Source organism: Peromyscus eremicus, chromosome 11 (genome assembly GCF_949786415.1).
Source record: "Peromyscus eremicus chromosome 11, PerEre_H2_v1, whole genome shotgun sequence".
Lineage (NCBI taxonomy): Eukaryota > Metazoa > Chordata > Mammalia > Rodentia > Cricetidae > Peromyscus > Peromyscus eremicus.
The window spans coordinates 333,220-404,752 of record NC_081427.1 but is presented as its reverse complement, the minus strand read 5'-3'; the positions used below and the strand labels follow the sequence as shown (position 1 = coordinate 404,752).

At 47.2% G+C, this 71,533-nt stretch overlaps 1 protein-coding gene across 1 annotated transcript; it reads left to right on the top strand.

Moving 5' to 3' along the window:
- Window positions 1–30,426: 30,426 nt before the first annotated feature.
- Window positions 30,427–71,331, top strand: Slc9a3 (solute carrier family 9 member A3). Its single transcript, XM_059276648.1, has 16 exons — window positions 30,427–30,701; window positions 57,566–57,868; window positions 59,985–60,145; window positions 61,884–61,962; window positions 62,528–62,705; window positions 63,671–63,891; window positions 64,236–64,438; window positions 64,958–65,047; window positions 65,127–65,197; window positions 66,264–66,393; window positions 68,439–68,554; window positions 69,100–69,229; window positions 69,437–69,613; window positions 69,826–69,898; window positions 70,577–70,684; window positions 71,078–71,331. Exons 1-16 carry the CDS (start codon window positions 30,506–30,508, stop codon window positions 71,329–71,331), a joined length of 2,490 nt encoding a protein of 829 aa, XP_059132631.1. The 5' UTR covers window positions 30,427–30,505.
- The last annotated feature ends 202 nt before the right edge of the window (window positions 71,332–71,533 follow it).

The following is a 71,533-nucleotide window of genomic DNA, read 5'->3' as shown; positions in this document are numbered from 1 at the left end:
GGTACATCCTCAGCTATGAGCAGTCTCATTAGATCCTATGGGATGGGGGTGGGGGAGATAAGATCTAGGGCGAGCCTGCCGGCCAAACTTCCTGACCTTAGGGCTTGTTACTCCCTTAGCACAACTCAACTGAGCTGCTCAGACCACTACAGTGATAGGTGTCTGTGTTCTCAAGGATGGAGACATAGACCCTGTCTTGCTGGCATTGGAAGAGTAAGCATAGGTCTCTTTAGTGCTGTGCAAAGGGCCAGGGGACTTCAGAGGTAATCTGTAATGAGTCTGTGGACAGACATTTACTATACTCCACTGAACCTGCTCCAGCAATGTTGGGAGATGCACTCCTTCTACCAAGCCATGCTGATGACTGTAAAAATCTGCTAAGACAGTGAGGCTATAGTGACTTTCTCATTATGCATGTGGACACTGGACTTGGGTAGGAATTGCCCCAACTGGAGAAATCTCACCAAATCTTCCCATGAGATGGGACTCCCCCTAGACCCATATCCTCATGTACTCCTGATGTCACCTGGCCTTTGACCTGTGGATCTTCTGGTGGCATCTCACTTGAGTTTAGTTTGCACTTCCTACTACTGATGAACCGAGTGCTGTCTTATTAACAACTGGTGGTTTCTTTTCTGTGGCACCCCTTTGAGTCTTTGGACCACTTTCTTCCTCTTTTTTTGGGGAGCTCTTGATATGATCTAGATCTTGTCACTGAGGTATGGCCACATTATTCTCAAATCTGGGTGTCTTTCAGATTCCTAAGTTCATTTTTTCTGTTTTGTTTTGTTTTGTTTTGTTTTTTGATTAAACAGGAATTTTTACTTTAATGCAAACTTACCATTTTTTCTTTAAGGTTAATATAGTTGTGTTCAATTTAAGGAATCTTTCCAATGATTGCCTAATTTTTTCCCAGACAGATGCCCAATTGTTCTAGCACCTTTGTGTTGACTTTCCACCCCTTCTAGAGAGAGTCCATTACTATGCCCATCCCCATATGGTCTTATGTGGTTTGCCACGCTCTGAGTTTCTACATGAAACTCATCTTCCAGTTTCATGCTGAACTGAATTATTGATACCATCTAGCCGTGTATTATCTGTCTCCCAATGTCTTTCATCATAGGACACTCCCCCTCCCCCCAATCCCAATCAGTCCTGTGCACACTGATGTTGCTTCTGATGCAATGAGACTCAGCCTCCCCCACCTCCCAACATCACAAATCTCATTTCCTCTGAGTCCTGGTACACTGACTTTCCATCTGTATTGTCTGCAGTGAATCTGCAGTGGATCTGCACTGGCTCCCCAGAAACTTCATCTCTCCTTTGTGGTGGCAGGGCATCACAGCAGGAGCAGGATCCAAAGTCAGCAGAGTTCCTTTTCAGAAGTCATTTGCATTTTGGTCTGTAGAGATAGCTCAGTCAGTAAAGTGTTTACTGGACAAGCCTGAAGACCTGAATCTGATCCACAAAGCCTACATTCAAAAGCTAATGTGCTCTTACTGAAGAGGTGCTGTAGAGGTAGAAACAGGCAGGCCCCTGGGGCTCACTAGTCAGCCAGCCTACTCTAATCAGAAAACTATAGGCCCCCGCTGAGAGGTGAGAGACACTGTCCCAAAACAGTTGGATGGCCTCTGAGGAGCAACACTTAAGTTGACCCCTGGCCTCCTTCACATTCATATATGCACATATACCTGCACACACATAATAAACACTATGATCAAAGTAACTCAGAGAGAAAAGAGTTTATTTTATTTTACAGTCGTTGTCCATCACCCAGGGAAATCACAGCAAGGAACCTGGGGGCAGAAACTGAAGCAGAATCTACGGAGGAGTGCTGTGCACTGGCTTTCTTCTCATGGCTTGCTCAGTTTGCTTTCCTGAACCATCCAGGACCATCTTCCTAGGTAGCATCACCCAAGGCGGTGGGCTGGGCCCTCCCACATCAATCAAGGAAATGCCTGATAGACTTGCCTATCAGTCAATCTTATGGGGGTGTTTTCTCAGTCAAAAGTCCATCTTCCCAAATAACTCTAGCTTGGGTCAAATTGACAAAAAAGTGACCAGAACACATAATTTCTTTGAAAGTGATCTGTAAATACCTTGTGGCTTCTTTGGAGACAAATTTCAAAAACTATTTATAAATGGAATGCAGTTACAATCATAATCCCATTGGGGCGTATGAACACAAATTGGCCAGTTGGGCTGACATTTACACAGGAGGGTGAAGTTTGAGAAGAGCCACACAGCACTGGCTCAAGAGTAGCAGGAGATCATAGCATGTCCTCACAGAACTCTGCTTCCAATATATGGATCTTCGTTCAGTTTTCTGAGCTGTGCTCAGCTTCTCCTGGTCAGTAGCTTTTGTTTGAATTTTTCCTTGAGAAATATGTTAAAACGTGAGATTAATCTGCTGTGAAGCTTTTCCTTTGTGTCTTTGCGTGGTTCGGTGGTACTTTTCCACTAACCTACCTCCCCTGAAGCCCACATGGTTCTTACTAAGCTGTTGTTTTAACAAGTATGCATATGTTTGTTCCATTAATGATAAGCTAGTGGGCCATTTTAAAGTATGTGGAATGATGCCCTTGGAGGGCCTTGTTTCCTTCCAACTGTGTTAGGGACCCAGGACCTCCCCACACTCTGTGCCATTTTGAAGGAAGTTCAGGGCCACAGAGGATCACAGAGCTGGGTCTCCTGACTTATAAAATTACTAGCAGCAGCCTCAAGTGTGCTCAGGAGGCTCATGTGTGTATAAAGAACTGTGCTTGACACAGAACTGCCCAGTACAGGAGGTGACTGTGGTGAAGGATGTAGGCAGTACTCACTTCCCTATCATCCCAGAGCACAAGTGTGCTGTGGGATGTCTTGTACAGCCTATGCAGTAGCCTTCCCAGGGGAAGTGAGGGAAGGAAATGCATACCCACAAGAAATGTGTGTGTTCTAGGGATTCGATCCTTCCTATCTTTTAGCATTTGGCCTCCTAGGATCTGCCTCCTCAGGGAGAGAACTGTCCTCAAGCCATATATATGGAACCATACTAATTTTCTCTTCCTCATCACTCCATTTAAGCCAACTGAACACCAACATTTGGGGACAGCCTGGAATATCAGAGAGACTGCAGAAACCATCATTTTACTGGTGGTCTCAGGTCTGCTCCCCAAACACCCCAGCTAGGGAAGAAGAACTGCGTTTCAAGGATGGTGACTCCTCTGAGGGCTCTTGGTCACCTACCTTTACTTGAGGTCCTCAGAGGCCTTGAGAACACGAAGCAACTCCTCCTACCTACACAGTGCCCTTAAGCTATTTTGTTTTCATTGACATGTATTAAGTGTACACATTAGTGGCATTCTGTGTGATATTTCCACACATGTATACAATGTGTACTGATCAAATCCAGCCTCCCATCATTTCCCCTCCTTTGCTCCAATCTCTAATAAATACTCCTACATCCAGATTGACATTTTTAGCCTGTACACAAGCAAGAATAGGTACACTTGTATCTAGCTCCTCTCCCATTAACATGTCTTGCAGCTTCATGTATTTTGCTGAAAATGTCAATATTTTGTCTTTCTTTATGGCTTAATAATATTCTATTGTGTGTGCATATATATATCTCACATTTCATTTATCCATTTTTCTATTGATGGATACCTACTTAAGCTGATTCTATGTCTTGACTCTTGAGAATAGTACAACAAATGCAGGTATGCAGGTGTCTCTCTAGTATGATGATTTAATTTCCTTTGTATGTGTAGGCAGATGTGGAATCATATGATAGTTCTAGATTTTGTGTTTTGGGGGCCTCCATAATGTCCTCCAGTAGCTGTACTAGCTTACACTCCAAGCAGCCTTGTTTATGAGTACGTTCTCCACACCCTCTCCAGTATGGTTTGTATATGCCAATAACAAACTCACTGAGAAAGAAATCATAACATCAGTCAAATTTACTATAACCACAAAAATAAGTAAAATAAAACCAAGAATAAATTTAACCAAGGATGTGAAGGACCTCTACAATGGTAATTATAGAATTCCAATAAAAGAAAATAAAGAGGCAAAAGGGTAGAAAGGTCTCCTGTGTTAGTGGATTAGAAGTAATATTATTGCTAAAATGTACACACTACAAAGAAATCTGCATATTCAACATACTCCACCATCAAAGCACCAATGACATTCTTCATAAAACTAGAATAAATGATTTTAAAATGTATAAAGATACTTAAATTCAGAATAGCCAAAACAACAATCCTGAGTGAGAACAGCAGTGCTGGGGATGTCATAATACCTGATCTCAAACTACATAACAGAGAAAGAGTAACAAAAACAGTATGGAATAACATAAAAATAGACATGTAGATGAATGGAGCAGGACAGAGAATCCAGGAATAAACCCACCAAGCTATAGACAACTGAATCTCAACAAGGGCACCCAAAATATACATTGATAAAACAGGATCTTCAACAACTGATGCTGGGAAACTGGGTATCCATATGTATTTGAACACTATCTCTCATCTTGTCCAATAATAAATAAATAAATACATAAAGAAAGAATAAAATTCCTAAGTGTAAGATCTAAACTCAGGACAGAGGCTGTATCTGGAAGAGCACCTGCCTATCATATGCTAAGTCCTGTATTCTAGTCTTAACACTGAAAGAAGAGAAGGAGGAGGGATGGAGGAGGAGGAAGAGGAGAAGCAGAAGCAGAAGCAGCAGCAGCAGGAGGAGGAAGAGGAGGAGGAGGAGAAGAAGAAGAGGAAGAGAAACTAATTACTAGGGGAAAACATAGGGAAATGTTTCAAGATATTTATATAGGGCAGTGGAATTGAGTAAAAATTGAAGATGAGATTGCATCTACACTAAAGAGTCTCTGTACAATGAAAACAAATCATGAGAGAAAATCTTTGTCATGTATTCACCTGACTGATACTTGCACAGGGGTGGCATCTGTTCAGGCCTGGAGTCAGGGCAAGGCTGGGTCTATACAGGGCTGGGTTTGTGCATGGTAGAGTCTGGAAGTGCTGGGTCTGGGGTGGAGATTTGCCTCAATATACACAACAAAGCCTGCCATATTCTCTCCAAGGCTGTCCCTCACATCTTAAACTACCTGTGTGCTCACGTGGGCAACCAATGGCTCTCCTTCCAAGGGCCTCTACTATACCCCAGCCAGCAGGGGGCAGGCAGTCACCTCTTCAGGGCCACCAGCAGTGAGCTCAAGGGGACTCTGCTCTACTAATCATTTTTTATTTGCCTTGGAATCATATGTGCTCATTTTGTTCTCCTCCCCCTGTATTTAATTTTTATCAGAAATAATGATTAGAAGTCAGAAACCACAGCTGAAAAAAAAATCACCCTTGGGAAAGGTGAGGCAGGTTAGGGATGAGAATCTGTTGCCTCCTCCTCAGCCCCACCTCCCCATTATTGTGGGCCCCAGGAAACAGTAGAATATAAGGGGCCAGGCCTTCTTAGAACTTCTGTTTCTGTGGTCCCTGACCCCCAAAAACCCCTATGGATGTAGCTGTAGACACCACGGTAGCTTCCTGGGCTGTGCCTTCTCCTGCCTACAATGCTCTGCCTGGCTTCTCTGTCAGGGATCAGACAGGATGTGCTTCTAGGTGCCATGCTGAGGTGGAGGTTTACCTGGCCCTCTTCAGTCACTATTTGAGGCCTTGTACCAATTTTCAACATTACTCTAGTGTTGGATATTTTTCTAGCGCTGACAAGTTTCTAGGTTGGTGTCAGAAGTAGTGGAACAGCAGAATGGCTCATGGCTTAGTACTCAGGCACAGACACAACCTGTGACTCCTTTGTGGCTCCTGTTCCTCCAGGACTAACAAGAACTGGCCTGTCTAAGACTCCTGTGGTTCAAGTGTCAGCCCAGGGGCAGGTTAGCACACAGACTTGCTCACGGTTCCACTGCAGAGTGTGGCAGGGCCAAAAACTATGCTCACACTGGTGTGAAGTTCAATCTTGTGCTCTTTCCTACCCTACTAGACAGTCCTGAAAGATTCCAAGAGGTTGGGACCCTCATTTTCCGGTGGCCCAGAAACCCTGCAGAGAGAAGGCTGCCCCACCACAGATATTTCCCCAGTGGCCCAGACCCAGCCTAGTTCAGCACATGGCTGGCTTCCTTTGGCCTGCGGCTGTTTCTCACTACAGATCCTGAAGCTGTTTTCACCTTTACATTATGAGGGATTTTCTTGCTATTTTGAGCCTTTGTTCTTGATTTTTGGCTATTTATGTGTGTGTGTGTGTGTGTGTGTGTGTGTGTGTGTGTGTGTGTACCTGAATATGTGTGGAAGCCAGAAGTTATGTGGTTATATTGGGTATCTCCCTTTATGGCTCTCTATCTTAGTTTTTGAGACAGGGACTATCACTGAACCTGATTGGCTAGACTGGCTGGTCAGTGAGCTCCAGGCCTGTCTATACCTGGACTCCTGAGTGCTGGGATTACAGGCTCATGCCAGTACAACCAGTTCGCATGTGGGTGCTAGGATCTATGCTGATGTTCTTATGCCTGCCAAGGCAAGGGGTTTACTGGATGAGCCATTTCCCCAGCTCCTGGACTCTTTTCAGGCACAGTCTTGCTATGTAGCTCTGGCTGGCCTCAGACTCACTGTATAGACCAGACTGACCTCAAACTTGTGGAAATCCTCCTTTCTCTGACTCCCAGGTGCTGGAATTATAGGAATGTGCCATCATATTGGCCACACCATTTGTTTGAGACAGGAGCAATTGAAGCCACAAGCTAGATTTTATGCTTCCCTTCCCCTGTAGGTCCTACATGGACACATCTAGGAGCCATGCTCAGTTGAACTTGGCCTTTCCCACACATAATTACCTTATACTGGACTGGTAATACAGGGGCCACTGATGACGTTTCTGCCTGTACAAAGAGCCCCTGTCATTGGAGGTGAGCAGAGGTTTGGTGAGAGTTTAACGCCTAAGGGTCAGGTCCAGGATCCCTGGAATCAGAGCGTCTTTCAGCTTGGCTGGGCATCTGGGTAGAAGATCCTGCTTCTGTTCCCCAAGCAGCCAGTGGATGCAGGTTCTCCCAGAGGCTCTATCAGTTCCCTCCTTAAGGGAAGAGACAATTCCTTAATGGTCTCGTTCTCTAGGGGTAAGTCACCAGCTTCCCTAGCTGCTGCACGTTAAGATACGGTTCCTGAAGGCAGATTGCCCAGTTGCCATACCTGCCCCGTGCTGACTGGAATTGCTGTGCTGATTATTCAGGAGATAGCAATGTGTGGAGGCAGCATTGTCTCAGGCTGTGCATGCGGAAGCAGAGACTCATAGAAGTGCAAGGTCACCCAGTGAGGTGGCCACACGTCATCTCAGAGACCACTCCAGTATTTGTCTTCTGTAACCTCGAGGCACCCAGAAGAGGCTGGCTGCTGAGTTTCTTTTCTATTTTTAGTTATCTTGTTCTATGCTGGGGATGATTTTATAACTTGCTTGAAATTTCTCTGGGAAGTAGGTAGGGGTGTACACCCTAAATAAATATGGTGCCTTGTGATTTGGTGAAAGGTAATATCCGTTTATTTCCCCTGTTGTAAAAATGCTCTACAATCTGAGTGAAGCAAGAGTTGACAACCTGGGAGATGCCCCAGGAGGTGGAAGCAGTACTTGCTGATGTCCATAAAAAAGTCAAAATGGAAAGTAAGTTTTTAGGAAGAGTAGAGCAAGGCTGGATGCCCCTGTTGCCTAATTTCCAGTTCTTCTTTCAGTATATCTGGCCAGCCTCTTCAGCTTAGCCATATGAAGAATGAATAGGAATCCTAGGGGTAAGGGTGCTCAGAGGGCAGCACCTCCCAGCTGACATTTCACTAACTACCATCAGCAGCTTTGCTGAGGTTGTGCTATGGTTTTCCTACCAGAGCCCAGTCTCCTCTTTCCCTAGTGATTTTTCTCCTCCTGCACACATAGCTTAGGAGGAAAGATGTAAAGACTCGGACCTTGCACTAGAACAGGAATGAGCAGACATTTATTCTGGCAAGGGTCACTGGGAGCTGCATAGCACTGGACTGTGGAGGTCATTTTTTTCTAAATATAAGAACTGATATAAAGTTTCTCACTCACCCACTTTTTATTTAACAGCTTTACTGAGGGGCAATTGACATACAATCAACCCCATAAAGCATCAATTCGATGTTCTGACATGTGTCTCCACTGGAGAAAGTACCACCATAAACAAGATAAGAGATGTCTCCATCACCCATAGGTCCTTGTGTCCCTGAAGTTCCCTCTGTCTCCATACCTCATCTCAGCACAGCCAAACTGGCTCACTCTGTCACTGATACCTAGTTTTCATCTTCTAGAACTCTCACAGAAATGTGATTATACACTGTTACTTTTATTTATCTATTTTTTTTTTTGTCCTTCTGCCTTCACTCGGAAGAACTGTTCTGAGATCCAGCTCTGATCTGAAGCACAGCCGTAGTCCTGTTCCCAGGCCAGTTGTATTCCATTGTATACATTGTGTACACAACCTTTCATCCTATTGTGCTCTCTTGAATTCTTTCCAACTTTGACATGACTTTAGCCACGCTCACTTTCTTTGATTAGCACCAACACAATGTGGTTTTCCTCCCAGACTCTAATTTTATCTTAACTTGTGTTTTTTTTATTTGTTGGTTTTCCATTTTTTTTTGTAAGAAGCAGATAATTGGGCCTGAGATATCCCCACCTCCAATCTGACACTCCTTTTTTTTGTAGTGTTTAAACCGTTTATATTTAATGTGATTGTGAAAGGTAGAGTTTAAAGAAGTATTTTTTTTTGTTTTCTATTTGTTCCATCCACTCTTTGTCATCTTTTTGTTTTCTTTTTTCTATGATCCCATTCTATTTCCTTTAGAGTCTGGTTTTGTTTTTGTTGGATTATAATCTATGATGCACATCTATGATTAATCATAGTCTACCTTCACGTGACAACATTGAACTGAGGATCTTACAACTGTTTTCCATTTCTTCCCTCCTGGACTTTGGGTCATTTCTGTTACATGCTTTTCCTACACACAATATAATGCTATTTACTATATAGTGATAATTTGCTTCCCATATATTAGAGATCATGCTTCACAATGCCTGATGTCCATTGTCTTGAAAGCTTTTGCTTCATGTCTTATTTCTGAGTCTATTTGGTTCAGACCACTGGTACTGTAATCCTGGTCCTGGCTACTCCTTCTTACTTGGAAGAGGCCTCAGCTAAAATAGTTGTTAAAAAATAATCTTTTAAAATAACCTACTTTAAAAAAATTTTTCTTTGCTCCCATGTCATCTGTATTCAATATAAAAAGAAAAAGGAAGCTTTAGATAAAAAAGTAAAAGTTAATAAAAATAAATACAATGTATCCTAAATCTCAGCTTGCAGTATACAGTAAGGCCAGACTACATGTCTGCCCAGATACTTTTCTGCACACATCTATATATGATATTACTTTTCTATTTAATGACAATCAAAGTGAATATGGGTCTGAGTTTTTTCTCCTGACATCACATAGTTTTCCATATCCTTAAAATTCAGTTATAGCATTGCTTATTTATAACTTTTTATTTGCTGAGTTCACCACATAAGGGCCCATACTGACTTCAGGTACATGGTAAGTACGGGGCTGATGTGAAAATAGGAAAGAGATAAAACTCCAGAAATAGATGACCATTTATGTGGAGACTAGCCTGTCACAGAAGTGGCACCATAGATCTGTGGAAATTGGATTACTCTCCTTAAGGTGGTGTGGTTGTCAGCTGGCCATTCGGAAAATATTAGGCACTCCATTCCTTCTGCTGAGATACACCGTAGATGTGTGTAAAGCCATTGGATTGCCAGGGTGGCCTTTCCCTCCCCTTTATTTTAACAACTCATACCCTCTAGAGCATTCCTGAATCTGGGCACCCACCTTTTGGGATCTGTGGGAAGTCCTACTGCCTGGGCAGGTGCTGCATCAAGTTAACATGTTCCTGAACTATGGGGACATTGACCCAGAGCTTTTCCAGAGTGAGCACTCCATCTTTTCATCTTAGTCTCCACCATCATCAAAGCAGAGGTCTGTCTACTGCTGAACCTCAGCCTTACCACCTGACAGCCAAAAACTCTGGGCTGTGGCTGTCAGACTGACATCCAGTGTTGTGTACTAAGCCTGGGGCATGAATGGGCTCTAAGGTGTTAAGAAAGTGGGGCCTGCCTTAGTTACTTGGCATGCAAATGAGCCTCATGCCAGTGATTCTAATGTTTAGTCTGTGAAATACCCAGAGCTCTAATTCATGGCAGCTCTCTCCTTCCCTAGGTCCTATGGCTCTTTAAAGCCCCAACAGCAATGTCTCCTCTGCCTTCTGGACTGGTCTTGTTTCTCCTTGTGGGCTGAGGACCTCTAGCTGAACCCTTGGGAGCCTCTTGCCTTTCCACACAAACCGAGGTCTTAATCTGTTGTAGATGGAGGCAGATATAGGCAGGCGCTGTGCTCTAAGCATTGAGAGGGCCTGGGTCTGAGGAGCAAGGTTACACTGTGAAGGGACCTTTCCTGCCTTATTTCAGGAGCAGGAAGTTTGTGTGGCTGTCTGAGCAGCAGGAATAATCAGATGTCACAAAGTCCAAGCCTTGTAATTCTGTGAACTTTATTAGTAGGAGTGGCTGTCTCCTGACATGCTTACCCCATCCTAAACTCATTGAGGCACGAGCATACAGTGTCCCAACCCAGAGCAAGGCTGATGAGTGCATGAGGCTCTGAGCCTTGGCCTCCAGTAAGGAAAAGGGCAGAGGACAGGGAAGAGTGAACAGGAAGACCTTGAGGTCTGGCTGCCTGGGACTGGAGCTGCTGGTATGGGGGCGTCCCATTGGGACACTGTTACTATGCGGTCACTATGTGACCCAAGGTCCCACTGACACACCCATACTTCAGACTAAAACCCCCAGCAAAATCATAGGGTTTCTTTAATGTCAAACTTGGGGTCATACCAGGACAGGTGTGGCCTTGAGTGGACTTTCCTCCTGATAAGCCCCTGGCAGCTGCTCTGGCCTTGGCAGGGGCCAAGAAAGTGACTTTCCTATACCTCCTCTTTCCTGGTATCTTCCCAAAGCTGTCCAAGCTTTCCAGGAACTACAGAGGCTGGACAAGAGCATAGACTTACAGCTCTACTAGATGACAAGGGGCTTATGAACCAGTTCAGGCTATAGGCATAGACTCTGTAAGCTCCATAGATGACTGTACATGGATGGGATTGGGGAGGGCAGGGTGTTTGCAGCCTGAGGGCTTGGGCATAGCTGTAGTCCCTGATCTTTTCCCAAGAGGGAAAGAGACTCCTCAAATTCCTTTAATAGAAAGTTAGCCTTCTGCCTCAGTCCTGGCCTCAAGTAATCTGTGGTTATCTTGGTTTTGCTAGTAGGTAGTCCAAGGCACACACTAGCCTTAAGTCATCCACAGAGTGCAGGCCCTCTGACCACTTGGGCAGCTAGCCAGTGATGACCAGTGGTTATAAGACTATTGAGCTACTTTAAAACTATAAACTGTAAAACTACTTTCAGAGGCTATGACAGGGCGTGGATGATCAAGGGAAGGGGTAGAAAAGTCTAGGACTAGATAGTAGATTTGCTAGTCTGAAGAGATTACTGGAGCAGATTTTTGAGGCATGAGAATGAATACATGTCCCAACTCAGAGCACTTGCTAATCCTCCATCGTGAAGCAGAACCTTTCACCATAAGGCAACCCTGGGTGCCCACAAACGGCATCATGCATGAAAGAGACATCTGGGCAGCTATCCAGGAGCTTTGCACTGTCAGAGCTCCATGCTGATCAGGATCCCTCACCAACTAGGGCTGTCAATGAGCTGATCTGGCTCCTAATCACCAGGGACTAACTCTGACAGGGGTACCCAAACGACCACACTTCTAGAGAGGCAGAGTTGGGTTGGGGTTGGGGAGGTAGCTCAGATGATAAAGTGCTTGCTACACAAGCAGGGGGACCCGAGTTTTATTCCCAGCACCCAAGTAAAAAGCCAGGTGGTGGTGTGGGCTTCTAATCCTAGTGCTAAGGAGGCAGAGACGGGCAGATTTCCAAGGCTCTCTGGCCAGCTAGCCTAGTCTACTTGGGGAGACTCAGGCCCCAGTGAAGAGGTCATTTATTAAATAAAAAGATGGACAACTTGTGAGGATGATGTCTGTTTTCCATATACATATGCACACACGTAGGTATACTTGCACATATATAAACACGTATGAAATACAGCAGAAAAAGAGAAAGAGATAGAGGCATAGACAGGAAAGAAAGGGTATAGAAAGCTAGGTATACCTGGAATCCCAGCACATGGGAGGCTGAGGCTAAAAGATTGTGAGTTTGAGGCTAGCTTAGGGTATATAGCAAGATCATGTCTCAAAAAGTCAAACAAAATATAGGAAAGAAGGACAAGGCCTGCTTATTCATTTTTGGTTTGTTTGAGGGCTTGAGATTTTGAGGAAATACTGCAATAATCTCTTTATTCCACAGGCTAGTGGCAGAGGAAGAAATAGTGACAGAACCAGCATGCTCTAAGCAAAAACTCCTCTACTTGGCCTCAGGTTAGACTCCTTTGGTGTCTTTTGGGCCCTATCTAGCTTGTGTGACAGCTGAGACTTCCCTTATGGCCTAGCTAGATAGAACCCTGGGAGGGATCAGTCACCACAGTCTTGATCACATAGCAAGAAGCAAATGCCTTTCTTTGGATGGCAGTTCACTGCTTTGTGGTTCACCAAGAGCTACCCACAGCACCACCAAGAGCATGTCTGTGGGAAGGAGGCTGATCCCCAGGAGGACTTCTAAGCACTCAGCCCTGTTTGCTCTCCTCCCTAGGATCCAAGGGCCCAAAGCCCAGCTTGTGATTTCAGCCCAGCTAGGGCACACCACCCTCTGGCTCCACGGGTGCAGTTTAAAAGCATATAAACCTAAATGAGGCGAGGAAGTGGAAGTGAGAGGCCCCCACCCTCTCTAGGCCTCCATGTAGCATTGGCCTGTTTGGCACACCTGTTGGCTTCCTGGCCCTTCACCTTCTCCCAGTGTGAAAGAGACTGAAGGTGAGGTGGTGGAATAATTCCCAGTTTCCTGACTTTACTGATAGTAGTCCTGCTGGCTGGAAATACAGGTGAGACTGGACGTGGCTTTTGAGAATGGCCCAATTCCTGGAAGGGAAACATTTCTCTTTTACTGATTAGGATTCAGAAGACCTTGAGAGGCCTACAGAGGTTAGATCAGTAGCTATTGGTCTCCTCTGAGCCCTGGACAGGGCCATTGAGGGGAAATCATCACAATTCCAATCACAAGCTTCTGTCTCACACTCCTGCTCTATCCTGGGCTTTTACCCACCTGAGAGCGTGAGGGGAACATACTGGCCAGTAGGAGGGTCCTCCCTGCTCTGATTCCCTCAGAAGGGGCAGGTCAGGGTGAACATTTTATTTCTCAAAGGGCTGTAACAGGAAAATGACTTGGTCCACCTTTAAAAGGATAGCTCAGCCTCCTGCAGGGCTAGTGAGGGAGCAACAGGAGTAGACAGAGGAGTCATTAAAGCAGTTGCCCAGAGTTCCCTCAAGAACAGGCACACTGGCTTCTCAGATAGCTCTCAGCTCCAAGAATGCCCATTATGATGATAACCAGTCAGAGCCACTATCCCTGACGCTTTGTGATTAGGGACCTGAGGAGAACAGCGTCCATGCCTCCAGTATCACGGAAGCTATCGTGGGCCATGTTCCCTGATTCCTTCCCCTGGCAGCTTGGCTTCTCTCGCCTCTCTCAGAGAGCCTCTGTTCCACTCCAGGTTCATCTCCACATCCTGGTCACCTATGCTTGGGGTCCCTCACAGAGGTAGTATTGTATTTCTTACCTTTTCTCTTCTTGGCCCCAGGATCACCTGCACTGTGGATGGCTCCCACTTGACTCCCCATACTCCCCGTACCCCATTTCTCTCAAAAGACAATTTCATTGCATGCCGTGACCCACAGTTCCTGGAAGAATCCTTCAGCGGTGGTGGTGCCTTCTCTAGGCACCTTATCTTTCTAACAGTCACCACAGAACCACATTCTCTGTGTTCAGGATTCTTCCATAAGTGACCTTGGGAAATGAGTATTCCTGACCTCTGCATCCTCGCCAGGCTACTGCACACCTGACCATGGCCTGCCTACCTCTGCTTCAGGGGCTTGAGCTTGTTCCTCCATAATCTAATGACTATATTGTCACCTGTGAGTGCATTCTGTGTCTTTCCTCCTGAACACACCACACACACACATACCTCAGACACTCCCACATCTCGCTGGAAGGCTCACCTAGTACCCTAAGCTCAGCCCTTCTGGTTTCTCCTGCTCCTATTGAACCCAGCTCCATGGAATACCCTTGTTATAGTAGCATTGCTAGATTGCCCTTTGTATAACTCTAATCTTGGGTCCAAGGAGGTCAACTGAGGGACCTGCCACCAACCTTAGGCTGAGGACTGCCCAGACTTAAAGTCAGGCTTGTGATTGGAAAACAGATCCTCTCCAGGGTGGATGGCAGATCCCAAATCACCATATGAGAGTCTGGGTCATCTCCAATGTCAGTAGGATGGGGTAGAACCAAGGTGGCCCTGGGACACTCAGGTTGTTCTCATTGCCTTACCTGTAGCCAACAGCAATGCACACTTCAGTCAACCCAGGAGAGACTATGCCCAGTCTTGATGCTGCTAGAGCCCTGAACCTCTAGGGCCCACCCACAGGCCTGCGGTAGCCCAGAAGGGATGTTGGTGAAGGAGCATGGGTACAGAAGGATGGGAGGGACCCAGGGCTACACGGCAGTGAGGGCTCTGCTATCCAGAATGGACCAGGCTCTGGGCTTAGCCTCTCCTTAGATACCTGCTTCCCACAGAGTGAGGCTACCCAGGAGATGAAGTCTACCACTGGTCTTAAACTTGGTCCCAGACCCTCATTAGGGATAAGCAACAGACAATAGTCATGTGGGGAAGCAAGGGCAGTGTTGCCACAGATTTAGACCCTCTGGATTCTTATGAAGTGATAAGAAGCCTGGAACACAGTTCCACCCTCTGAGTTCTGAGAAATGCATGCTGCTCTCCAGTATGAAGTTGGGATTTTTGTCAAGAAAAAGCTATCTAGATGCAGCTCTGCCCTGATGAGTATATATGAGGTCTACAGACAGAGGTCCAGGCTTTCTGGTTTTCTGTCCCACCTCTTTCCTCCTTTTACATATCTGATCCCCTCAGTCCAGCATGCCTTGTGGACTGGAAGGATACCAGGAAGCTAAGATAGAAGAGCCTGGTCCTAGCCCTGTCATAGTACCCATATATGACTGATTCTACGGACAAATTTAACAACCACAAAGGTCAGCCCAGGTAGGTCTTACCCCTGAAAACACTGGGCTGTGTCTAGTCTGTCGGAGAGCTATGCCGCAAAGTGGGCACACACCCAGGTTTGCTGTGGTATGGCCTGGCAGCAGGCAGCAGGACCTGTGCCATTCAAGGTGCTCTCCTTTGAAAAGGCTGGGGACACACCCCTAGAGTCCCTCCCTAGGGATACTAGAAGAAGCTTCACTGGAAGAGAAAAGAAGCCCTAATGGAGAAGAGCCAGGGTACCTGATGATGGCTCAGTGACAGACAGGTGAGGATAACCCAACTACTTTTCAGCGTAATCTCATCCTGTATCATAGTCTGCCTCTGTAGTCTCACCTTGAGGCTTCTCTCCCTGGCGGGCCTGGCTGGAACTTTGGAATTCACTATGCCAAGAAAAAATTCCTTGTAAGCTGGGCCCATGGGTAGTTTCACCATCTGCATCACACGCTCTTGGAAACTGAAAGCTGTGTTTTGATGAACTGGAGGCCTGATCACAGAGGCAAAATTCTCAAAGGGTGGTTGGGGATTTAGCTCAGTAGTAGAGTGCTTGCCTAGCAAGCGCAAGCCCTGGGTTTAGTCCTCAGCTCCAGAGGGGGGAAAATTCTCAAAGGTAGTGCATCTCCTGGAGAATCCCTTCTTGGTGGTTCCCAACACTAGGCCATCAGGACATCAGTGGGTGATCCCCAGCACTAGGCTTCCTCCTTTGGAGTCACTTCTATTCTAGTGTTCCCAGACTTCCTCAAAGCCAGGCAGTGTATGTCCCTATACCGGTGATGTTCTTGTCCCTTGGTAGCCCCCTGACTTTGATGTCTAGCGTACCTACCCTAAGGATTCCTGGCCTTCATGGTCATACTTGGCAGCTGACTTCTCCTCAGTCAAGGTCACCCTGAGGCTTCCCAGTATGCACCTTGCTGACTCAAGCTGTCCAGGTCTGCAGTGCGTCTGGGCTCCTAGAAGTGCCCTTTGCATGGCCACAGCAATCTGCAGTGTTCTGCGGGGCCTATTCCACAGCTTGCTTCACTGAGTTCTCTTGGGGCATTCTGTGTTGATCTCCAAAGCTCACTCTTGTGAGCAGCTCACTGTTGTCCTGACCCACTTAACACAGACATGACTGTTGTCTTCATTATTGTGGATGAAATCTTATCATGTCTGGATGAATCTGGGAGCCCCAAAGAGAAACTGGAGTATTTGGAAGAGATGCTGGGAGGGTCCAAAGGTTAGAGGATACCTCTGGAAACTTAGACCCTTCATCAAGATACTATTTGGAGACCATGAAGACAGAAACGTCCTTGGTTCCATTGGAAGTGGAAGGCAGGGCAGGAGGTAGAGGGCAACAGAATCTTGCTCCAGTGGTGGGAGATGGCAGCATGGAAACCACATGCAACCCTGAACAAACTGCTTTGGGAGAGCTTGTCAGAGAGAATTGGAGGTGAACACTTGCACAGAGAGGGGAGGGGACCATTTGTAGCTGGTGTCATGGTAAATGAAATAAGTGAGGAACTTGGGCTGGGTTAAGGCTTTTCTTTCCACTTCAACCAGACCCTTTGCAGGGTTAGTGTAGAGACAGTGACTGGTAGTGGCATCTCCACTGCCCAGCATTGCTCAGAAGTGAAGAAGGGAAGGAATCTGAGGACAGCTTCATGGGAACTGAGGGAGGCCTCTGGTGGGGAACCTCAGTCAACCTGGGAGGCCAAGGATTATAGAGGCAGCTTTCCAGGCTGGCCAGTCCTCTGGCCCAGGAGGGTAAGAGAGGTGCTGGTCACCATTGAATGAAAGCTGTTGTTGTGGCTAGTGGCACACAGCACCCTGTATCATAAACATTAATTAGAACTAGTTAATATATAATTCCACACCCTTCAGTATCTCATCAGTGCCAGAGCTATTGTTTGATAAGGATTTAATGAGGAGAAGGAAAGCTGATAAGAGCCTTCTGTCATTGTGAGATGCCAAGGTCATGAAGGAAGGGAGCCAATGACCCCTGACAACACACCAGGGAAAGGTGTGGAGTTACCTAGGCCTTGCCCCTCTCCTGTCTGCACCCACCACACTGGGGGGCCCACTTTGGGATTCTTTGGACCTGGCTCTATTGGAAACTCTTCTGGGAGTTGTATTACTGACCTTATCTCATACCATTGTCCACCTAGTCTCAGGCCATGGTGAAGTACTCATTTATATAAGCAGCCACCTACCACAGGAGCCCAGACTGAGTCAGGATCTTCCTGCCTAGAGAAGCCTTTTTTTTTTCTCATCACAGCTATTCAGTTCCTGAGTCAGTAGCTCCCTTCTTGCAGGCAGGTTATGGCAGGAATATAGTCTGCCATAACCTGGGTCCCTCCCAGACGGTCCTGAGAGTATGGGAGATGATAGAGTGCTATGGTAGATATATGGACTATGGAGAGACCTGGCTGCCAATAGAGAAGTAGAGGCTCTGGGGGCAGGTGTTCTGTCCCTTCCCAGGGCACAGAAGAATTAATGCGGGGAAAGGGAGCTGATGGGAACTTTTTTCAACTCTGCCCTTCTGTCATGATCATTCCATCACTGAAGTCATTTTGTTCCTCGGGAAGGCAGGCAGAGCCCCTGGTAGCACCCTCTGAGCTTTCTATGAGCTGATATAGGAGGGAAAAATTGTTCAGGCAACAACAAATAAAAGGAGAACAGACTCATGAGCCTGGTACCACAGAGTCAGCTCCTACCTGAGGTCCTTAAGCTGAAGAGGTTGAAGCAAAATTCCTGTCTGCATCCTAGATCACACTTACACCAGCACACATATGCTTCAACTTATTCTGTTTCAGACAGCAAGTCCTGAGAAGGACAGTCTCCATGCAGATACAGTTGAGGATTGTGGCTCCATGCCCTGTCCTATCCCATCACATCTCTGAAAAGTTTTTGCACCCCAGTAGGCCAAATCAGACCGAATTAGAAAAAGCCCTGGTTTAATGGGTAAAGTGTTCTCGGGTGATTCTCCAACCCCATAGAGAGGAGATGGGGACGAGAGACCGGAAAACCACGAGTCTGTTTTCTGGGATGCAGTTTAAATACCCTATGGGTGTGGTCTTGAGCATCTCTAGGGGAGGATCCTTGTTTGGCAGGCTTTGAGGGGGCAGGTTCGGGGAAATAGATGGAGGAGGGGAGTTGAGGTGGACCTTCCACCAGAACATTCCAGACTCTTTGAGTATATGGATGCCAGGGTGCCAGGGGCTGGGGTGGAGCTTCCACCAGAACCATCTCCTGTGCTTAGTCTAGTGATCAAAGCTGCTTGGCGGAGCTGCTGCACAACAGGGATAACCCCCATCACTTGGTATTGGATGCTCTGATATCTGGCCCAGTTGACTGTAGCCATATTATGGGCTTCATGAGCCTAGATTTAGGAATCTCTGAAAACAAACCTAGAAGAAAATATTCGGTGCCCTGTAATCACCAGCCGATCAGAACCACAGCTGCCACAGCCTTGAAACATGGATTGTAGCTTGGAGAACTTGTGGCATTAACAGAGAAACAACTTTGCTCTTCAGCAAATATTTAGTCACTTGGCCAGCCAGAGCCTGAATGAAGTCAGAAGAAGCTGTGGCCTGTGTATAGCTGTCCTTCTGCCCATGCATGCCTGACAAGTCAAACCTGCACCCAGACAACAACATCACAAAGGTGTGTGTGGTAAACTGATGATCCTCCTGCTCTCCATGTATGTCCATATGCTGCTCAGAGACAATCAAGACTCCTGGACCCCTACCCCAACACCCAACATGTATCCCACATAATGTCTCGAGCATGCTGACTACTGGTTTGAGGAGCATGAACCACTGGTGGCAGGGGACTAGGTAGCTCTGAGTTGAGAATCTGTGCTGAAACTGGGGACAATGACCATGGTCTGTGTCTTAGTCATTGTTTTATTTCTGTGAAGAGACACCATGACCAAAGCAAGCAACTATTAGAAGAGAAAGCACTTAATTGGGGGCTTGCTTACAGTTTCAGAGGTTTAGTCCATTATTATTATAGTAGGAAGCATGGCAGCATGCATGCAGGTGCTGGAGAAGTAGCTGAGAGCTATATCCTGATCCATAGGCAGAGAGAGAGACTCTGGCCTTGGCATGGGCTTTTGAAACTGATACCACCAGTGACATACTTCCTCCAACAAATCCACACCTCCTAATCCTTCTAATCCTTTCAAATATTGTCACTCCCTGGTGACTAAGCATTCAAATATATGAGCCTATGAGAGCCATTCTTATTCAAACCACTACATTCCACTCCTGGCCCCCATAGGCCTGTGGCCATATCATAATGAAAAAAAGGCATTCAGTTCAACTTCAAAAGTCCCCATAGTCTATCACAGTCTCAACATTGTTTAAAAGTCCAAAGTTCATAGTCTCTTTTGAGATTCATGGCAATCTCTTAACTGTAACCCCCTGTAAAATCAAAATAAAAAAAACAAATCACATACTTCCAACATACAATCACACAGATTATGCATTCCAAAAGGGAGGAAAGGGAGCATAGTAAGGAAATACTGGGCCAAAGCAAAACCAAAAAACAGCAAAGCAAACTTCAAATTCTGCATCTCTATGTCTCATGTCAAAGTACTCTTCAGATCTCCAACTCCTTTCAGCTTTGTTGGCTGCAACATATTTTCTCTCTTAGGCTGGTTTTACACCCAGTCTGCAGCTTTCCTCAGCAGGTATCCCATGACTCTAGCATCTCCAACATTTTGGGATCTCTAACACAATCAAGGCTTCATCTTCACAGCTTCATGCAATAGCCTTTCTGGGCCTCCATGCAGAGATACCCCTGTCACACCCTGACCTCAACAGTTTTCCTTAGCCATGGAAGGAGAATCTGTAAACCCCCATCTTACATTTTTGACAAAGCCAAAACCATGTCGCTGAAGCTACCAAATTCTGCTGCTTGATGTGGGGCTGGAACTTTGCTCTTTTGCTCAATTGCATTTGCATCAGCTTTCTGTTGTTGATGGTTTCCTTCACTGATTAAGCTTTTCTTTAATTCCTTTTCACAAGTTGGAAGCTTAACTGGGTGGGGGTCTTGCCCTGAGGTCACCGTTTCCTTTATCCCATTTAGTATCAGGCTTTTCTTTATTTTTTTTTTTCCTTGAACACACGATTTGGCTCCAAGATCACCTTTCCTGGTGTTCCTTTTCTCCTCAAACTGTAGATTTTTGTATTTCTCTTTATCCAGCTTGTTTCTTTTCATTATAGATCTGCATAAGAGTGATTACTAACAACCACAGGACAGTGTCAATACTAGACTCTCTTGAAATCTTCTCTGCCAATGTCATTAATTCAAAACTCTTCAATCTATTCTTAGGAAGATTTTTATGAAGGGAAAAAGTAATCACATTCTTTACCAAAATATCACAAGAATGGTTTCTAGGACACTTACTATATTTTTTTCCTTCTGAAACCTCTGGAGCTGGGCCATTATAGTTTATATCACTCTTAGCACTACTGTTTTCCAAACTCCTACTAGAGTGGCCCATTAAACTCCAGCCTAAAGCATTTAACCACTTTTCTAGTCCAAAGTCCCAAAGTATTCCATATTCCTCCAAATGAAAGCACGGGCAGGCCTATCACAGCAATACCCCACTCCCTGGTACCAACTTCTATCTCAGTCACCATTCTAAGTATATGAAGAGACACCATGACCAAGGCAATTATTAGAAGAGGAAGCATTTAATTGGGGGCTTGCTTACAGTTTTAGAGGTTTAGTCCATGACCATCATGGCAGCGAGCATGGTAGCAGGCATAGTGCTGGAGCAGTAGTTGAGAGCTACGTATTGATCCACAGAGAGAGAGAGAGAGAGAGAGAGACTCTGGGCTTGGCATCATGAGCTTTTGAAACCTCAAAACCAACCCTCACTCCATGATACACTTCCTCCAACAAATCCACATCAACTAATCCTTCTAATCCTTTCAGATATTACCACTCCCTGGTGACGAAGAATCCAAATATACAAGCCTATGGGAGCCCTTCTTATTCAAATCACTGCAGTCTGTGACCAACCAATGACTAACAGAACATTGCTGTCAGAGCTATTGGAATAAATAAACCAATTCATTGTCCCAGTCATCAACTTCTTTAATACCTTGCCACCCTTGTCTACCAGATACCTGCAGCTCAGCAGGGTGAGTGTGTTATACTGACCAAGCTCCATATTAGCCTTGTGCCTGGAAGGTGGTTTGTTTAGGTTCATTACAAACAGCCTTCTGTGCCTGTAGAACACCCTTATAGGACTTATACTCAGGGTGCCATTTACCTACATTTGCCTTCACTGAGCCTGGATTCTTGACTTTTTCCTAGAGTAGGTAGCTACAAACTTGTCCTCGTATACGGCAAATGTGGTGTAGATTCCACAGGCCCTTGGTATGGGCAGAAAATCTGTCTCTTAGTGAAAATGTCCAAGGCATAAGCAGCAGAGGGTGGGCACCAGGGCTGGATGGGTGCAGAACACTGGTTCTGTGATCCAGTGGCCCTAGGCCAGCTACCAAAGCCTTCAGCTTCCTGGCTTTAAAATGGGATTAGGAATACAATGTGAATGCCAGTCCAGCCTGCCTTCATGTTTCCCAGGGGTATCAAATGAAATCCAGGTGAGGGTACATAAGGGGGTGCCAGCTAGAGGCTGTTGTTGTTTTTCTGTGTATATAATACCAGTCTCTAAATAGGGAAACTCATAGACAGAACAATGAGTGCATTCATGTGCAGACAAGCACAAAGGGCCATCCACGTGGCCTACTACAGGGGCCCACAGCAGCCAGTGCTGTGGGAGACAGGGAGCACTAGTGGGTGTTCAGTTCAAGGAGGGCACATTCCTTCCCAGTAGTCCCTTCTATCTTGTGCAGTCAGAGCACCCTGGCTGTGCCCATAAGGACAGATGCTGAAGAGAGACCCTAAGAGATATTCTTATCAGGGAGGTGCTGCTGAGCTAGAGTGGAAACCAGAATCCATGCAATGTGTGTTCAGTATGGCTAGGGTATGAGTGATGTGTCATCTTGCATCTAAAGCTGCCAAGAGGCCACTTCACTCAGGGAGGGGAACATACCCCACACCCATGTCCAAGGAAAACACCCTTGTTTTCACAAGCTGAAATAGTGGAAGCATGAGATTGATCTTTGAAAATATTATTCCTGAAATATAAACTCACAGCTGGTGTTCCTGGCAGCAAGACTTCAAAATCTGGTTACTGGTGCCCCCCTCTCCTCAGCTAAAGCTGCTGGGGGAGACATTTCTGAATGATGTCTTGCACAGCAGATCTTGAAAGAGGTCTCTTCCTCTTCCCTCCCAGTTCCCCTTGCCCAGGTGGGCTGCCCAGGTGGGGAGAGGCTCCCACACCCTCTCCAGGGCCACTAAATGGTGACTCAGATGGTGCTGGCAGCCTAATCCTCCCTTGGGATTACACTCCATAAACCCACAACTCCTGGTTCTAGGAAGAAGTCAGGGTTTATGCCCAGCATGACCATGTCTCCTTTATAACCCAATTGACCTAAGCCCAGCCAGGGCTGGTTCAGGACAACCTGTACCCACCTGGGGTGAGAGTATGGCTGAGTATCTCCTGCAAGGTCTCAGGTGGGTCTGGGTGGGGCCGCAGAGTTGCACTCATGATGGAATAGGTCCCCTCCTGGTGGAGAAAGAACAGTGGATTGGGGTGAAGCAGGGTCTCAGGAAGGGCCAGCTCCAGCTGAGCTGTGTACATCCCACAGGGTTCCCAGGCCCAGCTCACAGGGAAGGCTGGCTGGCAGCCCACTTGCTGTCCCCTGGAATGATTGTCTCAGTTGGCATTCCTCTCTTTTCCCTGCTTGAGTTGGGCTAGTATGTGGAGTCCCACGTCTGTAGTCCTTGAATGTGATGACAGATTTAAGGGAAGAGTCTGTGGGGTTGGAAGGAGCCAAGGGGCCCTTGTGTGCTGGGACACAGAGTCCTTCCCCAGAAACTATTCTGTGCCACCAGGGTCTGGCATGAGTGACATTCCAATCTGAAAGGCTAATGTGTGCAAATGAGTTGTATTCTGGCCTCTGCCTAGGAATTCCCCATCCTTCCACAACTGCAGATACTCCTCTCTGAAAAATTTCCACCGTCTGTTGAGCAACCTTGATGCTGCCCTGTTTCAGGGTCCAGCACTACCTTCTGTTTAGGTGATGCCTTTTCTCTTCCATGTGGACAGAGTTCTTGACAGTAGTGGCCAGGAACATAAGACCTGGGGTTTTCCCTGAGGCCCTTTGTCTGATGTCCTCTGTCTTTGGAGTGCAGATCTGGGTCAGAGACTGTTAGTAAAAGTCCCTAATCTCTTTTCCAGTATTCAAAGAGGCCCTCCAAGCCAGGTGTGTGGACAGATTTCTTCCTACTCTCATTGCTCTGGGCTTGGTGGGCAACCAATTGGCTCATTTACTCGTGGTTCCCATCAATCCAGATCGGCTATGTTAAAAGCAAAACAGAGGAGGTGAACGTGGCGTGACAGCGGCTGCAGCTTGTCATACCCACTGCAGTCAGCCCCTGCCTGAGCTTCTGATGGAAAAGTGGGGTCCACCCTGCTTCTGGGGGTGGCCACTTTTTACCTTCCAGAGGATAACTTTATTACCCCAACAAGTCTCACTGGAACCAAGGGAAGTTGTCTAACTGGGGGCTAATTTTGACTCCTGGTTCCCTGTGGATTTGCAACACACTGTGATGTGGAAGCCTGCTGACAGACTTTAGCCTCTGCTGTACTTAAGAATGCCACTGGTGACAAGTGCGTGACCATTTTTATAGCATGCTACTGGGATCTCTGGACTTGTTCCTATGAACAAAAGTGTCATTCATCAGGGAAATCCCCCAGCATTCTTAAGAAAGAATATCAGGAATAATTCTGCAAACAAAACTGTGTTTGCTTGTTATGAGTAGAGCTCATCCCAACATCCAGGGGTCCTTGCTGGGCCCAGAGGATGGGATCTCTTCATGTGCACAGTGCTCCAAAGGCAGTGCCACCCTAAATCTTTCAGCACACACCATATCAGACATAGACAAAGTCCAGCAGCTATCCTCTGTTGCGCCTATTGTCATCCAGCTTTTCAAGGCTTAAGACCATTGATCTCTAGACAAGGCAGGGGCCCTTGACAACTGGGACAGCTGCACTTTTCAGGCCCAAGGAGACTTGGCTATTTTCCAGCACCCTGGGTTGTTCCCGTCTCTGGAGCTTTCTCCTTGGCTGATAGGGGAGCTGCATGTCATTCCCGCTCCAGGAGGTCTGAAGTACAGGAGGTGGATTGGCACTGCCTGCTATGGGTCATGACTATGTTGTCAGGCATCTTCAAGGGGTACAATACAAATGCAGAGAAGGCCTCTTGGTTTACTTGTTGCTGCTCATGCAGGTGAAACACAGACACATGGAGCAACTAGAGCTGGTGGGATCTTGTCCCAGACAGGTGGGATCTGAGATCAGCCAGGTCCTACCAGATTAGCTCCTACCAGATACACTTGATTATGGGTGTTTGTGGGGGCCTTGAAGACCATGAGATGGTTCTGGTATGTCAGCCAAGCCCACAGGTAAAAGAGCTGTCTTGTCTTCAGTGTGATTCACGACATCCACCCCCCACCTACGGGAAAACATTAGAAAAAAAATCAAGATCATAGTTTCTGTAATAATGAGGCAGATGCACAAGCCCAGCATGCAAGACTGGCCTGAATCTGGTTGGACACACTCCAAAGATCCTGAGGGTCCTTGGAACCCAGAAGGGAGTCAGAGGAGAATGTCTGGATGATCACCCAAGTGTGTGACTTGGGGGACATCAATTACTACCAAGCTTTGTGTGCAGAGAGGAGAGCCAACCCGCACAGCTGAAGGTGGAATTTGGCTTTCTGCAAACATCACAGTGTGTCCATACCAACTAAGCCTAAGGTGAAGTCATCAGGCCATATAACCTATGACCACACTATAGTGTACTGGGTCCCCATATGGTGCAAGTTGTGCCTGCATGATGGTGATTTGCCTGTGAGTTCTTTGGAATTTGGTCTATTCCCTTCCTTATTCTCCAAGTGCAGCTTTCACAACAGGAGGTTCAACTGATCACGCGGATGCGTAGAGTGCTGGAGGTACCTACGATGTCCCCTGTTCTCATGCTTCCTCTGCTGCTCGGAGCCACTAGTTCGTCTTCCAGCTGTCAGGTTAGAGGAATTATTATTATTTTTTTCCAGTTTGCAAGCTGTCTTGCCTGCCTGCCCAGCTTGGCCACAGCTTGTTGAGTTTTTCATCAGCTGAATGCAGTTTGGTGACTTTGTGTCACAGTTCGGTCTACAGAATGTTTTAGGCCTTGTTCTTTCCCATAGTGGTTAGCCTGGGGACAGTCGGGCACCCTGCCACTTGAGGTCAGGTTGGGAAATACGGGTCCCAGGCCCATGTGATCTTTTTCTATAAGGCTGTCAGAGTCTTGGCTGCACTACAGGGCTTGTGCACGATCTGTGGAGCTCTCTCCCAATAGGGGACCATACAGGTGGGGACCCGGCCCAGAGGCCACGAAAGAGAGGAGTACATCATGATGGCCCTTGAACTGGGGCACTAAATGTAGGAATCAGATCTAGCAAGGAAGAGAGCTGAAAACCCCACGAAGATGATCAGGAACCAGGAGACTTCTCAGGAAACATGAAGCCTCATGGAGTGGGCGTAGGTGGGTGACAGGTGACAACTGGGAGATTATTAGGTGGGTGACAGGTGACAACTGGGGGATTATTGGTGACAGGAAGAACAGCGCAGGGCTAGGAGCTGTGCAAGTCCTGGTCCTGAGACCTGGCAGCCTACTGGCTCTAACCCTTACTTTGGAATGCAATGCAGTAGAGACAGAGCAGCCTCTAGCCTCAGCTCCCACCCACTGAGAGCCATCTGGGATTGGCAACACAACAAACACCCTGTTACCCTGTAGTGGCTCTATTGCTGGGTTAGCCTCTGATGTGCCTAGCCTGATCAGCTCCAAGGTTTCCAAGGATCCAGAGCCACAGCACACACCTCTGTGACAGCAACCTGACTATCCCAGGCCTATCTAACACAGGCTGGAGAAGAATACAGGTCAAGTGTTTGGAGCGACTCTCCTGCAAGTTCCAGATTGGGCAAAGGCCCGGGCTTGAGCAGGGAATGTCAAAGGCACCAATAGGCAGTCCCAAAAGCATGATGCTCATTTGTTTTTGAGAACTGCATTTTGCAATTGTATGTTAGCAACCAAAATAAATAAATAAATAAAGTAACAATAACTCTGCCTTGAGTGGTGATTTGGGTTTTGGTTCCTGGAAGAGCTCCTAGGTGGACGTAAGTGGACCTAAGGCAGGACTCTAAGTGCCTGCACCGGTGGGCACCTTCAATACACAGCGCAAGATGGGAGGCAAGGGCAGCTCTGTAAGGAACCCTTCTTCCTCCAAGCTTCTTCTACACCCAAGGGGGTAATCTGTAGGCAATGTATGTATAAGGTTCTCAAACCTCTTGAATTTATGCTGAAAATTAACGTTTTGTCTTTCATGTATTGTCAACAAACAAGTAGATTTGCAACCATTAGCCACTTTATACACAAGTTTTCACAAAGCATGCAAATGAACTTCATAATCAGAAGTTAATATGTCAAACGAGATGTTGTGTGCTTTCATTTCCTTAATTTTGAAGCTCAGGGGCTTGTGGGTTTATTAGTTTTCTTGGACTGCTTCTCAATATCTCTGAGCTCCAGTTTAATCATGGGCCCTCCAGGTGTGTACAAGGAAACGCCCAAGAGCTCCAGAAGGTCTAGGCCTCAAGACGGCTACACATGCCAGCCCGAGCTCAGGAGGAGGTAGTCAGCAGCTATCAAATCACCACAGGCATCACAGTTCATACGGTTTACCAAATGTGGGTGCCTGTGGGATGGCTTAGGCTTTCTAAGGCCACAGCCTTGCAGAATAAAAGCAGGCCATGAGAGCTACCTGCACCCTGGCCCCAGTCCACTGATGAGATGCAACATCACATACCTATCATGACAGTTTTTACCATGGCTATTGTCCATAACTCTTTCTCAGTCACCAGAGTGTGGGAACACTCATTGCTGGAGCCTTCTAGCAAGCCTGAAGCATATGTACATTTGTTCCCAAGTGCCCACAAGCCCTGCCACATAGCCAAGCTCTCACCTGAGCAATGGGTAGTGGGTTATGAGGGTGCCTTGCTCTTCTCTGTGACATTGCAGGGGCTCCTTGCTTTCTCTGCCTCCATTAGACACACTTTCCCTTCTTTTAGATGGCTTGTAGTGTAAGTGGTACCTCATACTAATGGTCAGGGATGGAACCAATGTTCATCTTGAGTTCCCATATGTGCATTGTAATGCTGTTCAGCTTCTGTTTGAATTGTGTGGGCTCTTGGCTGCAGGCTCTCAGGTTAGGCAGGAATAAATAAAATCCTTGGAGGGCCATTTGACATCATGGACACACTATTGTCATGGGATCTGACTTTCCTGTGTAATACAAGGAGAGCATTTGGAAAGTATGCTCCACCTTAGGCTTTATCCAGGAGCATCTGAACTGGGAATAAGACTGTTCTCATTCTTCTAGCTTTCCTAGGGGACAGGAGGCTGAGAATGTGACTAGAAACAGCAGGTTCAGTTTGACCATAGGAGCAGTTCCAGAAACTCACCATACAAGATACCCAAGTAAGCAAACCTGGTGGCCAATTACAGAGTTGTGATGCCCCATTCTATACCAGGCCCTGTGATTGGCTCAGTCCAACCACCCATCCTCTGCCCCAACACTCATCACCTACCACTTAACCCTACCATCGTTCCGTACAAGCCAACACCCATCAGCATAAAACAGGGAGACAAAAACTAAAGCTACTCAGCCCAGTACTTCCCTCCTAGAAGCCCTGATCTGTGTGCTTTAGATGCTAAAAGGTAGCCCTGCCTGTCCTGGGTCCAATCACCAATCACTGTCTAGTCAGTCTCCCATTCACCCACTCAGTATTTCATACATGCTTCTGTAGACCAGACACTATTCCAAGTCCTGGGGATCAGCCTTGCCACTGCTGCAGCCCCTCACTTATGAAGCAGACATGCTACAGAGAGGACAGACAGTCCATGGCTAGACAGTCCAGCAGCTGATGACTGAGCTAAGCTGAGGAGCAGAGCTGGCAAGAAGTCAGGAGCCCAGTATCAAAACACTAGATACTAGAGCAAGACCTCAGGGAGTCCAGGTAGTGAACATGAGGAGGGATGTCTGGAGCCTCAGAGAAGGGTGTTGCCTACTTGGGCAAGTAGGGGGCATCAGCAAGGGACTATGGTCTGAGGGTGGACTGAATCCAGGGAGAACTGGACCTGTCCTCTGGGTTGGGTACCCCAATATAAAGTCCTAGGATATGTCTAAAGGTCCTGAAGGGTGTCTAGCCAAGGGTTTCCAAGGATTGAGTGTGGTTGGAAAAGGAGCTGCCAGGGTCTATGGTTGAAGGGTAGGCTTGGGAGGGGAGAAGGGGTTTGGAAATTCAGCTCTCGCAGGGAGCTAAGATACACAAGTGAGCACCTAGATTGCAATCCTGACTAAGGAGGGATTCTAATGCTCATGGACAGAAAGGACAGAGGGGACAATGGGAGTGTGCTCTGTGGTCACAGGCCACAGGTAAGGACTGCTGTCATGGAGAGCAGACTCCCAGGCCACAATACACAGGACTTAGGTGCTGATAAGCACTGCATTGTGTTACAGAGTGTAAGTTGGCTGGCAACAAGGGCCGGAGGCACAGCATCTGTAGCCTGAGAACTCCACTCAGGTGAAGTTGGCCTTCTTGATTGTGACAGAAAGAATTTTAGAGAAAGTCTGTGTGAAGCAAAGCTGTAGTTTATTAAGAGATTGTAACAGATTTAGGCATAGGGGTTAACAGAAAAAGGAATTCAGGGAAGCAGACAGCATATGTATAAAGGACAATATAAGTGTATGGGTATGGGGTTCTCAGGAGTCACTCTTAGAGTGTCTTTACAGTAGCCATGTATATAATTTTGGTGGTGACTTCTGAAGTTATATTTTAAGGGTTGCTATGAATTTTTTTTCCTAAATGAGATTGTGGGTGGGCTCTAAGGTGCACTGAGTAGGGTTACAGGTGATTAGGATTGTGCAAGGGGGTTAAAACACGGCTTTTTGTTGTGTCTCTTCCAGCCAGGGTCTCGTGTATCCCAAACTAGCCTCAACTTTGTTACACAGCCAAGGCTTGCTTTGGACTCCTCGTTCACCTCCCAATGCTGATATCACAGCCATGCAGCACCACACTGACTATGACAATTTTTTCTTCTTTTTTTTTTCTATAAACAAAGTCTACAATCTTATTTGTGAGATTCCCAGAAAATTTCAGGCTTATATCTGGGAAAGGGATTAAAGTCATATATGCTTAGACATTAAACATGGTTCACTGCCATTTTACCATTTTTTTTAAAAAAATCCCTATAAAAGGAATATTGTCTCTGTTTATGCAAAGTTCACAGCAATTTTTAATTGTGATGGAATTCTTGACTTTCACTTCGCCAGAGGCTTGAGGATACTCTGGAATGAGAAGCCCCTTTCCTGTCCCATGTCCACTTCATTTTCTCTGTCTTTCTATACTGCTTCAAATTTACTTAGATGACAAATTGTGATACCCACAGACTCCAGGTTCTCAATGAAGAGGGGCCTTGCTGTGTGTATATAACAGGATGCAGCGAACAGCGAAACTAGCGAAACCATCCGGCTGCTGAGGGAGCCAATGTAGGAGAAGCAGGTCCCATTTATCAGGTAGAGTTGGCAGGGACCTGTCTGGCCTCATGCTGAGCTCTGCCGGGAGAAAAGCAGCTGTCAGTGGGCTGGGTGCCGCTCGACCTTGGGGGCGAGTGACCTCGAGGACATCGAAATCCACAGGTCCTGGTTGCTAGCTCAGGAGTCCACAGCACCCGGAGAGCCCACACTACCAGGCAGGGGCTCAACCAACTCGGTGGGTGTGAGCAGGCTGGCGCGAGTGCCTCTAAGGCTGAACTGATTGCGTTCACGTGTGCGCAGCGGGGGCGGGAAAGCCCCGCCCTGGCGCGGGAGGGGGCAGCGGGATTAAAGGCCACCCGGCCCGGCCCGGGCCGGGGGACCTGACTTGTTGCCAGCTCCCGGGTCGCGCAGAACGCTGCGGCAGAGAACGCAGCAGGAACTCACCACGGTATGCGTGTTGGCTCCCAGAGCTGAGCAGCCGCGATGTGGCACTGGGCTCTGGGACTAGGCTGGAAGCCGCTGCTGGTGCTGGCACTGACCAGCCTGCGAGGGGCGAGGGCTGCTGAGGAAGAACCGAGCGCAGATGGGACCTTCCAGGTGATTACCTTCAAATGGCACCACGTCCAGGATCCATACATCATCGCGCTTTGGATTCTCGTGGCAAGCTTGGCAAAAATCGGTAAGTGGCCCGGGGTTTTATGGATCATGGTATCTCATGACATGCCCTTAGAGTCTGTACTACCTGCCTTTGCCCTCGAATTTATCCCTTTCTGGGGAAGAGGCACATCCAGGGAGAGTTGGTGCTGGTGTTGGTTGGAGAAGCACACCAGCTAACTGGAGGAATCACACTCTGGTCCTACAGGGTAAGCGTTGACCCCACAGTCGCAGGCTCATGGCCCTGTTCTGCCCCAATCCTTCTCTAGATGCTGCCCTACTGGGTACTTTGGGGCTTGGTATTGCACTGAGAGAACTTACTTGTAAGTGGCACAGGCATGAAGTCTCAGTCCAGAGTAGTAAAAATAACTAAATAACTAGCTTTTGATTAAATCCAGGGAAACTCATGACCTCCTGTCTGAAGAGGAGGATGGTTCTCCTCTCTCAACTGGCTCAGTGAATCTGGGAAGTGGGATTGAAGGAGTTCCTGGCAAGGTGAGAGGAAGGTCAGACTTCTTAAAATTTTTAAGAAGATCAAATCTTCATTATCTTTCTGGAGGTGGTGAGGATGTGGTCCCTGTGGAATTCACTAGACCCCTGTGTGAGGAGAGCAAGAACAGATGTAGAGATCCCTAGCCTGCCAGTTTCCATTGGGGATCTGGAGTAGAAGAGGCCCTCCAGTGACCTGGGATGGAGTGTGCCTCTTTAGCAGGGCAAAGGGAGGGGTGAGCTATGGAGAGAACATTTAGAGAGCTCAGACTCAGAGCACCTAGTTAATGAAGGCGGCTTCTTCTTCTTCTTCTTCTTCTTCTTCTTCTTCTTCTTCTTCTTCTTCTTCTTCTTCTTCCTTCTTTCTCCTTTCTCCTTTCTCCTTTCTCCTTTCTCCTCCTCCTCCTCCTCCTCCTCCTCCTCCTCCTCCTCCTCCTCGTCCTCGTCCTCATCCTCTTTGCTGCCTCCTCCCCCCATCTGTTTAGCCTGTGGATCTGGCACTTGCTTCTCCTTGCATATGCTGTCTGATTGGGTTTTTCAGTAAGGTTGGTGCTGTCTGTTGCTGTGACTAGACAGTACTGACTTCTTCATACAGAGTGTTTAGAAAGGTCCAGGAGATTCCAAAGAGGCCCTTACATCCAGCTCACTTGCTTCTCCATGGGCTGCAGCATCCCAATGTTGAGTGGGTGTGTGCCTTCTGTGTTATCTAGGAACCATTCTCTGTACCTCTGGAGTACAGATTTAGAGCTTAGTGTCCTCAAGTCAGCAGCAGCCAGGTTTATCTGCCATGCTTCTATATTGGGTCAGCACACTGACTAACTAAGGGGTAGCCTGATCCCTAAGGGCTATAGCTCTGAGGGTCTCTAGGGGACTTGAACTTGCCCCCAGAAGGACTGGCCACTAGTGTTAGTCAAGAGGATCACCAGTGGACAGGCAGCTCTGCAGAAGGACATCTCTATCTTAAGTAGTCTAGTGGGCCCAGGTGTTCCCTGTCATTCAATTTTACCTCACACCTGAATTCTAGAACTTCTGGAGACAATCCCTTCCCCAGGTCCCCAAGGCCTCCTGGTGGCTGAGTGTGGCTCTTGCTGATCCTTCCAAGCACCCCCACCAGACCCTGCTTTGTCCTCCAACATCCTTCCCTGCTTAAAACCTGCAGGCGTTGGCCCTTGCTGGCCAACTCCCTGCACTGTACTGCAAGTCACCGGCTATTTCAGTCAAGATCCTGGCACTGGGGTCTTTTACCAAGGAGGTTCCTCAAATATAGCTGCATTCCAGGGAGCAGACATCTCACCTTTCAGACTCCACCAGTCCACAAGACCCTCTCCTCTAAGGACCAAAGTCTCTGTCCCCCAAGTTCCATCTCTTTCAATCTCAACCATAGGCAACTGCATCACATCTTCACCAGTACTAGCTCTTGGGGCAGATTTACCTCTAATCAGACCCCACCAGGCACCCATTGTCCACCCTGGAGGTCCACTACAGAAGCAAGAAGAGAGAGAAGCTGAGAGAAAACAATCTGCAGGTTCAGCTCTACCTTGCCTGGCTTTAAGAACCAACTTCTTGGTAAGCAGGGACTTCCCAAAACCTAGCTCTTGCCTTATAACTCTTCCCTCAGCTGTGAACTCTGGATTTATTCAGATCCCCTGCTGACTTTGACTTGTTCTTCAGAAGCCTCCCAAGATTCCCTCTCTGTATAACCAGCCTCAAGATGCCCCATTCACAGACCCCCTCACACACAGCTCTGTCCCCAACATCGGCCCATAGCTGATACATGTGTGAATCTGGGTAGTATAGCTAACTCCTCCACAGCTCCCAGACAAGGACATGGCTCTCACTGGTTAAATACTATGTACTTTTAAAAGTGTTCAGGACTGTCCACACTACTTCATCCTCAAGTTGTACAGGAACTACCTTCCAGGAGAGAATGGGAAGGCCTCTATACTGATGGGATTCATGTTTTCTTCTGATTGTCTGTAACTCCCAGCCCAACCTTGTGGTTAGGAGGTCATAATTCTTCCAGCTGGTGTTGGACCCAGCTGGAGAGTAAGACATGGACCCTAGAACACAGGTAGTGTGATTACTGCAGTAGGGGGACCTGAGGAAGGCCAAGGGCAGGGGATTGTCAAAGGCCAGGGTACCTGGTCTACAGCACAGGGGTGGGTAGACTGGGAAGGTCTGATTGTTTGTGGTGGAAGGCCAGAGTCCATCCTCAGTGGGTGAGGTGCTCCCCTTCTCTGTCCACACACTCCCATTTGGGAGTCCCTAACCTATGGCCACAATGTTGGGACTCAAGGCTGGGTAGGTGCTATGCTACAAGGGTCCATGTCAGGACACAGGCAGCACTCGGTGTCAGACTCTACCGAGGGTGGGCCTAGGCAGCTTCAGGAGCATATAGGAGGAAGCTGTCCTGCAGGAAGAGAGAAAAGAGAGAAGTGGAACAGTTAGGGACTAAAAGGAGGGTAGGGAAAGCAGGGGCAGTAGTCTGAAGGGATGCCAGGGGAGTTGGTGGAGAGATTGAAAGTAGAGTAGAAGGAAAGACTAGTGGGAACTTGTGGAAAGGCTGAGGAGAGACTGAAAAGAAACTGGGAAGAGGCCAAGACAGTGCTGGGGAAGACAACCAACTTACCTGCAGGCTTCAGAGGACTTTGGTCCCTGCCGAGCTGTGTACTGGGTGGGCCTCAGTCATGGCTGGCCTCTCAGACCACTGCTTTGGTTGACAGTAATGTAAGACCAGAGAGGCTGTGGGGGAGAGCAATCAGAGATTCTTCTGGGCTTCAGGGAGGTGAGGAGTTTGCCCAGACTCACGGAGAGGAGAGGCTACAGCAGGGATGTCATCACACAGCTCTCGGGTCCTTGCTGCTGTGCGCTGTGCTGGGAGCAGTGCTGCCTCTAAAACTGGGAAAAGTATAGGAGGAGATCATTGTATGGCTACAAAAATGACATCCCCTAGGTCCTCCAGAGGTGCTCGGTGAAGGGGATCAAGTAATAGCGACCAACCCAGCTGAGTCCCATCAGTAAGGAATCTGGAGCCTCTCAGACTAGAACAGAATGGTGTGAGGGCTATGTCAGTGAGGCAGAGGCAGTGGGGGGAGACAGCCTGGGGGCAGGCCATAGAGCAGAACTCATGTGGCTGAGGGGATTCTCTAGAATCTGCTGGAGTCACTGACGGTATAAAGTCTTATTTTGGGAACTGTCCCTGGATAGTTGCTTGAGCTGTAATACCATGCAGCATTTGAAGCTGAAGGTTCCTAAGGAAAGAGAGAAAAGGTTAGGACGTGCTGTAGCACTGCAGGGGTGTGCCCTGACTAGTCCTGCCTATGTGTATGAGTGACTATGCCACACTGCTCCTCCTGCTGCCACCTAGAGAGAACCATTAGGCCTTCTAGGACCCTTGTCCTGGAAAACCTCACTGTGGGGAACAAGCACCCTTCTAGCCCTCAACAAACTGCTCACTCTAACAAGCCAGGCTGCTACAATGCACCTCTGGGCCCAGATAACCTAACCATTCAGGTGGCTTCATGTCACGTCATGGCTGTGGGATTCTTCTCTATCCCTATAGTCTGTCATCTGTTGGGACTTCCCTTTAGGTTTCTTTGGGAACAAGGGTCTTAGCTTGGGGTACTTTATAGTTGGGGTTCCCATGGATATGCATGTCCTGAGTCTTCCATGGGGTCCTCAATGTGTTTGGGATGAGTCTGCCACGGTTAGGATCAGCTCAGCTGTCCTTTCTCCACCCAGCCCCAGGATTTGGAGCTTCCATTAGAGAAAGGCTTTTTATCTTCTATGTTGTAGGATATAGAGGTCCCTGGGATTATTGTGCCATGGCTGGTAGGGTTCAGGGCACCATGTTTTAGGGTGCCACATCTCAGTGCTGAGGCTGAACAACACCCCTCAACTCCTCTCAAAGTTGAGGTAGGTGTGGCTTCTCTGATCAGTGTGGGCAGCTGGGAGTTCCTATCCATTCTCCTGGTTACCTCCCTATCATAAGGAGCTAAGAAGGCCCAGCTGCCTGCCTGAGCTGCACCTTACCCTGCTGTCCCTCATGCCCCCAACCTCTTTCCCTCTCCTCTCATCTCCCTTCTCCTTCTGCTCTTCTCTAGGCTTTACTCTTCTCAGGCCTCTAGCCAGGGATATGGATGGGCAAGTACTGGTGAGTTGAGAACATTACACAGCTCTTCCGAGCCTGGAAGTAGAATGCCATCATTGAGGGACAGGAGGGAATAAGGGGAAGGCTGCCAGTGAGTGTCTCATGACTCTGAGCTAGGTGCCAGCTGAATTTCTGTTAAGTCTTTCTTTAGCTCCAGGTGGAGTCCAGACTACCTCCCTCATTCCTAGCCTTATCCTTCCATGCCCGGCTTCCTACTACCCCACCTCTTCCCAGCTTAGAAATCTCTAGGCTGCTCCAGCTCTTGAGGAAGGTATTCCTCAAGAAGGTATTCCCTAACTCCAAGCTCTTTTGACTCAAGCAAGTGTGCAATTTTCTTCTTATTGAGTCTCTGGTGGCTAATCTGTCTGTACCTAGCAAGGCTTCTGTAGGTCTGGGAGTGAATACATGCAAGATTGAGCATAAACAACTGGTTGAGTACATGGATATGTTTATGCATAGATGAGTAAATGACATGCTGATGAACCCGGCTTCCTACCTTAAGCTCCCAGCACCCCTTTGGTTCTGAGTTCAAGGAAGAGATTCCTAAGTCCTTAGTGAAATTCTTCCCCAAACTTCCACCCAATTTCCTGTGCATGGCATCCTTGATGACATGTTTTCAGGCATGGCAGTCAAGGGGCCATAAGCTTAGAGTAGTATGAGTGTCACATCTGAGTGTCAATCTAGCATCTGGACAGGTGAGGTCTGTCAGGTGTGTGTACAATGGCTTTTGCTTCTAGATGGTTATTCCTCTTGTCCATGTCTGTCACTGAGTGTCATTTCTCTAAGAAGGATCTCCTATCTGAAGAAGAGCCCTCAGACTGGGGGCTACAGGGGACAGAGTTCAGACTGAGGGGCTAGAGAGCTGCTAGAAATTCAGAGGGAGTAGCTCATCTTGAACACAGTAAGAAAAGCTTCAGAGTAAAGGGATTGGACACGAGCTCAAGCCCTAGAGACCCAAGAAGTAGGGGCAGATGGGGTAAACTCTGAGAATATCAGGACCAGGATCATTGGGGCTGCATTGTTGATTGGAGGAGGTGTGGTCAGGGACAGATGGAGGTGGCTCATTGTTGGGTAAAGGGTGTGGACTTTGCCTGGGGCCCCCTGAAGAACACTCAGCCCTTGGGAAGGAGGCGTTTAGGAGCACCTGCCAGGCTCACTTCCCTAGCCATATATCCTGAAGGCTTGTGTGGAGCCAGCAATGCAGCTCTGGGAGCTATCTCTAGATGAGAGCAAAACCAGCATCATTTCCAGTCAGATTTTCAGGCTCTCCCTGAAGAGGGAAGTCTCCAATGAGGTGGAGTGGCCTGGTCCTCTCTCCCCTCCTGGGCAAGTTGGGAAACCTGCAGGATTTACCACCTGCTGAGTTGATGTGCCAAAGTCCAGTTAGTTTTGTATTCTCTTCTGGGAAAGAGTTTCTTGCAAGGCAAAATGGGAACATTAAAAAGCCTGTTTTTAGGGACTTTTTGAAGAAAAGGAGGAGTGGAAAATCACTAGTTGCTGAAGTCTTTGTTCTTAGATTTGGCCCAGGCTTATTCAGGGGACCCATAGCAGCTCTCCTGCTGTTCTAGGGCTGATTTGTGTCCTTCAACCTGAACCCATAGAAGTTAGTATCAGCTTAGGCCTTTCTCCTAGCCCTCTCTGGGACTCCTGAGCCTCCAAATTTGGGGTAGCTGCCCAAGAGACAGTGAGGCAGGGAAGTGAACACAAGTGAGGACCCTGGAGCTTGGGGAGCCCCAACTGCCAGGTGGAAGCAATGTGGCTTATCTTAGTCACACAAGAAAGACTGGGAGAACTGGGGAGGGAGGATAAAAGCTAGCCAGTGAGATGTGGATCCAGGAGTCCATAGACCTCTTAGGAAGTGTGCCTGTGTGTGCATACAGCACAGACCCATTACTGATTATGCTGAGCATGTGAGTGCACACACAGCCACCTGTGTGTATATAAGTGTGGGTGATTTTGTATGTGCATATTCATACTGCTCACATTCTTGCCCCCACACCTAGACTGTTGAAGGAGTGTACAAGCATACTTTATCCAGGTAGTGCCATCTCTGGGCCCCATTTCATCACCTCATCTAAGAGACCAGTGGTTCCCCATCCAGTCAGTCCATGGAGGTGACTCCAACCTCTAGAATTAGAAATCCTGAGAGGAATATGAGACTTGGAGTAAAGTTCCAGGACTTCAGGGAGGGACAAATGAAGATAGATGGTATATTCTCCAAGGAGACACTGTGCATTCAGGGCTCCTGGAAACACAGATGTCAATGAAGTGCCTCCCACACCTGAACTTGGACACTGCTGGTTCCTACCTGTATATGTCACAGCATCTGAAAAGCACTCACGGCAGTCTGGTTAAACTATCTGTACGGGGACAAGCTCTTCTCTCCCCAATGCTTTAGGCTCTTCACAGGACATGCGCCAGCATCTGCATCTCTCTATGGAGAAGTGGTAAGAAATGGGCTCAGCAGATGAGGTACTTACAAGGTACCTGGTATCTGAGAGGGTTACAGAACATAATGGCAGTTAATAAACAAAAATGCCAAGAAAGACACACAGTAGATAGAAATGCCATTCCCAAGCTGGACACCATATGTATGTATGCTAAGGAATGTTTGTGGAGGTCAGAGAACAACTTGTAGGAGTCAGTCCTTTCCTTCCCCTATGTGGGTCCTGGAGATTGAACGCAAGCCATTAGGCTTGACAGCAAGCACCTTCACCTGCTCACTAGCCCAGGTTTTAAAAGGACTGATCACCTGAGTTCCATTCCTGGGACCCAGATGGTAGAAGGGCAAGAACTGACTCTTGGAAGTTATCTTCAGACCTCTACATGCATGTCCTAGTACACACACACACACACAGTCTGTCTGTCTGTCTGTCTGTCTGTCTGTCTCTCTCTCTCTCTCTCTCTCTCTCTTTCTCTCTCTCTCTCTCTCTCTCTCACACACACACACACACACACACACACACACACACACACACGCACACTGAACAAATAGATGTAGTAAAAAGTATTTTTACTTTTAGGAGTTGGTTTTTTCCTTCCATTATATGAGTCTCCAGAATAGAACTCAGGTTCTCAGGCTTTATTTGCTGAGCCATTTTGCCAACCCAACTTTCAGTTTTTTTTTTTTTGTTGTTTCGTTTTGGGTTTTTTTTTTTTTTTTTTTTTTTGCTTTTTGTTTTTTGAGACAGGGTTTCTCTGTGCAGTTTTGGTGCCTGTCCTGGATCTCGCTCTGTAGACCAGGCTGGCCTTGAACTCACAGAGATCCGCCTGGCTCTGTCTTCCGAGTGCTGGGATTAAAGGTATGGGCCACTGCCACCTGGCTCCAACTTTCAGTTTTTAATTCTGTTTTGTGAGATTTAAAGGTGAATGTGGGTATTCACAAAGAACAGACAAGCTTTGAGGCAGTCTATTCCTCCCACACAATGTGCCATTGCTGGATGCTGGGGTCATTCACTGTCTTGAGTGCTCACTGTGAGGACAGACTAGCCCCAGGTGTTCTACCAGAGGAAGGGTCTGAGAACAAATAGGCCTTTTGCCAGCAGGGCAGCCTATGAGAACCACAAAGCTGTGTTTGGGTGTTTATAACCCAAACCCACAGCATGGAATCTTGATCCCAACTATGGGAAGGTTAATTTTTTTTTTTTTTAGTGTGTGTATTTATATGGTTCTGTGTGTTCAGTAGCTGAGTGCATGTGCACATGCCACAGTGCATGTGTGGAGATGTAAGCACAACTTTCAAGAGTCAGTTCCCTTCTATTGTGTGTTCTAGGGATGAAATTCAAGTCATCAGGCTTAGGTGTGGAAGTGCTTTTACCCATGGAGCCATTTCATAGACTCCAATTGTAAGGTATTTAAGAATTCACAATCTTACTTTGGAGCATTCAGTCCTTAATGGGATGCCTTTATCATACCCTTCCCTTCAAGGTTCAAGGATTTATGCAGAAGAGGATGCAGAGGTGGTGGGTGACTCCAAGGAAAGAATGTTTTCCAGACACAACAGGGCTGATGCACATATGAACTTACTGAGATTGTGACAGAATGCACAGACCTGCACAAGTTCAAGCCAGATAAAATCTCAGCATGGAGAATGGGAAGTGAGCACAAAGTCCCAACCTAACCAAGAAGCTATTTGCAATTGATAGCTGATGGGAGAGGGAAAATCAGTTGTCTTCAGTGGAGTCATCCTGGTTAGATCCACTCCAGGGCAGGCCTCATGTCAGGAATAATTGGCTAATGAAATTGAACACCATATTGTTGTTGTTGTTTGGTTGCTTTTTTTTAAGAGAAAGAATATGAAGTTGGGTGGTAGAGAGGATCTTAGGGGAGTTGGGGGCGGATAAAAATATGATCAAAGTATATTGTATGAAAAATTTTTAAAAATGAATTCACACTCTCCTGGGAACAAGGATGGCCACAAGCTGGTACCATCACCATCATCATAGGGAAGGTAAAGGGATCATCTACTTAGGAAACCTGGTCTGGGGTCATCGTCTCACCCACTAGAATTACTAGGGTGGCCCTTGTGCCCAGCTCTCTTAGAACACACACACATGGACATTGTGGAAATGCATTTGTGGCTGCTGTAGAAGTGGCATCTGGTAAAATGCTATGGATGGGAAGGTATGAGTCATGGAATGAGATGGCTTGCAATGGAGAAAAATATGTGTATTCTGGAGGGTACACTGCAGTCACAGTGACAACCATGGCATCAGTGGTGTCTGGGGGTGGGGTGAGAGACTCCATGGTCAGGCCTTACTGGGCTAGCTGTGGGATCAGACAGCATGCCTGCCCTGTGTATATGGCAGCTGACCTTGGGCCTCACTGTTCACCTAATCTCTCTGTCCCTGCCATGCTCTGTATCCTCAGAGAGGCTGCTGTGTTCCCAGTGGAGCCTAGGCCCTGTTACAGAGTGGAGGCAGTGAAGGACATCTAGTTGTAGGTGGCCCATGTGATTTCCATATCCAGACATGCTGCTGTGTTAAGGCCATCTTCAACCCCAGAAAGGGTTTCCTTTTTCTGAAAGTGAGAGGGACTAGGGGATGGTACAAATATAGAAGGTAACCGTGGATTTGTATTTATTAGGGCCATCAGCAGCTGGTTTCTTAGGCCACTGCTTCCCTCTGCCCATACCATGTAACTCATTCCCTGTACCTATATGCCCATACACACCAGGGCACCCAATATACATATGCCTTCTTTTGGCCTCAGAAGTCTGAGGAGAACCATATTGCATGATCGCCAACTCACCTGTTGCCTTGGAATCTAGCCTCACAGCCTCTGCATCCTGGTGGGCTGTACTCTATGTAGTTTTTGCTCTTCCCATTTGATTGCAGGGGAAACCTCCTGGGCACCAACACTTGTCCTCCTGTTACTTTTCAGTGAAAAGTAGGATTTTCATTTGCTCTAATCTTATCAAAGTCTGAAACTATTAGTATGGTGGGATCACAATAAATGGCTGGGATGACATAAAATTACAGCCTTTGTTTACACAAAGTAATGTGGAAGATCTTTTTCCTTTTTTTTATAGAATTTTTAAAAAATTCTTTGACAATCTCACACATGTCTACAGTGTATCTTGATTGTATTCAACCCAAACCTTCCCTCCCATTTTCCTTAACCCCTCTAATGCTTCCCTTCCCACCTTTATTTCCTTTCCTTATTTAATTTTTTTTAAAACTCACCCAGTCCAGATAGTGCTGCCTGCAATCACATGGATATAGATCCATCCACCAGAACCCAGCCAATCTACCAGTGCCCATACCTTTGAAGAAACATGACTCCAGCCCCAACAACCAGCCATCAGTTGCCAGGTGGTCCTCAGTTAGTAGGTAGAGCACCCATAGCCAGGAAGCAGAGAGAGATGGATGCTGGTGCTCAGCCTACTTTCTCCAGCCCTTGGAATAGTGCTGCCCACATTTGGGGCGGGTCTTTCCACCTTGGTTAAACCTCTCTAGAAAGACCCTCATAGACACACCCAGAGATATGCCTCCTAGGAGATTCTAAATTCCATTAAGTTGACAATCAAGATTAACTATCACACCACATGTTAGAGAAGACATGTCCTATTTGTCCTTCTGTGTCTTGATTATTTTATTTAATATGAGGATCGCCATCTATTTTCCTCCAAATGATTTAATTTTTTTAATGGTTGAATGAAACTTCATTTGTTTTTATACCACATTTTTGTGACTGACAAATTTACATCCCCACTAGCAGTGTTAGCTTCTCTTTCTACAACGTCCTCTGAAGTGTCTGTTGCTTGTTTTCTTGACTACCATTCTGAAAAGAGAAAGATGAAACTCAGTGTAGTTTTAATTGTGTTTATGGCATAGTTAAGGATGTTGAACATTTTTTAATGTGTTAATATTTATTGGCCACTTGTACTTCTTTTAAGAAGTTCTTTTGCTGTTTATATTTTATATATTCTAGATATTATTTTTTTTTCAGGTGAATAGCCACAGATTTTCTCCCAAGTTTTTAATTAATTTAATTGGGAGTTTTGTGTTTTACTTTCATGTCTCTAGTCCATTTTGAGTTAGTTTTGTTGGTTTTTTTAAAAGACAGGCTGTAGGATCTGTGTTTAGATTCACATTTTCACATCTACATGTCCAATTATTTCAGTCCTATTTGTTGGAAAACCATCTGTTTCTGTTGAATCTCACTAAGTGGTATTTGCAGGTGTCTCTCTGCTCTCATCTTAGGTAGTGATCTGTCTGCTCTCCCAGCACTGGGCAGTTCCAAAAGCCCACCTGCATCGGGTCTGGCCACTGTGGCATCAGTTTTACTTGTCTTCCTTCAGCACTGAGCATTTGTTCCCAGGGTTCTGCCTCTCCAGACGAACTGCAGACCAGGATGTCTGACTCCACAAAGTAACCTGCTGCAATGAAGTGGTGAAGAACCAGCATTTTGACAAAATTCAGACTTCTAATCCACAAACATGGAACACCCTAATTTATTGTTATCTGATTTATTCCATCAAAGTTTATGGCTTTTTAAATGTGTATCTTCTCATTTCAGAGGAGAGTGATTTATGCTTCAGTTTGTGCTAAGGTATATAGCAGAGTGTTTTAAATTTCAAATAGTTCTTTTGCTGGTGTGTAGAAAAGTAGTGGACTTTGTGTATGAGTGTTGCTTTCTGTTACCTTGCTAAAGTCACTCATTAGTTCCAGAAATCCTTTGTTGATTTTTTTGGACTTTCTACATAGGCAAACATATCATCTGTGACACTCTTGATATCAGCAAACAAGGCCTATAGGGACTTGGGTGTAGCCTGTGGCTTTGCTGTGTGTTAGGTAATTAAGTGTATTGTGGCCAAAATATCACATGTGAATAAGTAAATGTATGATCTTCCCTCCTGGGAAGGAATTTTAATGTGAGCCCATGAGATAAGAAGATGGTGCTTACAGAGATGGGGGAAGAGAATCTGGCCAAGAAATACAGAAGATCTGGGTTAAAGGGTGATGGGGGCACAGATACACAACACAGATACAGGACAGTGGGAGCCATAGGGAATCCTGGAGTACTATAGTTACCAGAGGAAGTGGCATGCTCTACGATGAAACCTCTTGATATACCCTACCACCATTGGGCCTTTCTGTACTCTTCTCTACACATTTGTTTCTCTTGCCTTGTGTTTTTCTGTTTCCCATCAAGCTGCTGATCCTTTAACCCATGGCTTCCTGCTTCGGTCTTCATTGTACTGCATGTACCCTCAGGGTAGGAGAGGGCCCAGAGTCTCTGAGTAAACACTACATCCTGCAAACTCTCATCAGCTAACAGAGTGCTCCTAGTACAGCAGCTGTATCATCTTTTGGCTATCAGCACAGAGACTCAATCAATTCCAGAATTTGTTTGGAAAGAGGCAGCCTCTGCACTGCTTCCTTGTCCCTGCTTCCCAAGATGACTAAGTAAGCTTAGGACAGAGTGTCATGTTCAACTGTCCTCCTGTCCAGGTTGATCTTGGAATGCTCTCTGGCTGCCCAACCCATACTATGGTCTTGGGTCTTCTGTCTTCCATTACATTCTAGGGGTGTAGTTACTCTAACTGCAAAATTCTCCACAGTAATTGCTTCTCCATTGTCCATGTAGTCTTCTGTTTTGCCTGAAGTTATTGGGCCTCTTTTTGTTATTGATGTAATTATATTTGTGTGTGTACACCTATGTGTGCAAGTGCATGTGCTCATGCCATAGCATGTGTGTGATGGCCAGAGGACAACTTTCAGGAATTAGTTCTCTCCTTCTACCATGTGAGTCCCAAGTATCAAAGTCAGGTCACTTAGTCGCAAGTGCCTTTACCTGCTGATCCATCTGACCAGCACTGTTGGCATCATTTTCTATGTGCTGGTCAGGGAATTTTTGCTCAAGCCATATGCTGCTGTGCTCTGCTTGAGCTCTGAGGCTCTCATTTTCTTCTTGAGAGATTCAGAGTCTCCTTGCCCAGCCTTGCCTGGTCCCCTGGCACTGTCCCAGTTGACTTGGGCCATCTTTGCATCTTACACTTTTGTACTGAGGTCCCTCTTTTTAATGTATTTTCTTCTGCAGCATTCTCTGAGCCTTCTGGTCAGGGCCACAGGTCCAGGGCTAGGAAGCAACCTGGTGGTTATTGAGATGTTATAGCTTGGCCACTCTGGGGACAAAGAGGTGCAGTCTGTAAGTGCTTTTCTGTGTGGAGTTGGAGATACTGCTTGGCTTCTTTCATGGTTGATTTCTGACCTTGGAAGCCTTCCTCAGCATTGTTTGTACAGGGATTCCTCTCCATGATGTAGTATCCGTTCTATTTATAATAGTATCTTGGGGGCAGGTCTACTTGCTTTATGGAGTCATGTATTTTCTGCCATTTAGTCTAGAAGCATGGCTCTTCAACATATGTATTCTCTTTCTTCTATTTTTCTGATAGAATTTCTTAATTTCATCTTTCAGGTCTTCTGCTGATTTTTAAAATTACTGCTCTTGTGTTGTTTAGTTTTAAGAGGTCTCTTTCCCCTCCCCATTTCTCTTTCTCTTCTTTTTCTTTCTTTGATGATCCCTCTGCCTGCCTCCCCATAAGATTACAGGCATGCACCACCACACCCACCCCAAGAGGTCTTGAGTCCCTGCATGTACCTCCTTTCAGTGTCACACTCTCCCTCAGCATGCTAGTGCCCATCATTCCCCTACTCTAGCCCTTTATGTTTGAGCATCTCTTGCCATTTCCCAAGAGTCTTAGAGTCCGTCCTTGGGAAGGGCCATGTGCTGGAGGTACAAAACCTCACTGGAACCTGGAACAGGGGTATGTCAGTGTTGTATCTGTGTGGAGAGCTCCCTACTTCTTTTAGGCCCATGCAAAAACCTTGGGAATAAAGACAATAAATGAGCCCTCTGGCCTTTCATTTTCTTTGGGTTCAAAAATAAAGTAATGCACTGGCTCTTTGGGGATCCAGTTTTCATCTTCACAACATCCACAAAAGATGAGATTGTCATCTTACACCAGGAAACTAAGTCCAAAGATAAAACTACCTATTAGGTAGTGGACAGGCAAGTCCTGGGAACAGAGAGCCCTTAGGTGTGCAGGGACCATGCCCTTCTGGCTCCACAGATAGGGGCTGTTTGTACCTTGCAGGGTCACCTTGCCCCAGGGAGGTAGGTGTTGGTGGGGGCCCTCAGGAGGCCCCTATGGGCTCTGAACCATTTGTCTCAGAGGAGCAACTAGCTGAAGGGTGGGCTGCTGGCGTGAAGTCTGACACTAACCCATCAACATTTTCACATACCAATGCCCAGTGTCTCAAACTCTGCCCTCAGGGAGGGCCTGTGCTTCTGGGACACTCTATGGCTTTTTTTTTTTTTAATCTTCAGAGTTCCAACTTATCATCTGCCTGTGCCATATGAACAGCAAAGCTCAGTAGTCCTGATGAGTTCCTGCTTTGTATCCAGGAAGTGAATGGTGACAAAGTCCTGACTTTGGAGACAAGTTATAAGCTCCCAGGTGGTAGTGACCATGACCATGTGAATGGGCACAGGCCCAATGAACAGCAGCCTTGGGACATTGCCACACAGTTTATCTGCACAAAAGAAGTTTTCAGAGAAAATGCTTTGCTGGAATTTTTCACATGAAGGTATGAAGGTCAGCAAGGTTCATACCTTCTCCCCCGCAGGGAGTATGCTTGTAAACTCTTTGTAGCTCTTAGAACATCCACCTGTGTCTCCTGTCCTTTAAGAATCTTTGCTTTAGTGAATTTTATGTCGATTTGACCTTGGGGTTACTCTTCTGTCAGGCCCATGTTCCTCTCACAGTGGCTTTCTGTGATATGACAGACTCTGTTCTTGAAAAGGAGGTGGCCCTGGCTTGCCTGGCCTCTGGCACTTTTCATGATTTAGGGAAGTCCTGGGTGGTGCCAGGCCACCTGTGTTGGCTTAGTTGTGAACTCTGCTCCTCCCGTCCTCATGTATGTTAGCTGCAGCCATCATAGCTGGGCTCAGTTACCCTGTCTCAATGCCACTGTGCACAGTTACCCTCCTGTACCGACTGAGTCTTGGTGTGCCTTGCCCACTGCTTACCCCTAATCTCCAGCCTGACAGTGGGTTCCCTTCCAAACTTGAAGGCCCTGGACTCAACCTCACACTGTCACCTGTGTAAAAGAACCTAAGACTACATTCTCTATCCAAGATCCCTACCAGGTACCCGGTGAGTCAGTTCTGCCCTTAGGGAGCTGATGGCCAGATAACTCATAATTTGTGAGGTTCTGGTAGGCACAGACAGGACAGGTTTGGAGGTCTATGTGAAAAGAAGACTAGGGACCTAAGGGCTCTTCTCTGGGCTTAAGGGACATGGGAAAAAAGTCACTCTGGCCATGTCTCATTGCTGTCTAGGAGCTGGTTGTATCTTTCACTTGCCTTTCAGTCTTTACATTTAAAACATGCAACCTGGTCAGCACTAAAGATTGAAGTTCAGGTCCTTGAGGTCCCCAAGGGATCTGCTTCAGAAAGCCAGGGCTTGTCCACAGTTCCCACCCGAGAGGCTTCCTTCAGTGCCATCTCATCCCATCATGATAAATAACAAGGATCTCCTGGAGGACTATGGGCTCAGGGAGGACCAGATATGATAGGAATGAGGGCAGAGCCTACAGTTATGGAGGCTACACAGAACCTCTAATTGCAGGGACCTCCTTGATGGGTGCCTAGCACATTGAAGCAACATAGGAAGGCACAGCCCCACTTCTCTACCATAGATACCTTAGTGAGCCAAAGCCCAGTCCATCCTACATTCCATGTGTCCAGCTCCTTAGGTCCTCTCAGGTAACCATTTGCTCAAGTGTTGGAGGAGAAACCAAGATAGTGGAGGTACTTCCTGAGTGCTGCCTCTGCCCTCAGATGACACTTGTGTGCCTGTCAGTATCCCAGCCACCCCCAACTTCTCCTGAAATGCCCACTGTTTATAGGAAGTATAAAAAATATATCTGCAACATCATAGAGATGTGGGTGCCCCTTGTGGGGAGGGTGCCCATGTCTGAGGTCCAGCCACTACAGGATGTGCTGGCAATGACCTTCCTACAAGTAGTATGAGGGACTTTGTCCCGCTCATCTGCAGCTTCCACACAGCACTATGTGGTTGTTGATAAACCAAAGGAAAAACAGAATTGCTGAGTGTTTTTGATCAGTTAGAATACCATTCATGGCATCTGCTTCAAAAGCATGATGTTCTAAAAGTGTAGTGCAGTGGAAAGTGAAATGAGGAGGGGTCCTGAGGACATCTGATACATCAAACAGAGTCAGGCTCCAGGCCTCTGTAAAACTACCCCAAAGACAGATGATCTCTGAGACAAAAGAGGCCACAGTGTTGGTAGACTTACAACAGACCTATGTTCTTTTCCTGTCCTTTGATGGGATAAAAACAAAAAGAAACAGTTATTTGTATTTACTATTTTCTCAGTTTTGGTTTTTAACTATTTGAATTTAATGGTCCTATAGAGTGTAACTTTTAAAAATTTACACTGTTTGAAGTTGGCAGAATTTCTCAACTCCATAAGCATGTCTCCTACCAAGCTGGGCCATTTTCTACTATTTTTTTTCAAAATTCTCTCATTGCTTGCTTTTCCCCTCATTCTAGAGCCCTGCTACACACATGCATTAGACCTTTTGATACTGCCCTGCAGACCATGGCATCTTCCCAATTAACAAAAGTATGTTTTCTCCTTCTATCTCAGGTTGTGTCATTTCGACTGGCCTACCTTCAAATTGCAAACTCTAGCTCCATTTCTATGCTGTGAAGTCAGTCTACACCTTTATTTCAGATATTGCATTCTTCAACTCCAGAATTTCCATTTGAATTTTTTGATAGCATATTCTAGGGGTCAAGAAACCATGATCCATGGACCAGTCACCTATTTATTTAAATAAAATTTTATTAGAACAAATCTTCACAGCCTTGCCCTTTTGTTTGCATATAATACAGCAGTGTTCTGCAGAGCTAATCATTTGTGTATCCCATGAATCTTGTGACATTACTATTTCTCTTTCAAAGAAAAATTGCTAATCTATATCCTACTCCAATTCTCAGATTGGTTATTTTTTCAAATAATTACATCTTCTTTGAATATTTTTACTGTTTTTAAAGCTGTTTTAAAGTCCTTATTTGATAGTCCCAGTGTCTGCATCACTGTGAGGTCCTCATCAGTTGTTTTATGGCTGGTCCTATTTTTCTACTTCTTCATATGTCTAATAATTTTTAATTGTGTCCAAGACACTGTGACTTATACCCTGCAGAGACTGTGTGCTACTATGTCCCTCTGGAGATAACTGCTTTTTAAGGTGATGGTCTGTTGTTCGAATCTTAGATGGTCTTACAATAAAAAACCCAGAGCCAGATATCAGGGTGAAAGCTGAAAGATCAGAGAAGCAGAACAGCCAGCCACTAGTTCTTACCTCTACGAAGTCCTCAGCCTAAAGAGAGTGAGTTCCTGTTTCCTCATGCCTTCTATACCTTTCTCTGCCCTGCCATATTACTTCCTGGGATCCAAGGCATGTGTGCTTCCTAAGCAAAGGCATGAGATCTCAAGTGCTGAGATTAAAAGTGTGTGCCACCACTGCCTGACCTCTATGTCTAATCTAGTGGCTGGCTCTGTTCTCCGATCCCCAGGCAAGTTTATTAGGGTACACAGTATGTCACCACAATGGTCTTGCCAGGCAACTGACCTTTGTGTGGACTGAAACTCCGAGTACTTTCTGTTCCTATTCTGACTGATATTTATTCTGCTTTTTAGCTCTAGTTGACAGCACGGGACCCACCATACTCCTGTGTCATTCACAGGAGATTACAGGAACTGACTGGTGGTTAGGATTTCTCAGAGACTATGAGGTTCCTGTATCGGGCTCTTTCCTTACTGAGCTTTGCTGCTCTCTTTTTATTTGCTGCTTGGATCTTTGTCTCCTAGTTTTCTAGCCAGTGGCCAGAAGGTTTCTGGTAGGCTCATCTGGTTGCTCAGCTGTGGCTGGGACCTGTGCTTAGGAAGATGCAGGATGGCGTGGAAGCCTCCAGGCTGTTCCTTCCTTAGGTTTGACTGTCCCTCCAGTTTTGGCCTGTTGTTTGTATGTTTCTCTCAAAGTTTGTAACTGTTATTTGTGGGTGAATTGGAACAACAGAAGCTGCTCCAGCACTCAATCATTAGACATGATTATTAAAACCCTTCTCTCAAGTTTTAAGTTACAGCCAATTGTGAGATCATAAAGTAAGCTGTGAGGCTGAGGATTTTGTAGAGGTAAGCTAGTGGCTGGCTGTTCTGCTTCTCTGATCTTTCAGCTTTCACCCCAATATCTGGCTCTGGCTTTGTTTTTTTTTTTTGTTTTGTTTTTTTGTTTTTTTTTTAATTAAAAGACCTTTTAAGATTTGTGTTACACTAAGCCTGGAAACTCACCATCTGTTGTAAGTGGTGGATTATAGGAGTAGCATGACCTCAAAGCAGGCTGAGGGTATGGTGGCTCTGGGGAGACACTTTGGAGAGGATGGGCAGGGCTGATACCTGGCTGGCTTCTGACTATACCGCAGGCCCAAGCTGTCCCCACTCTGTATACTTAATAAGCAGTTACCTGTCGCTGTTAAGGCACACATTTGTGGTCAGTACCATTAGAAACAAATGCCACATTGTAGATGCTTGCCATGTTGGTAGGCAGTACCCTGGGGCAACAGGATAAGCACAGGATGAGGCACTAGCCATGGGTCTCTTATGAGTACTTTCACCTGACTCTGAACTCCAGGCTCTGATGAACTACTTTACCTTATATTCTGTTTGAGTCAACACCCTACTCCAATCTTGTATAGTAACCCTCAGAAGCCACCAAAGGCAAGCAGTCCCCAAGTTTTCAGCTTGGAGCAGAATTTTGAGTTAGTTCAGGTCACAGTGGCTCTTTAAGGAACTGTACTTCAGCCTATCTGAGCAATTTTCCACAAAAATATTAGTTTTAGTAGATGTAAAATAGAGCTGTATGGTAATGGGGATATAAAATAAGTCAAAATATTAACTTACATAGTTGGTAGCCAATAAGGAGACCCCACAAACACATGAAGGGCTCTGGAGCCATCTCTCAGTACAGATCTGTGGGGCTGCAGAAGAACCTTGCTTCTGTTGCTTGCCATGGCTTAGAGCAGAAGGAGATACTGCTTTCCTGGAAAGCCACCGACATTTTACCAGTTTAGAAATGAGCAGTGTTTCTCTAGATTTTGTAAATGAACAGTGCTGAAAATACCTTGCCATTTGTAAGCAGCATGGCTAGACTTTAGAATGTTGTTCTCCAAACTTATCAGGCCTGAAGAAGGCCTGGCTCATAGAGGGGCTCCCTGCCTACAACAGGAGAAACCAGGTCCACCCTGACCAGGGTGAATTGCCTAGTGGGATGCAGGCAGGAGGAGGAATTGGCTAGACTCCAGGTGAACTATAAATATCTTTACCTCCTGCCCTGGAGCTGTACCTGACATACTTACTGAAATTCTTGCAAGGTGCCCAGTGGGCTCAGCCGAGAACAGAAGTAATATTGAGGTCAGAAAAACAGGGTCTTCTGTGTGCAGGCGAGGCAGCTGGTCTGACTTGCTGGCTTTACAGTAGACTCTGGCCCTTTTCCGTGGTTCACTTGAGGATCTTGTGTCTAGTGTGTGAATGTGCTTATGCCATTTATGTGCTTGTCTCTATGTACCCACATGAGCACAGGAAACTGCACATGCATGTGTAAGCTCATGTCTGACCCTGACCTGCTCTGCTGCACAAGGAGGGGGCCCGTGTCAGGCGCTTCCCCTTCTTTCCTCTGGGCAGGTTTTCACTGCTCGGTCCAGTTGCTCTGTTAGGCAGAGTTTAATTCTCTAAGGCTTGTACCTGTTAAAGTAAAACCAAGGGATTTACTGTGCTGCTGCATTTGCAAGGACTCAGCTAAATCTGCCTATCACCTTGAAAGATCCTTGGCAGTGGGGCTGACTCTGGGCCTGACCAAGGCCTGTCCCCAGCTGCATTGCTAAAGTGTGAGGGGGTCAGGGTCAGCTGGTGTCTCCCTGAGAAGTGTCTGCTCTTCCTGGTGCCTAGTCCCAAAGTATCTGTTTATGAATGCTTAGACCTTTCACTTCAGTCAGAGAGTGTAATTATAACTAAAGCATTTGCTGTCTGTTGTCACCATCAGATGGCTGTACCATTTTGTGCTTAATTAACTGTGACTCTGAGCCTCAGCAATAAGTTACTCATGGGCTTGGATGTCCTTCTATTATACCTGCCCAGTGGAATATCCTCAGCTGACACCGGGGATCAGGACCCAACTCTACCCTCTCTGGTTTTCTTGTTCCTAGAATATTTTATTTGTTCTCTAAGGAGACCCTCTCCCTGTTGCCTGTTGTTACTGGCTCTTGTTTCTATGAAGCTTGCTTTAGTTCTGGCTTTGGCAGTTACATAACTGAGCCCAACCCCAGTAGAATACATTCTGATAGATTCTGGACCATTGTCAATCCCTGGGACAGCAAATGCAGCAGGGTGTTTGCTCTTTCTGTCTCAGGGTCTCAGATATCCTCTGCTGCTGTTCTGGTCAGCTTTCTATCACTATAACAAAAGCCTGAGATGAACTATTTATCAGGATAAATAACTTATTTAGGTTCGTGGCTCTGGAGGTTCCAGGCCCTGCTTGGCCTATTGCTCTTGAACCATGGCAACAAATCTTGACAGAAACATGTTATGCAATCAAGCAAAACCTCTAACCTCATGGCTAGGGGCATAAAGAAACAAAGGAGAGGGGCTAGAGAAATGGCTTAGGGGTTAACAGTACTTACTGCTCTTGTAGAGGACTCAAATTCCATTCCCAGTACCCATATCAGGTAGCTTGAAAACTCTTGTAACTTCAGTTCTAGGGCATTTGGTGCCCTCTGGCCTCTGTGTGGCACACATAAAAACACATGCAGTTACACATATACACATAAATGAAAATAAAACAAATCTTTAAAAAGAAAGGAAAAAATAAAGGAGAGTAAGCTGTCATAAACTCCCTCAAGGCTAGACTTCCCATGATCTAGGCTTCTACCTTCTACAAGCTCTATAACAGCACCATCCTGGGAGCCAAGCTTTTATCTCATAGCCTTTGGGTATGTTTAGGATGTAAAGCCCAGCACAGCTCTTATAGCCTATAGGCCACACTTTCCCTAACGGCTAGTGGACTTGAGAATTTCAGTGTAGAAGGCCACACTACATGGCTAATCCTCATGTCAGCCACCCAGCTCCTGTCCTGTGCAGTAGATGGGCTGTGTGTGTGTGTGTGTGTGTGTGTGTGTGTGTGTGCGTGCGCGCGCGCGCGCGCGCGCGTGCGTGTGTCTGGCTCTCCCCTGTGGGGAAGAAATTCTCCTTCTATTCTGTACAGCATCTCCATGCCCCCAATACTAGGCTTTCAGGCAACATAAGAACCAGTCATACACAGACAAAGACCATCATTGTGAAGAGCCACTGAAACCTCCTCCTTAGGCTCCACCAGGTCCTCCTCCTGCCTTGCTTCCTCAAAAGCCACAATGCAGGAGCAGCAGCACCTACTTCTCAGATTGTACTGGTGCACCAGATGGTAGACACATCTGTGATATGGGCAGAGGGTACAGGAGGGAAGAAAGGCCTGGTATATAGTGTACATTTCACCAGCAACCTGCAACCTACATTGTCATCCCTAAGGCAACAGACCACAGCAGAAATGCACCCAGCACCTTGGAAGAAGCTGGTCCAGACCCACTATAACTCATACTTGAGTCATACAGGCCCTTCCTGTATGTGAATGACATCAGACCCGTGTGGCCAACTACAGATCTTCACCCTTACAGCACCAGGAAGCAGGTACTACTTACTGTAGGATTGCTCTGTAGTAGCTGGCTTACTAATTTCTAAAATGCTCATTATGTCTGTAATTGTTGAGCTACTAGCAAATTGCTACTTAAAGCCAATTGAACCTCTGGCTTAAGTAGCTAATTACAATGCAGATTGCTGGTTAGGAGGTAGTCATAGGGACACACAAGAGCCAGCACAGACTAGGCTGCTCTAGGCTGTGACAAGTGGGCCCTATGGGCCCCAATCCAGGTATTCTACCACTGAGTGAGGATGATCCCAGCCTAGAGCAGATGATTAATTGCCAGCCCAGGGCCACTGAGGCCCAGAGCAAGATCTCTGAGATTTTGCCCTATGGTCATGGCAAAACTGGCTACAGAAGAATGAGGAGTAGAGGAGGCATCCAGCCCAGAAGAACACACAGGCCCCAGAAAAGGTGGCTGAGGTCAGTAGAAAAGCTGTTCAAGTCCGGCAGGAACACAATGCACAGAGATTGCTCAGGGGCAACTAGTGACACCATGAACCAGGAAAGTTTCCAGACCCAGGGAAGATGAACAACACCCCAGATTCACCAGATCCAGGGTCAGAGTATAGATTCCAGAACCTAGAGTCCATTGCTAGACAAAGATAACCTGGGTATGATTTCAAAGCCTTGAGAATGGTGCGTGAGCCCACCAAAGTCAGGACTGAGAAATGAATGAGAACAGCAGGAAGCAGCGAGAGATGGCTCAGCTCACAGAACTGCACGGTGAATAGTGTGAGACTTTTCAGTGAAAATGAGATGATGAGAGGGACGTAGGGAAGGAAGCCTGGGACCGTCCAGGTGTGGATGCCTGCTGCTCCGTTTCAAACCATTGCAGGAACTGCCAGTACCTCCACTCCACCAGTTCATGGAGAACTACCAAAGGTCATGGAGCCAGCCACCTGCTCTGGAGTTCAGGAAGCTCCCTGGAAATAGAAGAAACAAAAACCACAGGCTGAAAGTGGGGGCATTCATGTTAAGATCTGTCCTCAGGTCATTCTTAAGGATGAAACGAGTCTTTTACAGAAAACTTGTGGCATTGAAAATAAAATGAGCAGAACAGACTGACCTGATCCCTTCCTGAAGCACCAGGAGCAATGTCCACTTGAGGTTCCAGGAACAGATTACCCAGAATACATCAAGGCAAACCCTGATAGGACCAGGACATATCAGGCCTACACGAGCATGCTTGAAAGGATGGTTGTGGACAGTCAAGGAAGGGATCAGGATTTTACAGCTCAGTTTATGAAAAGAATTAGCACCCAAATGAAGAAGCTATCAAATTCTGTAAATAACAGCTCACAGACAATAACAGGAAGTATCTTAAACATGAAAAGATAGCCAGCACCCACAAATAGTAAAAGAAAGCAGGGTTCAGTCCCCAATGAGATATTGGACTATGAGGTAGGCAGGGGGCAGCAGCACTCTTGAAGGAGACACTTTGGACCTAAGAACATATATATAGTCCATCACTCTTCTGGCTTCTTTCATGTGTGGAAATGTATATTAAAAGTTGGTCCTTCTATCACAGAGATGGCAAAGGACAGAGGTACATCCTATCTACACCATACACAGATGGATGTTCAGAGAAATGAAGAGGTTATCATTTTCCTGGGATTTTTCAGGGCCTACTTCCAAAGAAGAGCAGGTGATCTGAAGCCAGCCTGTCTTCCATTTACCTATACTCCAGTTGTTGAGATCTTACAGTGACCAGCAACCACACAGAAGGGATTAGCTGATAATGTCTAAAGGGCAGACTTGCCTTGTTGTTCTAGAGATAAGAATGGCTCTGGTACCTTCCCTAGTCTCAGCTGTCAAAGGGAACTCCACAGAGGTGAGATAATTGTGGTCTATAATATGGAGAGAGGGTGTAGGAAAAGACCAAAGTCCTGAGCAGAAGGCAACCTCACAGCTTGGGTGTGGTCAGAGCTCAGAGGTTTTCTGGTCCCTGTTCATGGCCCTTCATCAAAGAGTCTCACACTTTAGTGACTCAAAGGGCACAGGCCACCAGCTTTCTCAGTAGGGCATGGCAGAAACATGACCCCCCAACTGGAGCCAGTTCAGGGTGTGAAGAAAGGCAGGACATGCATATGGACTCTGTGGCTTCTACACAGCTTCTGGTACACATGGGTCTTGTGGGATTGGAGGACAGAGATAAGGTAAGGCATGGCTTCCACCCTTGAAAAAGAAGTTGAACCACAACCAGAACACATGGGAAGCTATGGTCATGGAGCAGCTGCTGCCAATCTTTGAGGAAACAGGGGCTCCAGACATTTCTGAACACAGCCTTTGGACCCAGGTCTCAACTTTTGTAGTTAGTAGTAAGACGACTCAGAGAGGTGGAATGCCAAGGCATAGGTTCTTAGAATTCCTCTGGCTTCACAGTCTTACCCCATGGTCCACAGGAACTCCTCAGCACAACTCCTTTGGGTCTAAGAATGCAGAGCCCTAGGATGGTTCAGGACCTGCTGGGTCTGGGAGTCCCAAGCTTGTTGTCAAATCTTGCTGGAATTCTTGGGATGCCCTTGCCCATAGCCATAGATAGGGTCCAGAGTGAGGAGGCAAGCTTTCTGTGTGCAGATAGTGATGCCACACATATTTGTCCCCAGCTCCCTGTGGGCAGCACATATTTAAGATCTTCTCATCCATATCATGGCCTCTCCTTGGAGTAGAGACAGCACCAGACCTTCCAGATATTTTCCTGCTTGTGGCCCTGGTACCTCAAAAGACTGTATAACCCTGGGCAGGGCCCCAAGAAATCAAGAAATTTCCCTGGGCAACCCCCCTTCAGCAGCTTCCCTCATTCTGAGCTGGTACCTTCTCTTATAGACTTGTCTCAGGCATCCAGCATGGTCTGGACATTACATCATGTTTGTGGGCTTGCCCAGCCTTTAGTTACAGGACAGGCCAATAGTTAGCTCCACCTTGTATTAGTGAAACTCTCAGAGGGGAGAAGAGAAACTTGATTCAAATTGGTAAGATGTGCACCTGGGGTGGGGGAAGCATCTGTGGAGCACAGGCAGACAGTCCTTCAAACCCCCAAAGCACAACCCACCTGTCTGTGCCAGCTAAAACCTGACCCTCCCTGGAACTCAGAGTCTGGACTGGTGACTACAGGTGGTAACCAATGATGTGACACAGTCTCTGTTATGTTGGTGATTTCTGGTGATAGGCTAGAAGGTTGATATTGAGGTGCCAACCTGATCTCACACTTGCTTCTCTCCAGGCTTGGAAAGGGCTTAGGCATCATTTTATGTAGTTCAGGACTGTCATGGTTAAGGACAGTAGCAACCTCCACCCCATGGGTGGAGGGGCCCACCTAATCCCTGCAATCTCTGCAATCATCTGTGGAGAAACCAGCCAGGGAGCCCTGTCCAGGCTATCCAGTTTAGAAGGGTGGGTCCAAAAACATCCTGCAGGCCCCACCATCATCAGACCAATCAGAAAATGCTTTTTCTGAGATCAGACTCTGGTTGATTACCATACTACCTGGCCTGAGAGGGATTTTGGATGTTTGCAGGTAGGGGTGGGGAGTGGGGGGCTGGGGGAGCACACACACTTTTTTTTTTTTTTTTTAGATTTCAGAGATATCATCAACATAACAGCTTTGGTGAATAAATTTGATTGTACAAAACATTTCTTAAGCCAAAGGAGGCAGCCTTGTCTGTCAGCATTCCAACTGTGTTAAAATCAGGCTTAGCTTAGGAATTATAATCACCTTTCCTTTGAGTACAATCAGACACAAGATTCACGGAAATTGCTGTGCTTCTTTACAGGGCGGAGCTGAGCACCTGTCAAACTCTAGCAGGGTTGATGATGGCTGAGGAGACTGAGGGATCTGAAGGGCCTGAGGTGGGTGGCCACAGGTTTCCTGCAAGCTTGAATATCAGGAAGTCAACCAGGTTCTGCCTGGGGTTCTGGAGACCCTTGCTGTAGGAGCTGCTACTCCTAAATGGCTGTGACCCCAAAGGAGTAATGGGGGACATGAGGAGCATGGGTCTCCTAAAGGTGACTGCAAAGGAACAAATTTAACCTCAGGAACAGCCAGGTCAAATTGGAGGGGGTTCCTACCTGGGGGGCAAGGGATGTCCATCTGTCCAACTTAGGTCACTTCCTCTCAGTTGCTATGTAGCCTCCACCTGTGGAGTCTGTCATGGGGTGGGAGGTTCTGTCATCCAGTGCACAAACTTTGTCACCCTTGTGTGAACATGGAAATTCCAAAAGGTAGAGACCTGGCTTGGTATGGCTGAGCTCTATCCAGCTCTTGGCCTTGGCTCTGTCTATGTGTGCCAGAAGGACCTTCTCATCATCAACATTGCTCTCATCCACCATCAGCTGTGGGTGGCTGGGGAGACAGAAAACTTTACATTATCCAGGTACCAAGGAAGAGGTCCATCTATTGCAGCGGTTCTCAGCCTTCCTGATGCTGCAACCCTTTAATACAGTCCTCATGCTATGGTTGGTGACCCCCAACCATACAATTATAGTTCTTGCTACTTCATGTAGCATGAATCTTAAAGGTACTTATTAATAAAATCAAACCTGGAGCCGGTATTGGGGTGAATGCTGGAAGATCAGAGACGCAGAACAAGCCACAGCTGTAATTTTACTACTTTATGAATTTAATGTAAATATCTGTGTTTTCTAATGGTTTGGGGGGTTGTGACCCACAGATTGAGAACCACTGATAGCAGCTCTTACAGGAAGGGTCTTCAAAACCCTGGGTGGAAACTAGTTGGCTTCTTGATAATCAAGCTTGCAAGAAACCAGTGACCACACTGATCTCATGGATACCTTGCTGGGGTGTGTGTATGTGTGTCTTCCCCGACCCCTCCCATTCCTCTGGGGGACTTTATCTCCAGATCTTCTCTTTGCCATTGTGGTCCCTTATAAGCCCTGATCTTCCTGACCCTCTTTCCTTCCCACAGTCTTTCACCTGTCCCACAAGGTCACCAGTATCGTCCCTGAGAGCGCTCTGCTCATCGTTCTGGGCCTGGTGCTAGGCGGCATCGTCTGGGCAGCTGACCACATTGCCTCCTTCACACTCACACCCACGCTCTTCTTCTTCTACCTGCTGCCCCCTATTGTGTTGGATGCTGGATACTTCATGCCCAATCGACTCTTCTTTGGTAACCTGGGCACCATTCTGCTATATGCTGTCATTGGCACTATATGGAATGCAGCCACCACAGGATTGTCCCTCTATGGTGTCTTCCTCAGTGGCCTAATGGGTAAGTCTATATATTGCCCTCTGGGTGAGTTCAAGTTACTCTGCTGAGCCAAGGTAAGGGTGCAGATCACAGATGTAGAAGGGTTGGGTCTAAGGATGATGGGCATTGTCTCTGGGAACTACTTATGTAAATAGCCTGGTATTTGTAAGAAGGTTCAGTTTATAATTAGCTTCCTTGGGACATCTGCAAGCTAAAGTTTTTGTGTCATGTTCAGAACAGATTTGTGACCACACAGCCTAGTAGAGTGGGTAGGTATGCATAGGCAGCTGCTCTTACTCCTGTCATAGTTGGCAGAGTGGTGTAAACCAGCAGAGATGAAAATGGACTGTTCCTAGACTCATGAGTGAATTACAGAGTAGAGCACCCCAAAGTCTTGAGTGGTTTTGTGCTGTTTCTGCTCAAATTTGCTAGTGATTACTCCACTTAGCCTTGGTTACCTCCTGGGAACCCCCCATCCTCTGTGCTGAATCTTTGTTCAGCAGGAAGGCAGTAGGTGATGCCTGAACAGAAGTGAGTAGGTGTTCACAGGAGGACTCAGAGTCGGGACTTTCCCTTTGGCACATTCACTGAGTGAATGAGGCCCTTGAAATCCTAGAGACCAATGAGAAACAGGGATCAGTAAACCCAGGAACTATCAATTTCTTGGGATCTTATCATTTTAGATAAGTCTAAAATAAGACTCCCTTGAGTCTCTGCTGTCCAGCATCACCAGATACCCCAAGGGTAAGGACCTGTCTGGCTTCTAAAACTAGGCATCCTGCTGTGGGGTGGGTACTGCTGGTCACGTTGGTGATGCCATAAGGTAATGGGACACATCTAAGATGGCTGGATGCCTCTGGTCCTGGAGGATATCTTGGGATACAGAATGGGGACTTCTGGAATCTAATACCCATAACCCTTCCAGGGTCATGCTGGCCCTCTCTTGACAGTCCTGTAACCCACAAGATCCCGGCATGTGATGTTCCTGGAGCTGTTTTTGGGGTACATGGAGAAGCCTCTAGCAGACTGACTTATGGTATAAGCACAGGCCTTTAAATAGGTGACTGAACCTTGGCAAATGTGCTTACACTAGAAATTACATGGTCACCAAAATCTAGAGCATTTTAATCTCCAGGGACATCCAGGCCCATCTTCCTACTATCCCATAGCCATGAAGAATTGTTATACCACAGTGTCTTTTCATAACCAGTATTGTTGTACATCACTGCCTACAGACACTCCCATGATAGACACAGGATGTTGACCTGTGTTCCACCTTTGGGACCTAGCTAGTCAAGGCTGACCAGAAAGATCATACTTAGCCCATGAGCTCCCTTTCCTCTGTGACTTTGGCTGATGGTATAATACCCAGGTTTGCCTAGGCAGTGGCCAGTCTCTGTAGTCAGCAGCTCAAGGAGGGGCTCACTCACCATTACTGGGAGAGTCAGCTTGGACCAGCTATCTTGTAGGTCATTAGTTCCAGGCATAAGGTAAATGTGGGTGCACTGTCCAGGCAGGGAGGCCAGTCCTGATTCAGTGGATTGTATATCTGTGGGATCCAGCTTATGTTTGGAATGTACTCTGGTTCAGTCAAGATTCTAGAACAAGAGGCCAGGCCTGCAAAGGTATTTCAAGGCTGACCCAGAAGCTAGTTTGCTCTGGAAAGCTGGGCAGGGCATATATAGTGTGGCAGTCAAGTGTGTGGTCCATTTCTAAATAGAAACTCCAGAAGGCTCTGGTCCTAGCTGAAGGCAGCAGAGTTTAGTAATCATAGACATATGGGGCTCAAGTCACTACAGAGATCACTCTGTCCTGTGCCCTCTACACTTTTCTGGGGCATACTAGATACCTGGGGCACTTACTTCCCAAGGTTTATTCCTTGGCCCCAAGGGATGGCAAGTTCTGCCCAAGCTCAAAAAAGTACTACATGGGGAACTGTGTAGCTTTACACATTCTGAGGTGTCTGCCTATGAGCTCCAGTCTCTGAGATTCTCTCTGTCACTGGGTGTTCCTGGGAAGAGTTGTGCCAAGCCTTTATTCCTGATGCCTCTGATCTCCTAGGGACCTGGTAGATGTGGGATTTGGATAGAGGGAGCCAGGTGGCTAGCCCTTGTCCCATGGTCCACATCTCTTGCAGGTGAGCTGAAGATTGGACTACTGGATTTCCTGCTTTTTGGTAGTCTCATTGCTGCTGTGGACCCAGTGGCTGTGTTGGCTGTGTTTGAGGAAGTCCATGTCAATGAAGTTCTTTTCATCATTGTTTTTGGAGAGTCACTGCTGAATGATGCAGTGACTGTGGTGAGTGATAGCAGGGTCCCTGGGGTAGCTTCAGAACATTTCACTTGCTTGGAGGTTCTAGAATACCCTGACAAGTGGGCATTATCAATATGCCTCAGAAAGATAAGCTAGTAAGAGGGTCACTAGCTATACATGGTCTCTCATGTTTGCAACCTAGGATGTCCGACCCTTGCATGGTGTGTCCTTCATCTGTCCCTTCTCATTGGTGTAGCAGCACCGGGGTATGAATTGGGGGGCAGGCTTTGACCTTCTTCTGGTTCCCTAACTCAGCTCTATCCAATTTCTCTTTTACAGTCTTAGGCCCACCCATTTCATGCCTTTGGAGGTAATGCTGGCCTGTTGAAATCCCCATATCCACCTCCCCCAGAGTGGAGATCTATAACGTTGGACCCACACTTGCTACTACACACTATTTCCTAAGAAACAGATGAATAAACAAACAACAAAATCTTGCAGGAATTCCATTAATCTGTTGGGCCCATCATAACAAAATACCAGAGAAGCCTGGGGCTTAAACAGTGAGAATTTATTGTCTCCATGCTGAAGGCTGGAGGCTGAGAACCAAGCATGGCAGCTGGCTCTGGAAGCCTCTTTCCTTGGCCTACAGATGCTATCTTCTCTGTGTCTTCACATGGTCATCCTCCCTCTCTCTCTCTCTCTCTCTCTCTCTCTCTCTCTCTCTCTCTCTCTCTCTCTCTGTGTGTGTGTGTGTGTGTCCTGCATTCTTCTTATACACCAAGATCTACTCTATTGATCTCATTTAACCTTAGCCTTAGCTTCCTCTTTGAAGACTTCCTATCAAACAGCTGCATTCTGAGGCCTCGTGGTCAGGACTCAAGGAGGAAACACATTCAGCTCCTCCAGTGAGTCAAGATTCCCCTGATGGCATCTGGGGCTTCTCAGACCCATGCAGTGGAGTAAGCATAAGGTCTCCACAAAGATGAGGTTGTGTTTATGCTGGCAACGAGAAGCATGTTCATGAAACATGACCACTGCTGCTGCTTCAGTGCAGCCCTACCTGTCCCCAGATGGACTACAGGTCTGTGGGAGGGGATGAGGGATTATCTGGTAAGAATGGGCCCAAGCACTTAGCTGACACCTGAGGAAGTGTGTTTGGTTTCTTCTGCCCTCTGAAATTGCCTGTAGTTCCTAAGAAATTCCCCATGTCTTATGCTCCCTTGGAGTGTAGGAGAACTTCAGGGTACATTGTATCAGACTTCTGTGTGTACAGGAGGCTCTGATGGCCTATTTGAGACCTAGTCTGAAACTCAGAAAATAGCTCTCAGCATTCCTGAGCCACAGTGGCCTCAATGCCTCCTGTGGACCAAGGGTTACTCCTGCCCTCATGGTTCATGCCTTGCCTACCTTCATCCTTATAAACAAGCACAGCTCCACAGAGGGCTTGCTGAGACTCAGTGTCCATCACGGCTGTGCTTAAACAGTCTGCACAGCTGCCTCAATGTTCCTTGAACACATCTGCAAGAGCATAGAACAAGAGTCAGAGATTAGGCCTGTTTCCTTGGATCTGGGACACTCACCTGTCTGCACATCCCATTTGCTGGATCCTCTGATCCTTTCTTGTTGAACATTGTCACTTTGTGCTGGCTTTACAAGTGTTTTTAGCTATTTCAGGTGTCAACTCTGGGGCCCAAATCCAGAAAAGAGGGGGCATTGGACAGGGAGGGATCAGTGTGGATGCAGGGCTGACCAGATGTGTTCCTGTCTTCTGTACCCTTAGGTCTTGTACAATGTTTTTGAGTCTTTTGTGACGCTGGGTGGTGACAAGGTGACTGGCGTGGATTGTGTGAAAGGCATAGGTACGTATTGGGAGGGTTCCTGCCTGGCCTGTCTCAATCTAGTGGTCAAAGAGTACAGAGGCTTGTTTCCTCTCCAGAATAGAATCCCTAAGGCTTCTGCTATCCTGGGGTTTCCAGCCTATGTTCTGGTTACTTACCAGGCTGGGTTCCTTTCCCAGAACACCACATAGACACTACTGGATGAAGGTCCTGGGGGATCCTGTGTGTTCTCCTGAGAAGGGATATGGACAGTCAACCCTGGTCTCCCTAGGCAAGGACAGATGGACAGTGTATAAGGACACAGGGTTCAGACCTTGTTACTGACCCAAGCCTGCAGAGATGTCAAGGCAATGCCCCCTACCATGGGATCCTGTCTCCTGTGTATCATACCTCTGTCCTCTGCCTCCTGCACTAAACTTGGAGACCAGACACTCTCTCCATAGAGAGCAAAGTTGCCTCATTTCCTAAACTTTCAGCATTGCTGTGAGCAGTTACCAGGAGCCCTCCATGAGGAATGACCAGCCAACCTGGTAAGCTTCACTCAGGTCACCAGCCACAAAGGACCATTCATTCCTTTCTCTCACAGTGTCCTTCTTCGTGGTGAGCCTAGGGGGGACTCTGGTGGGTGTTATCTTCGCCTTCCTGCTGTCCTTGGTGACTCGCTTCACCAAGCATGTGCGTATCATCGAGCCTGGCTTCGTCTTTGTCATTTCCTACCTGTCCTATCTGACCTCCGAGATGCTGTCCTTGTCAGCCATCCTGGCGTAAGTCTCCCTCAAGAAATAACCTTCTGCTGTTGGCTGGGCTGGGTATGTGGCTTTCTAGCTGGTGGTGTGCCAGAGACCCCCTGCACTCAAACCCTGGCAGAAGGTGCCACTGTGAGCAAAGGCTATATTGGGTTCCTTGCCATCATCCTGGTGAAGGGGTGGTGGGAGTGAGCCTGGTCCCTGCCTACTGTCTCCTCTTTGAAACAAGATCATTGTGTAGCTTCCACTTCCATGGTTTTCATAGTTGGGTAAAAGTCATTGGCAGGGGCAAAGAAGTCAATTTAATTTTTTTTTTGTTCTTTTGAGACAGGGTTTCTTTGTACAGCTTTGGCTGTCCTGGAACTAGCTCTGTAGTTTAAGGCTGGCCTTAAACTCACAGAGATCTGCCTCTGCCTCCTGAGTGCTAGGATTAAAGGCATGTGCCACCACCACCCGGCTCTAATTTTTTTAAAATAAGAATTTGATAAGTCCTCAGAATTGTCCTTGGCTAGACAGGTGCCTACTGAGAGAATGGGGTAGGTGTGTGCTGTGGCTTGTGATTCAAGAATGATCTGTCCAGAAACCCCATCAGAGCCTCTGCTGGCATGCAGCCTCACACTCAGGCAGAAGCCTCCTGACCTCAAAGTTGGCCCCAAGCTTCTCCAAAGGCTAATATAACCTGGTTACCAATCAGCTACCAACAGGCCCACAAGGCTTGAAGGCTGTTTCTTCATTGAAACTCTGCATCTAGTCTTAGAGCATGAGAGCAGCTGGGTAGACCCAGCTCAGGGCATTGATCTCAGGAAGAACAGGGTTCACACAACACAGGACTGTCCATTATAGATTACATCTTCTGGGATACAAAGGCCTATAATGCCATCCAAGGAAGTAGGGATGGCAGGATCTGGGCCTGGAAACATCTTGTCTGAGGCATCAGCCTGCCTGACTAGCAGCAGGAAAACCTCACACTGCCTCTCCTCCAGCATCACCTTCTGTGGCATCTGCTGTCAGAAGTACGTGAAGGCCAACATCTCAGAGCAGTCGGCCACCACTGTGCGCTACACCATGAAGATGCTGGCCAGTGGAGCAGAGACCATTATCTTCATGTTCCTGGGCATCTCAGCTGTGGACCCCCTCATTTGGACATGGAACACGGCTTTTGTGTTGCTGACGCTGGTCTTCATTTCTGTATACCGAGCCATTGGTGAGGGTTAGGAGCACTCATGGAAGTGTCTAGGCCCCCTTAGTTCAGATAACAGATTCGAGGGCCCCAGGGCAGCTCAGTAACAAGTCCAACCACTGTAAAGGCCAAGATTTCTTAGGGTGCAGCATGGGGACCAATGAGGTACCAAGGCACAGGATCAAGGAATGGGAGATAGAAGCTGTGGTGAGAGCAACACTGTGGCCTCATCCTACAGAGGGCCAGTAGTGCCCCTGGGGATAGACCCACTGCCCAGGCCTTCACAGTCAGCCAAGGGACAGAGGGTCAAAAGGCTTTAGGGAACACTGGGGAAAGCAGCCACGGAGCTGAGTGACCTCTCGCTACAGGTGTTGTTCTGCAGACCTGGATCCTGAATCGTTACCGCATGGTGCAGCTAGAGACCATTGACCAGGTGGTCATGTCCTATGGTGGCCTGCGTGGGGCCGTGGCCTACGCCTTGGTGGTACTTCTGGATGAGAAAAAAGTCAAGGAGAAAAATCTGTTTGTTAGCACCACTCTCATCGTGGTCTTCTTCACAGTCATCTTTCAGGTGTGGCTCAGTTTGCCCAGGGCATTGCTACAGGGTGTCCAAGCCTTGATCCTAAGCAACTGGCCCTACCTCAACCCTGTAGGTTGATTGTTTCCAGATTCCATACTTTAATTGGTTTTTGTAATTTTAGTAATTAGGAGCATTTTGTAGGTTTTCATGTGGCCCCACAGGGGACATAGCATAATTTGTCCTAAAAGTGTTACTTTCTGGCCAGGACTTATGAGAACAGACCTAGTTACTTCCTGACTGCTGATTGGTCAGGCCCTAACAGGCACCTACTACACCTTGCATCTGGCTGGTCAAAGTGACAGCGGGGAGGTTCTGATGTCCATATGGACGCCCACAGCACGGGGGCTTTGGGGCATCTTTTTATAGAGCAGTGCCAATGGATTCACACAGGTCCTTGTGCTGTCTACAGTGGGAGAAGAGATCTAATGTCTGTCTGGTTTGGGGTTAGAGGGCCCTGGGGAGGGGTACGGGGATCCTCCTGGCACCAGAATCAGTGAGGTGGTCTTTCAGGGCCTGACCATCAAGCCCCTGGTGCAGTGGCTAAAGGTGAAGAGGAGTGAGCAGCGTGAGCCGAAGCTCAACGAGAAGCTCCATGGCCGGGTAAGGAGAGGGTGGACATGAACAGCCTGGGCAGGCTGGGGTGAGGATGGAGGCCAACTGGGTTTCTTTCCTCTGAAAGGCTTTCGACCACATCCTCTCTGCCATTGAGGACATCTCAGGACAAATTGGACACAATTATCTCAGAGATAAGTAAGTAGCCTAAGCTGTAACATTCCTTCTTTTACTAGTGACCCCTCAAACATAGAACACTGGGTCCCAGACGTGCAGACAGGGCCACTAAAGACACTGGAAGCCACAAAGTCAAGAGCCACAAAACACCATTTCTGGAGGACCTCTCCATTCACAAGAGCCAGAGACAAACTGTCTGGGTCGTAGGCTGGTCCTGAAGTGTTTATGTTGGGGAGAAAAATGAACAGAGGACAACGTATGGACACCTTCTCAGGTCCCCATTCCCAGGTTAAGGGCTTAAGTGTGCACTAGACCAGTGGGTGCAGGCAGGTGAAAACAAAGTTAATACTGTCTGAGAGGACAGAGCAGCCACCAATTCAGGGACCTGAATCTTATTCCTGATGATCTTCCCAGGCATAGAGATACTCTTTTACTGACCAATTAATGCTAAACTTAAATAATGTAGATATTAAAAATCGGGAAAATAAATCACTTCCCTATTTCATTCATAGAGGAAAGGTGTGTTTATTGATACTTAAAATTACCTTGTTTATGAAATAGAAATCACTCATTTATATTTTACTACAACATAAAGTGGTACTTAAAACTATATGACTAAAGCAGTTAATTGACACTTGTTAATACCTGTTTTGAGATAATTACCTAGAGTCCATGTGAGGCTGCAGAGTTAAGTTGAGTACCCTAGACAGCATTACTGTGTCAGGATGTGTCAGGAGTTGGAGCTATGGCTGCTGTTGTCTTAATCTTGGTCCTGTCCTCATAGCACCTGGAGGGTCAGGTGGCCACTTGGAAACCTGATCATTGTGTCACTCGAAAATGGCATTTAGTTCCACTGCCAGCCTCTGTCAAATAGGAGAAAGCAAAGAGTAAGACCTGAGGTGGCCTGACAACCTTTCACTTTAAAACTCACTTTCAGGTTGTTACAATAAATACAACCCAGGAGAAAAAAGAATGGCCCCATGTTGGGCCTAGCTCTGCAGACATTTGTCTGTTCTGACCTTGTTCTTGTCCATGTGGGGCAAGCAGCCCCAGACTCCCAGTGCTGATGCAATCTTTTGTCCCCCAGGTGGTCCAATTTTGATAGGAAGTTCCTCAGCAAAGTCCTCATGAGAAGATCGGCTCAAAAATCTCGAGATCGGATTCTGAACGTTTTCCATGAGCTGAATTTGAAGGATGCTATTAGCTATGTGGCTGAGGTACTAAAATATCACATTTGTCCCTTTGCTAAAGTTGAGAGCTAAAGTAAGACATACATGTGGTCTAGGGCATGGGCAGAGGGCAGTGGTGAGTGACCCTTGTGCTCTGTGCCTGGATGGCTCACTGCAAAAGCTCATGTGAGGCTTGGAGTTGTACTCTGGGAACAGGGCATGTCTTTGTGCTCTGTCACTCAGGCATCAGAGGCACAGGCACAGTGACTATATACTGTGGTTTGGGTGGAACTGAGCATGGTGACCAGGCTCTGGAGGAGTGTGAATGCCTGGATTTTCCCTAAAAAGAATGGAAAAGGTTGGGAAATAGACAGTAAGGAGCCCAGGTCCTCTACCTATTCACACATGTATGCTGTACTCAGCAAGTTGGTAGATACTTCCTACTGGCTGACAACCTTAAGGAGCAGCCTTACATGTGTATACACATGGCTGATATATACACACCCAAATCTATAGGAATGCTCACATAAATATATATGAACACACACATACCCGGGTATATGTGCACTCATACATACATACATATGTACTTAGGAACACATGCGTATACATAGATACAACACAGACACACATTATGCATTCATATTAACTCCTCCAATGACATACATACGACTATCGTGTGGCTAGTGCATTCATGACCCACCCACTCCTATCTGGGCCCCATGGCATCCTTCATCAATAGACATAGGTCAAACAAGGCACCATATGACCCCATGGCCATTGCCACCCAAGTAATATTGTGGTGTTCAATCCAAGATGCCTCCAGTCTTAGTCAGAACTTACAAAGAATTCCAACCTTTTATGACCCTGGGTGACCTTGGCACCATGACACAGATGGAGGATAAGAATGAAAGGGTGGGCTGAGGTCTCTGGCAGCATTCACTTGTCACTTTCTCTCAGTCTCTGAGAGGCTCTTTAGCTCTGACTCCACACTAGTCAGGGCCCTGAACCTCACTCCTGTTCCCCACTGCACCAGCCAGAATGCCTTGAGCTTTGTGCCATCATTCCCATCACTGTTGGGAGAGATGGCTCCAAGTCCTACATGGGTGGTTTGTCTATATCAGTCCTGTGATTCTAGTCTCCATACCTTGACCTTCTGTCCAGGAACCCCATCACCATTTCAGCCCTAAGTCTCTGCCCTAAGGGTCACCTGACTTCTTTCCTGATATCCCCTTGGGGTGGGGAGTGCCTGGCATCATCGATGACATGGGAGAGATGACTGTCCACACCTGAGGATGATGAGTGGCAAAAGAATACAAAGAACAGTGGATTTGGAAGAAAAAGACCCAAAAGCCCCAGCCCATACCAGTGATAAGTCAAATACCCTGGAGTAGGTAGTCCAAGCCAAGTCCCAAGTCCTGTCATCAGGATATCTACACAATCCCACCCTCTTTGAAGGGCTCCCAAGGGAGAACCTCACAAACTATAAAGTGCAATGATGTGTTGACATGGTTAAGGGTGGAACACACCTGACAGGCCAACACCCTTCTATCCCTGGCACAAGCTGTCCCTTAGGGACTCTACCTGAGGCCACAGTGTACTGTTGTCTGTGACCCTCAAAAGCAGCTCACTTTGCGGATTCAGCTTCTCTATCTTCCAGTAATTCTGCTTCCTATCCAGCTCTGTTCTGTGTGGTTTTGACTTGCATCCAAACTAAGGCCTGTGGGTTGGTGGCTCTGGTGGGGACAAAAACTATCTCTCCCCAACCTTCAAGTGAGGGTGGTACACCCTAGACTTGTCAGTGTCCTTTAAGAGATTCTGTTTCTATCTACTATTTTGTCTGCTCAACTCTAAGGCTCTGCTTCTCGAAAGTGATGCTCTGATGACCTCTACATGAACCTAATCCTAGCTCCTACTCTGCATCTTGGCCCTTGCTGAGCTGTGAGGTATCCCTTGACAGTGGGCAGGGTCCATCTCTGCCTCCCAGAGCCCACAGGCCCTTGAGCTTGGTCACAGGATTTTTTGACTTCTATGTGGCAGGTGCTGCCTAAGGGTCATACCTGAGTACTAATGAGTCTATGTCCTCCTTGTAGGGAGAGCGCCGTGGGTCCCTGGCCTTCATTCGCTCCCCAAGTACGGACAATATGGTCAATGTGGACTTCAGCACACCCCGCCCATCTACTGTGGAAGCATCTGTCTCCTATCTCTTGTATGTGACCAGTTTATAAACTGTGGGAAAGGGTATTCCTTAAAAGCATCTCTCTCATGACTCTTAAGCCTACTAGCTCCTTCTGCAGGTCCTAAGGCAATTGAGTCAGGACAGTGTGAGTGGACCAGGGTAGGAGACAGGTGCAGAAAGATGCCTGCGTCCCCATCTGTGGGAGCAAACCTTTATTCAGCAGTCAGCAGGACTGTGTTTGTGGTGCACTGATATTAGAGAGGAGAAGGGCAAGAAGGGATATCAGCAGATGCCTGATCTGGTCCAGCATTTCATGCCCTTTGCCCCTGGGAACTAATGGCCAGTTCTTATGATGGTGGCTGTTCTAACTTTCTAGTGCTTAGGAGAGGCTGTGGGCCTTAGGACTCATAGTTGGGCTGTGGAGGGGAACTGGTGGTGATGGGGTTCAACCTAACAAAAGTCTAGAAGGCATTCTGGGAGACCATCTGAGCAGTGTGGGAAAGGACTACCAGGTATCTAGGCATGGCAAGACCTCTATGTAGCTATTCTCCTGGGTTCAATGTTGGTCCATGCAGGAGGGAGAATGTCAGTACTGTATGCCTGGATATGCAGTCCTTGGAGCAGAGGCGGAGAAGCATCCGTGACACTGAGGATATGGTTACCCACCACACACTGCAGCAGTACCTGTATAAGCCTCGGCAGGAGGTGAGTACCAGGGGATGAACCACCCAGAGCCCTCCTATCCCACAAGGTAAGCCTTTGTCATCCTTTCATGTGCTGTGGCTGGTGGAACCAAGCCCACACCTAGAGCAATGTCTGCCTCCTTCTCAGACAAGGGGTCTACAGGGATGAGGAGACTTTGTGACCCACCTGGGCCATACAGGCCCAACTGACTGCCAGTTGCTCCCACAGTACAAGCATCTCTATAGTCGGCATGAGCTAACACCCAACGAGGATGAAAAGCAGGACAAGGAAATCTTTCACAGGACCATGAAGAAGCGTCTGGAGTCCTTTAAGTCAGCTAAGCTAGGCATCAACCAGAACAAGAAGGGAGCCAAGTTGTACAAGAGGGAGCGTGCACAGAAGCGGGTGAGGGATGGTGGGGACAATGGGGGCAGTGGTTATTGGTGGGTTTCTGAATACTGGGAAGGGTCAGGGAACTCTCTGTGGTCCTGCTGGCCAGGCAAACTGCCAGGTGAACAGCAGAGTAGAAACCCTTGGGGTCTAGGACAGAAGACAAAGTCCTAGCAAGTAGGGGTCTGGTTGTCAGTACATCTGTAAGAGCTCATACTTGTCCACAGAGGAACAGCAGCATTCCTAATGGGAAGCTGCCTATGGAGAACCTGGCACACAACTTCATCATCAAGGAGAAAGGTAAGACCTGCTTCTCTGCATGTGCTTCAATCAGGAGAGACTCCAGCCTCTACCGGTGGCTGTACCCAGGGGTTCTGACCTTGGGCCTCCACGCATCCCTTATTGGGGGTTACAACTAGGTCAGACACTCTTAGTGCTCTCTTCTGACCCTCCTGTTGCTGTACCATAGAGATGGAGAGGCAGCTCATTGGTTAAGAGTGGTCGCTGCTCTTCCAGAGGACCCAAGTTCAGGGCCTAGCACCCACATAAGGCAGCTTAAGCCACCTGTGACTCCAACTCCAGGGAATCTAACAACCTCTTTTGGCCTCCATGGGCACTCAACACACACACACACACACACACACACACACACACACACACACACACACACACACACATATCTTCTTTAAAAGTGGCCTTTCTCCATCCTTTTCATTGAGGGCCTTGAGGTCCTAGCCCCTCCTATCTAACAGACCTTCCCAAAGGCCATGTATGGTTGGGGTCACAAAAGGAAGCCGTAGGAGTGGCTCAGGCCTTTGCACAGCTGACCCCAGCCACTTGGACACTGGGCTGGCCAGGTGCTGTGAAAATCCACCTATGTGTGTATGTGGTGTGTGTGGTGGTGGGGGGAGGGATACCACCAGCCATAAAAAACTTGAGTTATCCTTACCCAAAGTACTTTTTCCCTCTGCTATCCAGATTTGGAACTTTCAGAGCCTGAGGAGGCCACCAACTATGAAGAGACCAGTGGGGGCATCGAGTTTCTGGCCAATGTCACCAAGGATGTAACCTCTGACTCTGGGGCAGGTGAGATAGGAGAGGCCAGTGGGAGAGATGTCCCTGCTGCCCCAAGTGAGTCACTGAAGCAGAAACCAAAGGCCTGGGAGGCTTACTATAGATCTAGGAGGTGTCACCTCCTCACCTAGATGTCTCCCCAGAGCAGATGGCAAGTTATCTGGAAGAATAGGCCAGCTCTGAGAGGAGAGATGTTGCCCAACTTGTCTAGACTGTATGGGTCTCAAATGTAGAGAAAAGGTATGGGATGAGGGTTAAGTGACTAAGTCTCACCATCCAGGTTACCCTGAAGGTGGTAGCCACAAGAAGAGTTGACATAGTCACCCAGTACAGAGCCTATCCGCCCAGTCTCCTACTGCCCCTGGGGGTAGTTCTTAAAGGTTGACCACCTGCCCTTTCTCTTAGGAATTGATAATCCTGTGTTCTCCCCTGACGAGGACCTGGATCCAAGCATCCTATCCAGGGTGCCACCTTGGCTGTCCCCTGGGGAGACCGTGGTGCCCTCCCAGAGGGCCCGTGTCCAGATTCCCAACTCTCCCAGCAACTTCCGCCGTCTGACACCATTCCGCCTCAGCAACAAATCAGTGGATTCCTTCCTGCTGGCCGATGGCCCCGAGGAACAGCTCCAACCCACTTCCCCTGAGTCCACACACATGTAACTGGCTTCTTCCTCTAACGCTGCTTTCTTCCCAGCTATCGCCTCCAGGCCTCTCTCCTGGACCTGCACTTCTTCAGACTTCAGCTTTCTTCACTCTGTAGACTCTGTCTTAGTCATCTGTCCAGCTGTGTGTTTCTTAGGAGACTGATGGAGGATTCCCATTTGAGTCTGCTTCTCTAGCTAATGTGTAGCAGCCAGATACA

What these genes read in the sequence shown, in the direction of transcription:
- Slc9a3 (XM_059276648.1), top strand. Translation starts at nt 30,506, where the DNA reads ATGTGGCACTGGGCTCTGGGACTAGGCTGGAAGCCGCTGCTGGTGCTG. An exon ending in CTATTAGCTATGTGGCTGAG is followed by an intron (nt 66,394 to 68,438) that starts GTACTAAAATAT and finishes TCCTCCTTGTAG; the next exon opens with GGAGAGCGCCGTGGGTCCCT. An exon ending in GGGAGCGTGCACAGAAGCGG is followed by an intron (nt 69,614 to 69,825) that starts GTGAGGGATGGT and finishes ACTTGTCCACAG; the next exon opens with AGGAACAGCAGCATTCCTAA.